The sequence below is a fragment of the Lolium rigidum genome, chromosome 3 (genome assembly GCF_022539505.1).
Source record: "Lolium rigidum isolate FL_2022 chromosome 3, APGP_CSIRO_Lrig_0.1, whole genome shotgun sequence".
NCBI lineage: Eukaryota > Viridiplantae > Streptophyta > Magnoliopsida > Poales > Poaceae > Lolium > Lolium rigidum.
In genome coordinates, this window is record NC_061510.1 from 41601494 (window position 1) to 41673582 (window position 72089).

General features: G+C 42.2%; 2 protein-coding genes across 2 annotated transcripts in view; one reads left to right on the forward strand and one right to left on the reverse strand.

The window, feature by feature from the left end:
• The window catches only part of LOC124695807, a 2775-nt gene extending 1255 nt beyond the window's left edge, over positions 1-1520 (forward strand). The window contains exons 2-3 of the mRNA XM_047228621.1: positions 1-587; positions 688-1520. The exon at positions 1-587 is cut by the window's left edge and continues 331 nt beyond it. Coding sequence (XP_047084577.1) covers positions 1-587; positions 688-1333 — 1233 coding nt within the window. The 3' untranslated portion in view covers positions 1334-1520. The remainder of the gene's footprint in view (positions 588-687) is intronic.
• A 43600-nt stretch (positions 1521-45120) lies between these two features.
• Positions 45121-49126, reverse strand: LOC124695808 (probable 3-ketoacyl-CoA synthase 20). Its single transcript, XM_047228622.1, has 2 exons — positions 48189-49126; positions 45121-45996 (listed from the first exon to the last, which is right to left on the reverse strand). The coding sequence occupies exons 1-2, from the start codon at positions 48897-48899 to the stop codon at positions 45181-45183; spliced, it is 1527 nt and encodes a 508-aa protein (XP_047084578.1). The 5' UTR covers positions 48900-49126; the 3' UTR covers positions 45121-45180.
• Positions 49127-72089: the final 22963 nt, after the last annotated feature.

Below are 72089 nucleotides of genomic sequence, written 5' to 3' on the forward strand. Positions count from 1 at the left end.
CTCAGGTATGGGCCATACTGTAGCAGCAGGGCAATCTTGATGCTGCCAATTGTGCAGATGTCTGAAGATTCAGGCAGGATGTTGAGCCTGTCGGTCCTGATGCTGGCATTCCTGGTCTGCGTGTACGAGGCTCCGTCCACGCTCCGCAGAGAGTTCATCGGCACCATCACCGCGCGGCTGACCCAGCACGGCCACGAGATGCGTCACGCGGCGAGGGAGCTGATGCTGGCCCTCGGGTCCAGCCTGGAGGAGCAGTGGATGCGGTCGGTGAACCTGGGCGTCACCAACTGGGTTATGGAGGCTCTCCGATCAGGCACGGCGCCGGCGGCACCACCGCGTTTCGCGGTCTTCTCCTACGCTCTGTCGGCGAGCAGGCTGTGGAAGGTGCAGCTGTACTGCCCGGTGGTGGCCATGACCATGGAGCACCACCCGTCGTCCCATCACCACCAACAACAGCAGCTGGCCAAAGACGAGAGGCTGCTCTTCTCGCTCAACTACCAGCAGCTGGAGAGCGTCATCCAGTTCGTCTACAGAGTCGCCTTCAAGGAGAACTGGATAGACGTCGCCGTCAACGTCGACAACATCAGGTCTCTGATCCATTCCATGCAACTCATTCCACAAAGCATTGATCAGCAAAAACAGTTATCGTTTTACTAATCGATCACTTGTTGTTTCTGGCTTCTGCAGGTGTGACGTGATCCAGCTGGTGTCCGAGACTCTCATGGCGAGGCAGGGGTACGGCTCTGACGAGAAGCACTTCCCGTCGCGCATATCACTGCAGCTGACTCCCCTGGCGCAGTCGGACATCCTCTCGCTGACCGTGAGCAGGTCGACGGACAATCCCGTCCAGGAGGTCGGCGCCGACAAGGGCATCGACACGACGTTCGGCGCCGCGCCGGCGTCGATCGGCATCAGCTTGTCGGCACACGAGACGGTGACGAGGAGCATGAAGCCCTGGAAGTTCGAGCACTCGGTGCATGGCAACACGGCATCGCTCAGCTGGTTCCTCCACGGCGACGGCGGCGGGGGCAGGGAGGTCTTCTCCAGCGAGCCGCCAAAGCTGGAGCTCTTCCAGCCGAGGTCGTGGTTCAGGAACAGGTACACCAGTCCCAGCAGGCCCTTCACGAGGAACGGCGGAGTGATCTTCGCCGGCGACGAGTACGGGGAGGCCGTGTGCTGGAGGATGGGCGCGGCGGCCGCCGGCAAGACCATGGAGTGGGAGATCAAGGGGAGGATATGGGTCACCTACTGGCCCAATAAGAAGAGGACGCTGCATACCGAGACCAGGAGGGTGGAGTTCAGAGAGCTGCTGCATCTAAACATTGGAGAGTAGACAGCAGATCTCAGCTACTTAACCATCGTTTGCTTGCTTAGTGTCAGTAAATTATGGAGAAATGAATAATCAAGGATAGTATAATAGTCTAGATTGCTGGTGTGTCAGTGAATGTCTGAACTATGAAATGCAGCTCAAATCAGAAGAGTATATGGATGGAGATCATGGTTTTAAATAACGCTATATCGGTTTTCACCCAGAAGCATATGGTGTTTAAAAAGTGGTAAACACATTAAAAATATTTAAAAATTTCAACATAAAAATGGCAGGCATCATCCATCTCAACGTTTTACGTGCTCACAAAGTTGTTTCATGAAAAATTAATTTTTTAAGTCGTGTATAAAAGACAAAATTTGGTGTTAAACAAAAGTTCTTTTAAAACGTTTTTCATGATGTAAAGACATACAATATCGAGATCTATGCGTGATTTTTCTTCCATAGTTCTTTTAAAACGTTTTTCATGATGGCAGGACCAAGAAGCATATACACCTAAGATTAAAAGTTGTGGTAACTAGCTATGTTACTACAACATCACACTTCTTAAGACAAGATGAGTCTACAACATAATAGTATGAGTTTACATTATACTATAAACATGTTACTCCCCACTATGAAGGTAGTAACATAGATTAGTAACATATGCATGTTACTACTCTATGTTACTCCCCATTATGACTAGGCTAACTTTGCTATAGTGGTTTTTTATAGGTGCCATGCAAGTTCTTGAATGGGTCTTTATTTCCAAAAGAGCGAGGTCTTCAAATACATAGAAGGAGGAAGCGCGTGTATCAAAGTGAATGATGATATTAACTATATCAGCCACTCAAAAAAGATATTAACTATATCAATATAACTCACAGTTTTGCGCTCAAACCGTTGGATCGGGTTGTTCAATGCTTTGGATGGACCGGTCTTGTCCACAGGGTCTCTTAGGTTATTTTGTTTGTCAAATATCGTAAAACAAGATTTTCACCCGTCACCATGTGTTTCATTGCTAGCCCAACATCTTTGGGCCGCTGTTACTCTGACAATCTACCTTGACGTCTACTCATCAGTCGGACGTAGAAACTGTTAGCTGGACCTTAATTCCTCTCTGGGAGTTTTGGGCGCGATAGGCCGAGCGGTAGCTAGGTGAAGGCCATGGCGAAGCTTCCGTGAGATGGCCGTGGTTTCTTCGTGCAATTAATAGCGCAAGACTTGCACCAACATCACCCTTCTGTTCTCTAGGATATTCCAACATTTTTTATAGAAAATTGCATGAAGACCATCCATACCAGGAGCCTTAGTGTCTCCAATAGAGGATAATGCTTGCTTAACTTCTGCAGCAGTATATGGCTTCCTCACCATTCATCTCTGCTGAAACCCTTGAAGTAACTTTATTTAACAGCGCTGGGTTAGGTTCATCAACTTCGGTTGCAACGAGACCTGTAAAATATCCTCAAACAAGCCATTCTCTCCAGGACATTACCATTTTCATCCACCAATTTCTTAATCCGGTTATTTTTTCTCTGTAGCAAAATATGGAAATAACTTGTATTATTGTCTCCATATTGAAGCCAATTAATACGACTCCTTTGTGGCCAACGAATTTCTTCCATCTCCAAAAGCCTCTCAATTTCCTCTGATAGCTCCGTTTTCCGCACTTCAGGGGATAGAGTTTGCCGCACCACATTTTCCAACTCACATTGGGTTTTCCTCAGATCATTTTTTGACTTCTTCAACACTGTTCTATCCCACTTATGAAGATGATCATGCACCTTGGCAAGTTTTCCCGCCAAAGACATATTCAAACTTTGTGGGCTGGTCGAATCCCAGGCCCCTTGCACAATATCCATGAAACTTTTCTCCTTTAACTAGCGGGCTTCAAATCTTAGCACTTTTGGACCTCGAACCTGCTCCTCAATACACATCAGAATGCGATCAGAACGCGATCAGAACGATAGTAGTCCAAGTGGTCAAGACTAGAGTCAGGAAACTTAGCACTCCAAGACACATTAGCAAGTGCCTTGTCAAGCCTTTCCCTAATCTCCCCCCTATGCCAAGTGAAATTTTCACCTATATATCCAACATCCTCAAGATTACAAGCAGGTCTAGATCTACCACCTTCCTTCTCGAAAGGATAAATAATATCATTAAGATCATCCATAAATAACCATGGCATATCAGAAATAAGGCTCAAATCTTGTAGTCTCTACCAAGTTAGATTTTTATTTTCCCATCTAGGCTCACCGTACACTCCAGTAAATATCCACACATTATCCTGCGCAACTCCTATCATAACATCTATGAAATTCTGCGTTATGTCTCTTACTAACAACTCCTCCTCTTTTTTCCTAAAAATAATTAAACCACCAATCCTTCTGTCACTAGCAACAACCTCCTTAAAATCCATTCACAACTTCCTCCTCAACATTTCTGCCGGGAACAACTCGAAATGAGTCTACAACAAAAAGAACAATATATGGGCTTCTACGGTTGATGATGTCCAGTAGATCCCAAATTGCGAAGCCTTTTTGAGACCGTGATAATTCCAGGTTAACATTTTCATTGCTCCTGGACAGCCTCCATCCCGGAGGCTGCCAATATTGGGTTTCCACTACTATCAGTGTTATTTGATCCATCATCCACCTTTGTCCTATTTGGGAGCTGCACCTTTCCAGGCGTACCTTCTAGAAGTATACCCTCTCCATTGTTTTCAATATCAAACAAACCTACGCTATATATCTGATACTTTGTCCCTGGACCAGGAAGCAGTAAAGTGTTTCCAGGATTTTTCATTCCCTCAAAGTTGAGGCGTTTCCTTGTATTTCCTCCACCATCCTCCTTCGATGTTTCAGTTGCATTTGTTCTTTCAACACCCTCATTCATCCACTCTTGGTTATCCCATGCAGCAGTATTTGGGTCACTCATTCTACCCATGAATGCAGCACGTCCTGGAGCTGAACTGCGTCCACCTCCCCTTCCACGCCCCATGCCATGACTACCTCTAGCTAACATGAAATCACCCCACTCAAATTTTTACTCATCATGAACCCCATCACCACATTCCTCATGCCAGTGCCCTAGATGACCACAACTATTAAAAAAGGTCGGCAACTTCTCATAGCTCACTTGATACCATTCCTTATGTTTTCCTTTTGTCATAGATACGAACCTAGTGAGCTCGTAATTAACATCTAACCATACTTGTATTCTGACGAACTCACCAACATAACTAACCGGGATTTTGATTTGTACTTCCTTGATTTCTCCCATATTCCTACACATGCCTCAGATGACTACATCTTTCAAGAGCATGTATGGGAACCCAAACAATGATTTTTTTAAGACAACATATCTAGGGTTTAAAACCCCATCATATTTCTCCATCATCACCGCTTGATTCCTGAAAACCATGGTCCTTGATTCATCGCCTTGTTCCAATCCCCAAGGCAGGCAAACTGGACTATGAACAAGTTGTCTTCGATCTTCCTCCGCGTGACATCTTTCGCCAGGTTCCAAGCATATCAGTTATCAGCATCAAGCGCACTGGGGCTGAACCCTCGCTGAGTATGGACCTTTGCAATGGCTAGCCATTTTGCTTTCACCATTGAATACTTCACCTCAACCTCCTAGACAAATCCCCCGCTAAACTACTAGGACCTCCCGTTTCTGATTTCTTCTCTGGGTCTTCACCCGTTTCCTTTTCTCAGACCTTCTCCGTCTCCCTCGTGTGACCTTTCTCCGATGCCATGGACACGTGATCTGATCGTACATAGCGGAACTCTCGATGGTGCCGCCGTCGGAGGACAGAGAAATCCTAGTTTTTTCGCTAGGGAAAAAACTGTATAATAATCTTCTTCTTTTAGATAGTGGCAGAAATAAGATCCATTTCATATTAGTGGCCGAAGTACAAATACATGAGGCCCGGAAAAGATCACAGTCATAAGCCCAACAAAGCAGTTTCATACACTTTGTTCCTTCCACCTCCGACAGCAAGCCGACAATTCCTATACACCGACCAGGTCGGTGGTTACCCCGCGCCGCACACCCCCGCGCGCGGGGTATGGGCCGGCCTGGTCGGCCCATTTCACGTTTATTTCTGTTTTCTGTTTTCTGTTTCTTTTTTCTTTTCTTTTCTTTTTTTTTTCTTTTTTTTTCTGTTTTTTCTGTTTTTGTTTCTTTTATGTTTATTTTATTTTTTAAAAAAAATTAAAAGTTCAAATCTAAAATTTGTTCAAATTTAAAAAATGTTCAGATCTGGAAATCGTTCAAATTCAAAAAATGTTCAAATAGGAAAATCGTTCAAATTTTAAATTTGTTCATATTCAAAAAATTGTTCAAACATAAAAATAGTTCAAAATAAAAAATTGTTCAAATTTAAAAATCGTTCAAACTTAAAAATCGTTCAAACTTAAAAATCTTTCAAATTTGGGAACTGTTCTATTTTTGAAAAAATTATATTTTAAAATATTCTTTTTTTAAAAATTTCATGTTTGTGAAAAATACAAATTTTTCCGGAAAAACCCGGATTATGAAAAATAAAAAAGAAACAGCAGAAAAAAAGGAAAGGAAATGAGAAATACCTTCTAGTGGGCCGCGGCCCAGCTAGCCATCGCAGCCAACAGCGAAATAAAACAGCCAGTCGGGATAGTGGGCCGGCCCAATAATGGCCGGGGTGTGCGGCTCCATGGTCGGCACCGACCAGGTCGGTGTAAAGCAGCCCCCCAGCAAGCCCACTTTCCCTTAATAAAGAATGGCCAGATCAGGCAATACCAACAAAGTAGCTGATCGAGGCCCTGTGTAGCAAAGCCAGTGTTGGGCTAAAGAACGGAGCTACGTACGTTTGGGCCTATTTGAGATGAATATTTTGTTACTTGTCTGCTACATTTTTTTCTTTGAGAATCACTTTTTTTTCAACAAGGAGAATCACTTGTCTGCTACGTGAGTATGGAAAAGCAACACTAGTGCGAAAAGTGCTTTTGACTCCCGAGCTTCAGTGCTCTCGCTATTTTAAAAAAAATTAAAAAATATTTATTAGTTATCAAAAAATCCGAAAAATAATTCTGTAGATTGTTGGTGATACATCTCACAATCATGAAAAATTTCAACCCAAAATTCTTTTTACTTTGAGCCAGACAAAAATAACAAATCTGACATGTTTTTGTAGATTTGAAAATGACTACCCAGATCTGCATTTTTGTCTTTTTTGTATAGCTTAAAACATAAATGATTTGAAATTGATATTTTGCACGTTTGTGGGATATATTATTGGCTATATGCAGATATTTTTTTTCAGAATTTTCTGAAACTCAAAAATATAATTTTTAATTTATTTTAAAAACGAGATCACTGGTGCTCATGTGCACCAAATCTCTACCACTAGTGTACAGTTGGTACCCGATGCAAAATGTATGTCAGTACGTAGCAACTGTAGCCTCTGAACTCATCTCATTCCGTCATGCTTGCGTTGATCGACAAGTTTCCAGCGATGTTTGGCACATACTCAATTACTGACCCTTAGGAATGGCATGTAACTTTGATCGCGTAGGGCATGGCGGAGCAGCGGAAAATTAGAGTGGCGACTTCGAGTGTTCGTCAACTTTGTTAAATTTTTGTCATGTGGACAATGAATTGGCTCTTGATGTTGGTCGGCAGCGTGCCGGGCACCACTTTTATCGCATGGTCTTGTGGATGCAGACTTTTTTTTGAGAAACACGGTACAAACGCAGGCGCTCACATACACGCGCATACACTCACCCCTATGAACGCACACACGCACACCCTACCCCTATGAGCACCTCCGGAAGACCGAGCCGGCGGATTGGATCTTGAAATTGACGAAGTTACCACAGGCGCCTCGCTGTCGACGGGAACGTCGCCTCCCACTGAAAGAATATTCCGCCTTTATGAGACACACAGATGTCAAACCTGGGGTTTGAACTCTGGTGGGCTGGGGGTACAACCACCCTCCTAACCACCCAACCTGAGGTTGGTTCTCGATGCAGACTTATTCACATCTGTGGGAGCGTTCCATGTCTACTCCTTTGATAGCAGACGTGCCTTTTTCTTTTTAGTAGTGGTGAGAGATCAACTAGTTTGATAGCCATGCTGCATACTATTGATACATCTTTTCTTTTGGTTCCATCGAGCTCTGGTTGCTCAGATGTCTCTTTACTTTTTTTTATTTTTGGATACGGTCGTTGGCAATGGTAACAAAGCACGTCCAACCCTACTGTTGTGCAAAAAGTGTCAGCCATGGTACATCGCTCCAGATCAGGGTATATTTACCTACGGGTTCGCGGCGTCGTTCGGCTATTTCTTGGACAAGAGCGGAGATGACTCATTTTCAATCCAACATTATTCCATGACTTCTATTTGAAATTTGAAATCCTATCGCCGACCTTTACGCGGCCACGCCAAGGTGCGAGAAGACAAGTGATCCATCGAAAGTAATAATAAGTGTCTTTAATTCCAGAAATATCCAAAAACAAAAATTAAGACAATACAAAAATTTGTTGTCAACATTGCTTTTCGTAACATTTTATATACACCAAAATTACTTTGATATTTATACTAAGGGGCCCAATCTCTAGTTTTGCCCCGGGCCCTCGAAATCTCAGGACCGGCCCTGTTGATAGAGTGGGTCACCGTTAGTTGTGTTGGTGTGGTTGACGTCCTGTTGTGGTCTCCGATATATCTTCGGCGAGAGTGGACACATCTCAATTTTGTTCGGTAAGAGTGTGGGTGCTGCCTTGCCGTGTTGTCGTTTGGGTGGGCTTGACCATGAGTGTATCAGTTATTCAGTTTTCACTCTATTTCTCTTTAAATATCTGGACTTTTTTTAATTAATAGATACGGTAAATCTTTTATTTTTGTTAAAAAAAAGGAAAACCGCAAAACAAAAGGAACAACTTCCACCCAACATTCCGTAGTGAATGCGCACAACTCATAAAGCACTGTTGATCTATGAATTCGTCTTTCGAAGGGACAACGCACCAAGTGCGCACAACTCGTAAGGTGCAAGCAGTACGACATCCAACTTGCACATGCTAATCCTTATCGACCCTGTAGTGTATGCCAATGCCAGAGAAACCGGTAGCCAGCTGAGAGAAGAATAGAGCTCGCAACATACTGTAAGTGCCAAATGCGCAATGCCGTGATGAACACTAGTACGTGCGTGCAATAAACAGCATGTGTTCACTTTGCACCTGCCTGTACCTGATCGACTCAGACTAGCTAACAATAAATGGATCCACGTACCCTTGCTGAAGTCTTTGTTCACAGTTTCACACAGGCTTCACATGGACGTACATTCAATTAGGGGGAACCGAGCGAAAACAGATCACCCTTTCATTCACTTAAACCCAAAGAAGAAAAGTTGCAATCCATATACTCCCACCGTCAAAAAAAAATTATAACGGAGGGAGTATTTGAATCTGGTTTCTGTTACAGTAGTAAAAGTATAAACATGACCAAGCCAAGAAAAAAAACTAACCTACAACATTAGATAATGCAAGACTGCAAGTCACAGCTTGACTACTGAATGCACACTCTACATTCTTAGAGTGATGCAATCTCAACACAAAGCTTGTGAACGATTGATGCACATGCACCCATAGAATGATAGAATTCTGAAGACTAACGACATGTGCCAGCAACTGCATCCACATGGTGTGCATATCTCAGGGCGTGTGCCTTCCGCTTCATTCTTCTTCTTGCTCGGTCGTGTAGCATGAGAACTGGCAGTATCATGAGAATGGATGCAGGTTGATTTGAATTAGTACTGCAGTTATACGAATTATGTTGGGGCTTGGTCACTTGGGACCCATGGTCTCTGAATAGTTCGTTGTTCATGTTCATTTAATCGTGGGACCGCCGTCCACTGTTTGGTGATGCAAAAGGTCCATGTTCCTCGATTAATGGTTCTTTATGCCATAACCTAATCTTGACATATAATGGCTGAACGAATCTAGCCTAGATCTAATTAATCCATGCCCTGATGCTGGATCTTGGATCTTCGTCTATTCAACATATGATGTGACTTCTTATTTTAATGTTCGCAGTGCAAATTAAGTATGGCTTCATTGCATCCAAAAATTTACATGTTTTTTATAACTCCCATTTGATTGGAAATTTATTCAGTCAACTAAAATTGTGCAGTAGTTAGGCGCCTAATATTGCAATTCTGGATTTTGTAACTGTCGAGTTCAGCGTAATGTTAGTGAATTTTTTATCCCAAGGTTATACATGTGGAGGCGATGCAATAATAGTTGGACACTGACCCAAGGGCTTAATATGGCTACTAAGGCGTACAAAGCAAAATATGCACACAATTTATTAATGTAAAGTCATGATATTGTGTTTTATTTTCTCCAACAGGGGTGACAACACGCATAAAAGCTTTGTGCAACCATTGTGATTTTAGAACAGTTCTGCCCTCAATCAATGTCATTTCTTGTTTAGTTTCAGAAAACATGTTGCCATGTATGGTGAACTAGATTAGATCCTTCAACATGTAGTTCATCCTTATTCCAGCTTCAAATCCTCATTTATTTAATTGGTACAAAGAAAAGTACCATATGTGGTTTTCGCCCCGTGCATGTTGTACATGAAGCCAATGTTGTCACCAGCCATACCTTATAAAGTAAAATCAAAGTAAAATGGCATCAATATATCAATGCCGTGGAGAGACTAAAACAAGCCAAAATCACGTAAGTAAATTTTCCTATGTTATTTGACCACCTTATTTGTTTCTTATCATCACAATTACAAATCAAAGCTAGGGGTTTCATTTCTCACCCTATTCTCCATGACCTCCCCTACGCAGTTCTACAACATATGGTGATGATTCCGTCATGTTTTCTAAGGCATTTCCAAACTAGAGTTCGCCACAAAAATATTCTTGACTCCTTTGGTACTGACATATGCTTTTCAATTCACAGAATACTAAAGCTTCATTCATGTGAACATTTGTGACCCCCTTTCTGCGGTTATTTGTTGATGAACGCAACCACAAGGAACACCGTAGTAGCTTTTATGGAAGGAATTCCAAGTATTAATCGAACCTAATGAGATAATGTCAGTCGTTTGCTCTTCCCGTCGCTATTAATTGGAACATAAATGGTAGAGAGAAATGTAAACAAGAACACGATGGTAAAAAAAATGCAACACGCCTTTTTAATTCAAAGGATTTGCATAAAAATTGTAGAGAATTTAAATCTTCATGAATTTCGCAACATGATCGTGCATGGGCTAGTGCGCGGAGGGAATTTGGCGACGTAACGCACGGTGGAACCAAGGACGGGAGGAGCGAGACAGCGAGCACCGTCCCAAGGGCTCCACGTGTTTTTCGCAAGGTTGTGGTGAATAGCCAAACGCATCAAAACATTTGGCTCATGTTACCTATATCAATTGTTTGCAAGGCGTGCACATCACATCGACGGTCTCTCTCATGATCCGTCTACGAAGAGACAGCGAAGAACCAAAGTTTACGGGTATCCTAAACTAAAACCATGCATTGCAAACAAAAAGGCTGTCAAATTATCAGCAGTGCCGAATACAGGGCACCGATTTGTCTATTCATAATTCATTGACTCAACAAATTATTCCTTCCGATTGGACAGTGTTCTAGGTCTTCCTTGAAAGCCTCTAAGCTTGCCCCCAACTTGATTGCACCACACAAATGCATCCAGAAGACAAGAAGTAAATGACTTTGCCTGTTTGCGCCACAAAACTCCAAGCCACCTCCTACCGGGTACGAGATTTTTCTTCACAGCTGCCCGACACAGCCGAGAGAGGAGCCACGCCGGCAAAACCTAGCCGCCGGGCGGCGATTGTGCCCGTCTGGAGGTCGATGACCAACGTCCGGTGGCGTAGGTTTCTTTGTTTGGCGGCGATGTTCGGACGGTGGACAGATGACGACGAGGACATATATACGGATGGGCAGAAGACGCACGCATGCATGCCGGCCGTGCCATGCGCCGACACAGCACACGTCGGTGACCGGCCGGCGACACTGCGCCGTGCCGCTGCCCATCGCCAGATCGCCATGGCTAGCTTCTTCATTAGCATGCCCGACCGCCCCTGCTAGCTGATCCGTGAAGCGTGGAGGATGCGTGCCAATGCCGACGTGACAGCGGTCGCCTCCCGAAATTCGTCCCATGATTGGTGGGAGCGGGTGGTTCGCTGCCGGCCGGCCTGCTCAATCGATCGCTAGCTGCATTTACGTTCTCCGCGCGCATTGCATCTGCACTCTGCAGCCAGCCACCAGGTCAATGCGACTATGAGTTTTCGCGTATTGGTCAGTCGCTTATCCATGCCAATCTGGGCATAGACGCGACGAAAAAACAATCAAAGAAAGCTGCGGGCAAGATTCGTGCATGTAGCCAGGTAGGCGCCGTATGGGTCTGAAAAAGACGGCTGCTTCCTCACGAAAGGAAAACGACGGGCTGTTTTCTGGTTTCAGCTCGTATGATTTCGTATGGTTCGCTGATCGGAGACTATATATCATAAAAACCACCACATTATGCGTTAAATTTACCAAATAGTATCACTTTATGTTTGTGGGACATAAAACCATCAGATTTTGGTAGCTTGTTTGCAATAAAAGCTAGAATTCAGTTAAACCACTAGTAGAAAAAGGGTCAATAGTCCCGGTGCATTTGTGTCTTTAGTTCCGGTTGCACACGAGGAGTACGCAATCGGGACTAAAGGTCTCCACCTTTAGTCTCGGTTTAAATATAAAAATCGGGACTAAAGGATCCTCCACGTGGTGCGGCCGGGGGCTCGGGGTGGAGGAGATTTAGTCCCGGTTCGTAATAGGAATCGGGACTAAAGGTTCTCTGTCGCGACGGAAAAAATGACCATTTCGGTTTAGGTTGGAGCAGCGTTTCTCTGCTGCGGCAGAGAAAATAGTTATTTCTCTGCCACGACAAAGGTTCAGGGATTTATGTTATTCATTCAAATCTGCATGCATACATCATTTAAGAAACCACGATATCGTCATGAATATATAGACATCGTCGTGAAATACAGTACACGTAATGCATATTACAATATAAAGTCGATCCTCTTTACGATCTCTATTGTCTATCCCTAATGTATAATACAAACTCCCAATTGCTCCATTTGGAGCTATGACCTCCCTAACTATGAATCCCGCCAATTCCTTTTGAATTGCTCGTACGCGATCCACCGTTAGGAGAGTGTCCCGCACACGTTCCGTCTAATTTAAAAAAGGGGATCAATATATATGAATGGAACTCAACACAACGATGGTACTAAAATAAGATTGTGAAATATTGTTCACGTATATGAAGGGCATGTATAGCCTTTTCCGCCTCCCGATGACGGGCCATCTCGCGAATGAACTCGCATACGTAGTATGCACATAAATTATTCCCAACTTCCTGCTTCAAACACTTTACGAAAAAAATAGTTCGATCAAACTAATAATCAAGCATGATAATGCATGGTATTGAAACAAAAATCAAGGAGATTCGCAGACATAGATACAATACTACTTACAGCGCGATCTTGAAATGTAAGCTCCGGTTTCCATTCACCCCTAGCAGTCTTGATGAACCGTTTCCAAACCCTGTCCGGCAAAGAAAAAATGAGTAATTGAGTTATTAATTACTTGATATCAGGAAATGAGAATAGAAGATGCCGATACACGACGATATTGATTGAAATTACCTCTCGAGCAGGGCACTCAGGTTCGTCCATTGCCCATGGTCTTTACGTTTCGAGTCTATGACAAGTACTACTCCTTTGTCAAGTTGAATGATTAGCAGAATATAGTGGAAGTCGCGCACGCATCACTCGGATGATTAGTTAAACTTAACATCGAGTAAGTGAAATCGAATGTGTATAAGACGGTAACACTCTCTCAAAGTTGTAAGGAAAGAATATTTCCTATTTTTATTCTTGCTTTTGTAAAAACATTAGCAAGTTATCCTCTGTGTCCTTGGGGAATTGTTATACCATAACTTAATGAACGGTATTTGGGTCAATGAACCCAATGTCATAGAGTTCGCCTTTTTTGTATTCGAACATCTTCATTCTGCATAATATATAGCGTATAAAAGAAATATAGTGAGGATAATTGTTAGTGAAATGAACGAGTTGAGCTAGAGAATTAATTACAGAAATAAATCACTTACAGATAGTAGTAACCATGAGAGTTTTGTCGAGGGCATCTTGATTGAATAACTGAAATAGTTCTTCAAACTCAAGGTTTAGCTCCTCGTTTCCCCGGAAGTAATGCTCATCTCTAATTTTCACTATGAGGAAGATCTTCGACTCCCTACATGCTTGCATGTACCAGTCATATAATTTTCGCATTTGTATTTGTAGATGCGGGAGCTGGTCATGTCTGACGAGAAGCTGCCCGTATTTGTATCTGTATGAGAGTTCAGCCATGGGGAAGTAACCTTGATACATCCAAAACGTATCTACTTTCTCGAACATTTTTGTTGTTGTTTTCCCTCCAATTTGTGTGTTTTGAATACAACTAACACGGATTAACGCTGTTTTAGTAGAATTGCTCTGGTGTCTTGTTTTTGTGCAGAATCCAACTTTCAGGAATATTTGCAGAAAATATCGCAAAGTCCATATTTTACCCGAAGACTCACGGAGCCAGACGAGACGGAGAAGAGCCGCGGGGGGCACACCATGCCTAGGCGCGGGCCAGCCCTGTCCGCACCTAGGGGTGGTGTGGCCGCCTCGGACACCCCCTCGACCTCTCCTCCTGACTATATAAAAGCCCCTGACCTGAAAACAGAGAGGGGTTCAACGTTTTTCTTAAAAGAGTTCTGCTGCACCGCCGCCACCAGAAATCCCAATCCGTGGACCAAAAACTCCGTTCTGGCACCCTGCCGGGACGGGGAATTAGAGGAGATCATCACCATCATCATCACCGACGCCTCTCCAACAACCATCAATGATTCCCCATCCATGTGTGAGTAATTCTCCCGCTGTAGGCTGTATGGGATTGTAGGGATTGGATGAGATCATCATGTAATAGCTATAAGATTGTTAGGGGCATAGTGCCTAGTATCCTTTATTAGTATTTTTGACATTGTTGCAAATTTTTGTGCTAAATGCTTGTCACTTTGGGTCCGAGTGTCATGATCTCAGATCTTACCTGCAAGTTGTATACACATATCGTTGTCCGGAACCCGAGGCCCCAAAGTGACAGCAATTGGGATAACCGGAGGGGTGGCTATGATGTGAGGATCACATTTGTTCACGGAGTGTTAATGCTTTGCTCTGGTACTCTATTAAAAGGGGTACCTTAATTACTAGTAGATTCCCTTGAGCCCCTCCTGCAAAAGGGCTGGTAGGACAAAACATGTCGTGCAAGTTTCTCCTTGCGAGCACGTACGACTAAATAGGAACACACTCCTATGTTTACTTTATACTTGGATGTTTTTATCATTGTTACCTGCAAATGCTCATGTCTTGCTTATTATATGAATTATCTTATCCATGCAGCGGACGTTCATCCATCCCTATGCCTACAGTATTTTAATCCTGTTGTCTACTGCAATCACTGCTACTGTTGTTTTTATTTCATTACTGTTGTTACTTCCCTACTGGTAATGCTACAAAACTGATACTACTGATAAACTGTTGCGAGCAAGTCTATTTCCAGGTGCAACTGAATTGAAAACTCATCTGTTAAAGCTTATAAATATTCTTTGGCTCCTCTTGTGTCGAATCAATAAATTTGGGTTTTACTTCCCTCGAAGACTGTTGCGATCCCCTATAGTTGTGGGTCATCAAGACTATTTTCTAGCGTCGTTGCCGGGGCGCATAGCTTTATTTATAACCCCACTTGATAGTGATATTGTTTGCTGCAATTTATTTATTATGGGGAAAGCTTGTGAACGGAAATTTCCTATATTGACATCCACTAAAAGAAGAGGAAACATAAAACGGTTGTAGAATCTTCTGAACCTGCTAAAGATCCTAATAGTATATCTATCTCTGGTGCTGAAACTGAAAGTGGCAGTGATAAAAATGATGCTTCTGATAAAGAAGAAATTGAAGAGGATCTTGAAAAGCATACTATGAATACAAAGTACACTAAGGAAGATTTCATTGCTAATAAACATGGTAGTGAGAGAGAACCTTGGGTGCAAAAACCGATGTCTTTTCCTGATAAGAAACAAAAATCAAAGGAAGAAGAACGCTATAACAAGTTTTGTGAATGGATGAAACCTTTGTTTCTGCAAATTCCTTTGACTGGTGCTATTAAATTGCCTCCTTATTTAAAGTATATGAAAGATGTTGTCTTTAATAAAAGGAAGATTCCAAATTAGGAAATCTCCACTATGCTCGCTAATTATTCTTTTAATGGCAAGGTTCCAAAGAAGCTTGGAGATCCAGGTATACCAACTATTCCTTGCTCCGTCAAAAATAATTATGTTAAAACTTCTTTGTGTGACTTGGGAGCAGGAGTTAGTGTTATGCCTTTTTCTCTCTATAGGAGACTTGATCTAGAAAAATTAATACCACCTGGTATATCCTTGCAAATGGCTGATAAGTCTACTAATATTCATGTTGGTATATGTAAGTATGTTTATGTTCAAGTGGCTCATAATTGTATGATATTAATTGACTTTGGTGTGGTGGAAATGCTTGAAGATGATAATATGTCTATTATTCTTGGGAGACCTTTTCTTAACACTGCAGGGGCTATTATTGATTGCAACCAAGGGAAAGTAACTTTCAATGTTAATGACAAGGAGCACACAGTTTATTTTCCCAAGAAGATTGATAGGACATATGGTCAAAATTCAATTATTAATATTGAGACCATCTAGATTGGGAAATTCCATTTGCATATGCCAATGCCAAAGAAATAGAATGATATTGTCATGATTGGGACTATGCCTATCAAGATTGAGGTAACATTTTAGTGAAATACAAAGTTTTGTTTCATATAAAATTGTTTTGGTAACAAGACTTGATCAACCTTGTTAACAAAGTGATTTTGAATGAATGAAATTATGTTTTCACCTAAGTTCCACTGATTAATTTCTTAGAATGTTTTCAAACTACTGTAGATTTGGTTTTGAGTTTATTTCCATCATTCCATAGATGTTTTCCTGCGTTAGAATCATTTATCAAAATTTTGGACATTTTCCAAAAATAAAGTTTCTCAAAAAAATCCAAAAAAAATTTACAAAATTTTTATGCATAAAAAGGGGCAGAGAGGCACCTGGGGCAACCCAGGGGGACCCACGAGGCCGCCACAACATGTGGAGGCACGGGCACACCCTGGCCGCACCTAGGCCTGGTGTGGACCCCATGGGCCTCCACTTACTCCTCCACCTGTCATTCTACTCTCTCTCCCGAAAAAACACACCAACATTTGTCAAACTCGTGTTCTTGCTGTTCTTGCTCGCGATTTTCGATATCCTTTCTCAGCCCATCTTTCCTGCTAAGATTTGTAGTATTTTCTCTCCGGTATGTGACTCCTCCGATTATCCAAGTAGAATTTTGTTTAGTGGAGTATTTCTTGAGTATTTTGCTGATGTAGGTGACATATTAAGTGAGCTTGTATTATGCTTAGATAAGTTGTTTTGATGCATGTTTAGTCCTCTTGCAAGTCTCTGTAGTGTTTTCCTTCATTGGGTTGTCTCAAAATCATTTTTATGGGATTTGCTAAAAAAATAGAAAAGAAGGATGGACAATCATACCTATGGAAAAATCTTTGAGAGAGAAGCACCAAGGTTAAAAAGGTCTTCAAGATCAATCGCTCAATTTAGGCCACCCTATAATGAAGATCTTATTGCACCAAGCATTGGTGAGAGGGATATGGAGATGCACATCCATCCACTTCCCCTTGTACTAACTTTATGAGAGATGCAGGGATCTATGAGGATTTCTTGATCCTTGTTAGTAGGGTTGGTTTGACTACTGATACGTCTCAAACGTATTCATAATTTTTTATGCCCCATGCTTGTTTTACACCAATTCATATATGTTTTGCTTACACTTCGTTGCACTTTCACATGATTTCCGGCACTAACCTATTAACAAGATGCCATAGTGTCAGTTCCCTGTTTTCTGATGTTTTTGTATTTCAGAAAAGTTTTACAGGAAATATTCTCGGAATTGGACGAAACAAAAGCGGAAGTCAATATTTTACCGAAACGAAGACGAAGTCCAGAGGGGGGTCGAAGAGGTGCCACAGAGCGGCCAGACCTTCCTTTTGCACGGCCTAGCCTTGGCCCGCGCCAAGGGGCCGGGGGGGTGTGAGCCCCCAGGCACCCCACCGACCTAAATCCTCCGCCTATTGATACATCTTCTCGGGAAAACCGTGGATACCCGAGCCTCCATCCACAAAAAGTTCTTTCGCAGCCGCCATCGCAGAACCCATCTCGGGGGGTTCTGAAGCTCTTCCTGGCACCCTGTAGGAGGGGGAAATCATCACCGGAGGCATCTACATCGCCATGCCCGCCTCCGAAGTGATGCGTGAGTAGATCATCCCTGGACTATGGGTCCATAGCAGTAGCTAGATGTTTGCCTTCTCCACTTTGTGCTTCATGTATAGATCTTGTGAGCTGCCCTACATGATCAAGATCATCTTTATGTAATCCTACATGTTGTGTTTGTTGCGATCCGATGAATATTGTATACTATGTTGAGATTGATTATATATTCATGTCATATGTTATTTGTGATCTTGCATGCTCTCCGTTGCTAGTAGAAACTCTGGCCAAGTGGACACTTGTGACACCAAGAGGGGGTATTTATGCTTGATAGTAGGTTCACGCCTCTAGTTTTCTGGAAAAGTGACAATAACTTCTAAAATTGTAGATGTGTTGTTGCTACTAGGGAGAAAACAACAATGTTTTATCCAAGGGTAATTCTATTGTTTACTTTACACACATTGCTTAATGCGATAATCTGTTGCTTGCAACTTAATACTGAAGGGGTTCGGACGATAACCGGAAGGTGGATTATTAGTCATAGACGCAGTTGGATTACGGTCTATGTATTATGTTGTAATGCCCAATCAAATCTCATAGTAATCATCTTGTCATGTATGGTCGATATTCTATCAATTGCCTAGCTATAATTTATTCACCCAACATGCTATTTATCTTTATGGAGAGACACCTCTAGTGAGTTGTGGACCCTGGTCCTATTTCCTTTACACTGATAAATTCATCTACTGCAATCCTATTCTGTTTACTTTCTGCAAACATCTCTTTCCACTCGATACGTCTAATCATTTGTGTTCAACAAATCGGTGAGATTGACAACCTCACTGCAAGTTGGGGCAAAGTACTTTGGTTGTGTTGTGTGCAGGTTCCACGTTGTTGCTGACGCCGGTAGTGCGTCCTGCCACTATTCAGCTAGCAACACCTTCAGAAGTCACACATTTCTCCTACTGGTCGATTAAGGAAAACTTGTTGTTGTGCTCATCACACCTTCCTCTTGGAGTTTCCCAACCGTTTCCACAAAAACTGCCAACAAGATTGTCTGGCGCCATCACCGGAGCACCATCAACTACATACATGAATAATGAGAGTGACCAATATGCTTTGCTCACTAAGACTTTGTTGAGAGTTTTACCTTTCATAACTATACCTTTAGGCCATATGTTGCATTTAGAATCTATAATAGGCCTATTACTATGCCCTTATCAAGATTTTGTGGTATCATAGGTATTGCTATATTTAGGACATCAAAGAAGATCAAAAACCAACCCACTGATTTGTAGGATAACGTTGCATAGAAAACAAAAATTTTCCTACCGCGAACACGCAATCCAAGCCAAGATGCAATCTAGAAGACGGTAGCAACGAGGGGGTATCGAGTCTCACCCTTGAAGAGATTCCAAAGCCTACAAGATGAGGCTCTTGTTGCTGCGGTAGACGTTCACTTGCCGCTTGCAAAAGCGCGTAGAAGATCTTGATCACGATCGGTTCCGGCGCCACGAACGGGCAGCACCTCCGTACTCGGTCACACGTTCGGTTGTTGATGAAGACGACGTCCACCTCCCGTTCCGGCGGGCAGCGGAAGTAGTAGCTCCTCTTGAATCCGACAGCGACGACGGCGTGGTGTCGGTGGCGGTGTAGAAGTCCGGCGGAGCTTCGCTAAGCAAACCGGGCAATATGAAGTGGAGGAGCAAAGCTAGGGTTTGGGAGGGGGTGGCCGGCCACTCTATGGGGGCGGCCAACTTGTGGTCTTGGGGTGGCCGGCCCCCTCCCTTGGCCCCTCATTATATAGGTGGATCCCAAGTGTTGGTGTCCAAGTCTTCGAATAAGACCCGAAACCAAAACCTTCCATAGGAGGGGCAAACCTAGCCCAACTAGGACTCCCACCCAAAGGTGGGATTCCCACCTCCCATGTGGGGTGGCCGGCCCCCTATGGTGGAGTCCACTTGGGACTCCACCCCCACTAGGGCTGGCCGGCCATGGAGGTGGAGTCCCTTGTGGACTCCACCTTCCTTGGTGGTTTCTTCCGGACTTTTCTAGAACCTTCTAGAACCTTCCATAGAACCTTCCGCGACATTTTATTCACATAAAATGACATCCTATATATGAATCTTATTCTCCGACCATTCCGTAACTCCTCGTGATGTCCGGGATCACATCCGGGACTCCGAACAAATATTCCAACTTCATTCCATATTCAAGAACTACCATTTCAACATCCAACTTTAAGTGTGTCACCCTACGGTTCGAGAACTATGCGGACATGGTTGAGTACTCACTCCGACCAATAACCAATAGCGGGATCCGGAGATCCATAATGGCTCCCACATATTCAACGATGACTTTAGTGATCGAATGAACCATTCACATACATTACCAATTCCCTTTGTCTCGCGATATTTTTACTTGTCCGAGGTTTGATCTTCGGTATCACTCTATACCTTGTTCAACCTCGTCTCTCGACAAGTACTCTTTACTCGTACCGTGGTATGTGGTCTCTTATGAACTCATTCATATGCTTGCAAGACATTAGACGACATTCCACCGAGAGGGCCCAGAGTATATCTATCCGTCATCGAGATGGACAAATCCCACTATTGATCCATATGCCTCAACTCATACTTTCCGGATACTTAATCCCACCTTTATAGCCACCCATTTACGCAGTGGTGTTTGGTGTAATCAAAGTACCTTTCCGGTATAAGTGATTTACATGATCTCATGGTCATAAGGACTAGGTAACTATGAATCGAAAGCTTATAGCAAATAACTTAATGACGAGATCTTATGCTACGCTTAATTGGGTGTGTCCATTACATCATTCATATAATGATATAACCTTGTTATTAATAACATCCAATGTTCATGATTATGAAACTAATCATCCATTAATCAACAAGCTAGTTTAAGAGGCATACTAGGGACTTCTTGTTGTCTACATATCACACATGTACTAATGTTTCTGCTAATACAATTCTAGCATGATATATAAACATTAATCATAAACATAAAGATATAAATAATAACCACTTTATTATTGCCTCTAGGGCATATCTCCTTCAGTCTCCCACTTGCACTAGAGTCAATAATCTAGATTACATAGTAATATACCTAACACCCATGGCATTCTGGTGTTGGTCATGCTTTGCCCTAGGGAGAGCTTTAGTCAACGGATCTGCTACATTCGGATCGGTGTGTACTTTGCAAATCTTTACTTCTCCATCTTCGATGTACTCGCGAATCGAGTGGTAACGCAGCTTGATATGCTTCAGCCTCTTGTGTGACCTTGGTTCTTGTGCATTGGCGATGGCACCCATGTTATCACGATAAATGATTAATGGGTCCAATGCACTAGGAACCACACCGAGCTCTACAATGAACCTCTTCATCCATACCGCTTCGATGAAGCCTCCGAAGCCGCTATGTACTCGATTCTGTTGAAGACTTCGCCACCGTGCACCGCTTCGAGCTTGCCCAGCCTATCGCAAGCACCATTCAATATAAACACGTACCTGCATTGTGACTTAGAGTCATCGGGATCGGTGTTCCAACTTGCATCGGTGTAACCGTTTACAACGAGCTCTTGGTCACCTCCATAACAAAGAAACATATCCTTAGTTCTTTTCAAGTACTTCAGGATATTCTTGACCGCCGTCCAGTTGTTCCATTCCCGGATCACTTTGATATCTCGCTAGTCAAACTAACAAGCATGTGCTATATCCGGTCTAGTACATAGCATGGCATACATGATAGATCCTATCGCCGAGGCATAGGGGATATTATTCATCCTTTCTCTTTCTTCCGCCGTAGCCGGTCCTTGAGTCTTACTCAATACCTTGCCTCGGTAACATAGGTAAGAACCCTTTCTTACTTTCGTCCATTCTAAATTTCTTTAGAATCTTGTCCGGATATGTACTCTGTGATAGCCCTATTAGGCGTCTTGATCTATCTCTATAAATCTTGATGCCTAATATATATGATGCTTCACCAAGGTCTTTCATTGAAAAACTATTATTCAAATAACCCTTAACACCGCTTAATAGTTCTATATCATCCCCGATCAATAATATGTCATCTACATATAATATCGGGAATGCTACGGAGCTCCCACTCACTTTCTTGTAAATACAGGCCTCTCCATGACACCGTATAAACCCGAAGTCTTTGATCACCTTATCAAAGCGCTCGGTTCCAACTTCTTGATGCTTGCTTCAGTCCATAGATTGAACGCTGAAGTTTGCATACTTTGTCAGCATTTTTAGGATCGACAAAACCTTTGGGTTGTACCATATACAACTCTTCCTCAATGTCTCCATTAAGGAATGCCGTTTTGACATCCATCCGCCAAATCTCATAATCGAAAAATGCAGCTATTGCTAACAAAATCCTCACAGATTTTAGCTTCGCTACCGGTGAGAAAGTCTCATCGTAGTCAACTCCTTGAATTTGTCGGAAACCCTTTGCGACAAGTCGAGCTTTATAGACAGTAATATTACCATCGACATCTGTTTTTCTCTTGAAGATCCATTTATTCTCGACAGCCTTTCGGCTCTCAGGTAAGTTTACCAAAGTCCATACTTTGTTATCATACATGGATCCCATTTCGGATTTCATGGCTTCTTGCCATTTGTTGGAATCTGGGCTCATCATCGCTTCTTCATACGTCGCAGGGTCCTCATCATTGTTATCCACAATCATGACATTTAGACAAGGATCAAACCAATCAGGAGTGGTACGTTCCCTTGTCGATCCGCGAGGTTCGCTAGTTTCCTCGTTCGAAGTTTCATGATCATTATCATTTGCTTCCTCTCGTTGCCGGTGTAGGCGGTACAGTGTACAACTTCCGCATCGCGCTACTCCGATCAACGAGTATAGATTCATCAATCTCATCGAGTTCTACTTTTCTTCCAGTCACTTCTTTAGTGAGAAATTCTTTCTCAAGAAAGGTTCCGTTCTTAGCAACAAAGATTTTGCCTTCGGATCCGTGATAGAAAGTGTACCCTATAGTTTCCTTAGGGTATCCTATGAAGACGCATTTCTCCGCTTTGGGTTCTAGCTTATCCGGTTGTAACTTTTTTACATAGGCTTCGCAACCCCAAACTTTTAGGAACGACAGACTTAGGTTTCTTATTAAACCATAATTCATACGGTGTCGTTTCTACGGATTTTGATGGTGCTCTATTTAAAGTGAATGCGGCTGTCTCTAATGCATAACTCCAAAAAGATAACGGCAAATCAGTAAGAGACATCATAGAACGAACCATATCTAAGAGAGTTCGATTACGACGTTCGGACACACCGTTTCGTTGTGGTGTTCCCGGCGGTGTCAATTGTGAAAGTATTCCGCATTTCTTTAAATGCATGCCAAACTCATAACTCAGATATTCACCTCCACGATCGGATCGTAGAAATTTAATCTTCTTGTTACGTTGATTTTCTACTTCACTTTGGAATTCCTTAAACTTCTCGAAAGTTTCGGATTTATGTTTCATGAAATAGATATACCCATATCTACTCGGATCATCCGTGAAGGTTAGAACATAACGATAACCACCTCGCGATGCTACGCTCATTGGTCCGCATACATCGGTATGTATGATTTCCAATAAGTCGTAGCTCGCTCCATCATACCGAAAATGGAGTCTTAGTCATTTTTCCCATCGGACATGCTTCGCATCTATCAAGTGACTCAAAGCCAAGTGATTCTAGTAATCCATCAGTATGGAGTTTCTTCATGCGTTTCACTCCAATATGACCAAGACGACAGTGCTACATATAAGTAGAATTATCATTCAATTTAATTCGCTTAGCATCAATGTTATGTATATGCGTATCACTACTATCGAGATCTAACAGAAATAAGCCATTCTTTTGTGGTGCTCGACCATAAAAGATATTATTCATAAAAATAGAACAACCATTATTCTCGGACTTGAATGAATAACCGTCTTGCATTAAACAAGATCCAGATAAAATGTTCATGCTCAACGCAGTACATAATAACAATTATTTAGGCTTAAAACTAATCCCGAAGGTAGATGTAGAGGAAGTGTGCCGATCGCGATCACATTGACCTTGGATCCGTTTCCAACGCGCATCGTCACTTCATCCTTCGAGCAGTTGTCGTTTATTCTTTAGTTCCCGTTTCGAGTTACAAATATGAGCAACCGAACCAAGTATCAAATACCCGTGTACTAGAACGAGAACCAATGAAATGAACATCTATAACATGTATATCATATATACCTTCTTTCTTCTTCTTGACAAGGCCGCTCTTCGTATCAGCCGGATACTTGGAGCAATTACGCTTCCAGTTGTCCCTTCTCCTTGCGATAATAGCACTCAAGCATCGGACTTAGGGCCGTTCTTAGGTTTCACAGAGGCGTGGCAGCTTTCTTGCCACCCTTCTTGAATTTTCCCTTAGACTTGCCCTGTTTCTTGAAACTCGGTGGTCTTGTTGACCATCAACACTTGGTGCTCTTTCTTGATCTCAATCTCAGCAGCTTTTAGCATGCCAAAGAGTTCGAGTAACTCCTTGTTCATGTTCTCGCATATTGTAGTTCATCACAAAGTTCTTGTAACTTGGTGGCAGTGATTGAAGGACACGATTAATCCCCGATCCGTTAGGAATCACTATTCCCAAGTCACCGAGTTTCTTCGCATGCCCGGTCATGGCGAGCATGTGCTCACTAACGGAGCTGCCTTCTTCCATCATACAACTGAAAAATTGTTTCGATGCTTCATAGCATTCCACGGCCGCATGAGTCTCAAAAATAGTCTTCAACTCTTTCATCAACTCATGAGGATCGTGGTGCTCAAAACGTTTTTGAAGATCGGATTCCAGATCGCATAAGATGGCACACCGAACTTGAGAGTACCGAGTTTTCCGAGTCGCGTAAACAGCTTTTACTTCATCGGTTTCGGTTTCGCAGGAGGGTCACCTAGCGGTGCATCAAGCACATATTGCAGATTTCCGCCGCAGAGGAAGATCCTCACATGACGGAACCGATCGGTGAAGTTGCTACCGTTGCTCTTAAGCTTTTCTTTCTCTAGGAACCGGTTAAAATTGATTGGGGACGCCATCTCTACAACATATATTTGCAATAGTTTAGACTAAGTTTATGACAAATTGAGTTCAAATTTTAATTCTACATAATTAAAAATCTAGATGAACTCCCACTCAAAACAATATCCCTCGCATTGTCTTAGTGATCACACGAACCAAATCCACCGCACCTAAACCCGATCATCACGAGAAAAGGTGTGATTTCATTGGCGAACACTCAAAGTGTTCATCATATCAACCATATGATTCATGCTCTACCTTTCGGTATCATGTGTTCCGAGACCATGTCCGTACATGCTAGGCTCGTCAAGGCCACCTTAGTATCCGCATGTGCAAAACCTGTCTTGCACCCGTTGTATGTACTTATTGAATCTATCACACCCGATCATCACGAGATGCTTCGAAACGACAAGACTTGATAACGGTGCTACTAAGGATGAACACTTTATTATCTTGAGATTTTAGTGAGGGATCATCTTATAATGCTACCGTCGCGATCTAAGCAAAATAAGATGCATAAAAGGATTAACATCACATGCAGTTCATATGTGATATGATATGGCCCTTTTGTCTTTGCGCCTTTGATCTTCATCTCCAAAGCACGGACATGATCTCCATCATCTTCGGGCATGATCTCCATCATCGTCGGCGAAGCACCAAGGTCAATGGCGCCGTCTTCATGATTGTCCTCCATGTAGCAACTATTACAACTACTTTGAAATACTACTCAACATGAAATTTAAAGACAACCATAAGGCTCCTGCCGGTTGCCACAATACAATAATGATCATCTCATACATATTCATCATCACATTATGGCCATATCACATCACCAAACCCCGCAAAAACAAGTTAGACGCTCTCTAATTTGGTTTGCATATTTTACGTGGTTTAGGGTTTTTCGATATAGATCTAATCTACCTACGAACATGAACCACAACGTTGATACTAATGTTGTCAATAGAAGAGTAAATTGAATCTTTACTATAGTAGGAGAGACAGACACCCGCAAAGCCTCTTATGCAATACAAGTTGCATGTCGAACGAGGAACAAGTCTCATGAACGCGGTCATGTAAAGTTAGTCCGAGCCGCTTCATCCCACTATGCCATAAAGATGCAAAGTACTCAACTAAAGATAACAAGAGCATCAACGCCCACAAAACCATTGTGTTCTACTCGTGCAACCATCTATGCATAGACACGGCTCGATACCACCGTAGGATAACGTTGCATAGAAAACAAAAATTTTCCTACCGCGAACACGCAATCCAAGCCAAGATGCAATCTAGAAGACGGTAGCAACGAGGGGGTATCGAGTCTCACCCTTGAAGAGATTCCAAAGCCTACAAGATGAGGCTCTTGTTGCTGCGGTAGACGTTCACTTGCCGCTTGCAAAAGCGCGTAGAAGATCTTGATCACGATCGGTTCCGGCGCCACGAACGGGCAGCACCTCCGTACTCGGTCACACGTTCGGTTGTTGATGAAGACGACGTCCACCTCCCGTTCCAGCGGGCAGCGGAAGTAGTAGCTCCTCTTGAATCCGACAGCACGACGGCGTGGTGTCGGTGGCGGTGTAGAAGTCCGGCGGAGCTTCGCTAAGCAAACCGGGCAATATGAAGTGGAGGAGCAAAGCTAGGGTTTGGGAGGGGGTGGCCGGCCACTCTATGGGGGGCGGCCAACTTGTGGTCTTGGGGTGGCCGGCCCCCTCCCTTGGCCCCTCATTATATAGGTGGATCCCAAGTGTTGGTGTCCAAGTCTTCGAATAAGACCCGAAACCAAAACCTTCCATAGGAGGGGGCAAACCTAGCCCAACTAGGACTCCCACCCAAAGGTGGGATTCCCACCTCCCATGTGGGGTGGCCGGCCCCCTATGGTGGAGTCCACTTGGGACTCCACCCCCACTAGGGCTGGCCGGCCATGGAGGTGGAGTCCCTTGTGGACTCCACCTTCCTTGGTGGTTTCTTCCGGACTTTTCTAGAACCTTCTAGAACCTTCCATAGAACCTTCCGCGACATTTTATTCACATAAAATGACATCCTATATATGAATCTTATTCTCCGGACCATTCCGTAACTCCTCGTGATGTCCGGGATCACATCCGGGACTCCGAACAAATATTCCAACTTCATTCCATATTCAAGAACTACCATTTCAACATCCAACTTTAAGTGTGTCACCCTACGGTTCGAGAACTATGCGGACATGGTTGAGTACTCACTCGACCAATAACCAATAGCGGGATCCGGAGATCCATAATGGCTCCCACATATTCAACGATGACTTTAGTGATCGAATGAACCATTCACATACATTACCAATTCCCTTTGTCTCGCGATATTTTTACTTGTCCGAGGTTTGATCTTCGGTATCACTCTATACCTTGTTCAACCTCGTCTCCTGACAAGTACTCTTTACTCGTACCGTGGTATGTGGTCTCTTATGAACTCATTCATATGCTTGCAAGACATTAGACGACATTCCACCGAGAGGGCCCAGAGTATATCTATCCGTCATCGAGATGGACAAATCCCACTATTGATCCATATGCCTCAACTCATACTTTCCGGGATACTTAATCCCACCTTTATAGCCACCCATTTACGCAAGTGGTGTTTGGTGTAATCAAAGTACCTTTCCGAGTATAAGTGATTTACATGATCTCATGGTCATAAGGACTAGGTAACTATGAATCGAAAGCTTATAGCAAATAACTTAATGACGAGATCTTATGCTACGCTTAATTGGGTGTGTCCATTACATCATTCATATAATGATATAACCTTGTTATTAATAACATCCAATGTTCATGATTATGAAACTAATCATCCATTAATCAACAAGCTAGTTTAAGAGGCATACTAGGGACTTCTTGTTGTCTACATATCACACATGTACTAATGTTTCGGTTAATACAATTCTAGCATGATATATAAACATTAATCATAAACATAAAGATATAAATAATAACCACTTTATTATTGCCTCTAGGGCATATCTCCTTCATGATTTGCTGGAGCTCTACCGAGAGGTGACAAATGATGATGACCGCATAGCCCAACGTGGAAAGATAAGGAAAACTCCCAGCTATTCGATACTTTGCTTATTATCTTGCCACTAGTATTCTTGGTAGGGAAAACACTAGTAATATTTTTCATTATCATTTGGCTTTTCTAGCTACTACGCTCAATAATAGTACTAAGTACAACCTTGGTGCTCTCATTGCTCGTCGCTTAGCTGCTAGAGGACCCATCTATGGAGGAATTATTGTTGCACGTATTATAGCTGCTTTGGATCTTCTTGTTGATCCAAATGATGTATTGTTGGCACCACAGAGAATTGATCTTGCTGCTATGAAATTCCATCAATTTGTTACTGCTGACTCTTGTGCAGGAGGTCTAGTCTATAGAATGTTATTTATTGATGGAGATGAAAGGGAAGTTCCCCTGCCACAACCTAGTTTGTTTAGTATTCACATGATGTCGTGGTCGCACTCAAAGGAGGAGTTGGACGAGCAGCTGCGTCTGCTTGGGTTCCATGGGCAGCACCAGGAGGAGGAGGCGGCCACTGATGACTACGTCGTGCATTACACCGGAGCGTCCTCGAGTTCATATTAGGACGAAGGTGCTTCTTCATCGTATTATGGAGGCTCCACTTATTGGCCCTCCTAGGATTGATCTCCACTTAGGCCAAAAGCCAAACCTTGGGGGCAGGTATACCAACATCTCACTCATCGATACATCATATTCCGTCGGAACTTTGTATATCCATATTTCGCTTTCTTTTGTTGTTGTTGTTGTTCAGTTTATTTTTGTAATTCTTCTTTTATTGAATCTTGAAAGTTGTTACCACTATAATAACCTCTCCTTATCCTTTCTATTTCATTTTTATACCAAGGATAGCCTCTAATAGGAAGGAGGTAAGATTTGGGAAAGTTGCTATCACGAAATAGATTATGTGCTGCCACCAAAAACATTCGTATTCCCAGCCAGAATGTCATATTGAGTTGCTAATTTTTGAGCATATGCCCAGAGTGTTATCTAACTTTAATTAGTTTTGCACTTTTCTATTTGAGCAACATAAAATTTTCGAAAAAATCGATTTTTACCTGATGTTCTGTTTTAGAAGATTTCTGCCACTATTTGTATTTGTATATCTATGTTTGTTTTCTTTCTTTTGTTGTTCTTGTTTTGTTTCTACTTTCCAAAACAAAAAAGACCAACAATATTTTTGTTTTTTCTCTTTATTTGCTTCTTTAGTTTCTAAGTTTGAGTTTTTTCATTTTCTAGTTATGGTTTGCTATTCAAAAATCCAAAAAGATTTTGCTTTGTTTGTTGTTTCAAAATCGAAAATCCAAAAATATTTGTTGTTCTTCTTTGGTTTTGTAAAGCTTGCTGCAGAGTTCAATAGTCTTCCGTTAATTCATTGGAGCTTGGTTATCATTTCATATTATTCAAGCCAAACAAGTGAAGGGCAATAATAACAATCTATGACAATTCAAGATGTGGTGAGAGGCTGGTATAAACTCTATTTGTTTTCGTTTTTGTACATATACTCATTTATGTGGACATGCTTACTTTGTTCGTGTATGGTGTATGTTATTTAATGATGTCTAGTAGTTTTTGCTCTCTTATGATTAGTTCCAATTTACTAATAGTAGGTAACATGTCATATAGATGTTTGCTTGCATTGCTCTGTTCATAAAACAGTATCACATTATGGTATCCTCCTCTAAATGTTTCATTTGAATCGACTTGGCACATGCTCATGCATGCATAAGACTAAACAAAATTCATTTAAGCCTTGATGATTTATTTGGCCTCGGAGTTCTTGTATTACTTTTATGCTTCTGTTAATTTTGTTCTGTCGCAAGCATGATTATGACAGTTACTGCTTTCTTGATTGCCACGTCCCAGTATATTGCTAGTCTTCACTTGTACTTAGTATGAGCTCTACTCGTGCATCCAACTTCCTAAAAACAAAGTTATTCCAAAGAGTCCACCATAAATTCCTATACATGGTATTTCACACCAATTCAAGTAAATTTTCATGTGCTACCTCTTAAACCTTCAAATTACTTCTCATTTTGTGACACTATTTTTAGCTCATGAGGAAGTAGTTGTTGTTTTTGTTATCTTCTATACTGAATTAAGTATCCCTTGACTTTCATGCTTCATATGCTTGTCACTAATATTGCAAGAGAGCTGGCTAGACCAATTAAACATTAAAAAAAGTCAAACAAATAGAAATAGACACTCCTCCATGGTATGAGATTGTTGGCAGGCACCTGGGGATTCGGTTAGCCATGGTTTGTGATATGCAAGGTTGGGAGGAGTGTCAAACTATATAAAAGTGCATGATATACATGCTTAATATCTACATATCGGAACCGCTCTCAACTTGTTTAGTGTGGAAGATAACAAAAACTCTATTGCCATTCGTTGACAAAAGCAACCACCTCCCGAAAACAATTTTTTGCCTATGTTTTATAAATGAAAAGCTCTAGCACATGTTAATCCCTGCTTCCCTCTGCGCACCTTCTCGAAAGCACAACTGTCATTCTTAGTGTAATATGCTTGTCCCGGAATAAGATTAATTGTGGTATAACCGTGACGCTTGAATCTTTCGATATTCTTTACTTCTAGTCTTCTCTTGAACTTCAGAGGTGCCTTGGTATTTATGTTTTGCTCCACAAATAAGGGCAAGCGAGATACCACTTTATCATATCATGTTATGAGCATTGCAATCCCGCAGATACTTATGTTTCATGTTGTTGTTTCATGTTGCTTATTATTGTGTTGGTATATTTTCATAGCTTGCATGAATATTGACTAGCCTTAGTAGCATACTTCTTATTATGAATTTCCTAAGTATTTGATCATTAGTGAGAATATATACATAATATGAAGCAAATAGGTTCGTGAAAGTTTCTTTTATCGCACTTAGTTGTCACTGAATTGCTTGAGGACAAGCAATAAGCTAAGCTTGGGGGGAGTTGATACGTCCAAAACGTATCTACTTTCCCAAACACTTTTGTTGTTGTTTTCCCTCCAATTAGTGTAGTTTGAATACAACTAACATGGACTAACGCTGTTTTCAGCAGAATTGCTCTGGTGTCTCATTTTTGTGCAGAAATCCAACTTTCAGGAAAATTCCCAGAAAATATCGCAAAGTCCCTATTTTAGCCGAAGACTCACGGAGCCAGAAGATGAGATGGAGAAGAGCCACGAGGGGGCCACACCACGCCTAGGCGCGTACCACCCCTGGCCACGCCTAGGGGTGGTGTGGCCGCCTCGGGCACCCCCCGACCTCTCCTCCTGACTATATAAAAGCCCCTGACCTGAAAACAGAGGGGGGTTCGACGTTTTTGCAGAAAGAATTCCGTTGCTCCGCCGCCACCAGAAACCCCAATCCGGGGACCAGAAACTCCGTTCTGGCACCCTGCCGGGACGGGGAATTGGAGGAGATCATCACCATCATCATCACCGACGCCTCTCCATCAACCATCCATGATTCCCCATCCATGTGTGAGTAATTCTCCCGCTATAGGTTGTAGGGGATGGTAGGGATTGGATGAGATCATTCATGTAATAGCTATAAGATTGTTAGGGGCATAGTGCCTAGTATCCTTTATTAGTATTTTTGACATTGTTGCAACTTGTTGTGCTTAATGCTTCTCACTTTGGGCCCGAGTGTCATGATCTCAGATCTGAACATGTTATTGATTCATGAGGATAATTATTATTTTTGATCTTACCTGCAAGTTGTATACACATATCGTTATCCGGAATCCGAGGCCCCAAAGTGACAGCAATTGGGATAACCGGAGGGGATGGCTATGATGTGAGGATCATGTGTGTTCATGGAGTGCTAATGCTTTGCTCCGGTACTATATTAAAAAGAGTACCGTAATTACTAGTAGATTTCCTTGATGCCCCGTTGCAAACGGGCTGGTAGGACAAAAGATGGCGCGCAAGTTTCTCATTGCATGCATGTACGACTAAATAGGAACACACGCCTATGGTTACTTTATACTTGGATAATTTTATCATTGTTACATGCAAATGCCCATGTCTTTCTTATTATATGAATTATCTTATCCATGCAGCGCTCGTTCATCCATCTCTATGCCTACAGTATTTTAATCCTGCTGTCTACTGTAATCACCGCTACTGCTGTTTTTCTTTCATTACTGTTGTTACTTCCCTACTGGTACTGCTATAAAACTGTTACTACTGATAAACTTCTGCGAGCAAGTCTATTTCCAGGTGCAGCTGAATTGACAACTCATATGTTAAAGCTTATAAATATTCTTTGGCTTCCCTTGTGTCGAATCAATAAACTTGAGTTTTACTTTCCTCGAAGACTGTTGCGATCCCCTATACTTGTGGGTCATCAAATCTTCATACTGAACGGTTGTACCAAGTTCTTTAGCCAACCGTGTGACCATTCATGCCGTCTCCGGATCATCATAGGAGTGCACGACCAAGGAGAGTGTACCAAGTTTGATTTTTCTCCACTGCGACCCATCAGCGGGGTTTCTCAACATCGCGTCTTTCTTACTGTCTTTTTTGTGCAATGACAACAACCTGGCATGCTATTTATTTCTGAACAAACGTTTCAGCTGTGGTATTATAGGAGCATACCACATAACCTTGGTAGGAACTCTCTTCCTAGGGCGCTCGCCCTCAACATCACCCGGGTCATCTCGTATGATTTAGTACCGCTATGCAGTGCACACCGGGTATGCATCTAAATTCTCGTACTCACCGCGGTAGAGGATGCAATCATTAATGCATGCATGTATCCTTTGCACTGAAGGAGATATGCCCTAGAGGCAATAATAAAGTGGTTATTATTTATATCTTTATGTTTATGATAAATGTTTATATATCATGCTAGAATTGTATTAACCGAAACATTAGTACATGTGTGATATGTAGACAACAAGAAGTCCCTAGTATGCCTCTTAAACTAGCTTGTTGATTAATGGATGATTAGTTTCATAATCATGAACATTGGATGTTATTAATAACAAGGTTATATCATTATATGAATGATGTAATGGACACACCCAATTAAGCGTAGCATAAGATCTCGTCATTAAGTTATTTGCTATAAGCTTTCGATTCATAGTTACCTAGTCCTTATGACCATGAGATCATGTAAATCACTTATACCGGAAAGGTACTTTGATTACACCAAACACCACCGCGTAAATGGGTGGCTATAAAGGTGGGATTAAGTATCCGGAAAGTATGAGTTGAGGCATATGGATCAATAGTGGGATTTGTCCATCTCGATGACGGATAGATATACTCGGGCCCTCTCGGTGGAATGTCGTCTAATGTCTTGCAAGCATATGAATGAGTTCATAAGAGACCACATACCACGGTACGAGTAAAGAGTACTTGTCAGGAGACGAGGTTGAACAAGGTATAGAGTGATACCAAAGATCAAACCTCGGACAAGTAAAAATATCGCGAGACAAAGGGAATTGGTAATGTATGTGAATGGTTCATTCGATCACTAAAGTCATCGTTGAATATGTGGGAGCCATTATGGATCTCCAGATCCCGCTATTGGTTATTGGTCGAGTGAGTACTCAACCATGTCCGCATAGTTCTCGAACCGTAGGGTGACACACTTAAAGTTGGATGTTGAAATGGTAGTTCTTGAATATGGAATGAAGTTGGAATATTTGTTCGGAGTCCCGGATGTGATCCCGGACATCACGAGGAGTTACGGAATGGTCCGGAGAATAAGATTCATATATAGGATGTCATTTTATGTGAATAAAATGTCGCGGAAGGTTCTATGGAAGGTTCTAGAAGGTTCTAGAAAAGTCCGGAAGAAACCACCAAGGAAGGTGGAGTCCACAAGGGACTCCACCTCCATGGCCGGCCAGCCCTAGTGGGGGTGGAGTCCCAAGTGGACTCCACCATAGGGGGCCGGCCACCCCCACATGGGAGGTGGGAATCCCACCTTTGGGTGGGAGTCCTAGTTGGGCTAGGTTTGCCCCCTCCTATGGAAGGTTTTGGTTTCGGGTCTTATTCGAAGACTTGGACACCAACACTTGGGATCCACCTATATAATGAGGGGCCAAGGGAGGGGGCCGGCCACCCCAAGACCACAAGTTGGCCGCCCCCATAGAGTGGCCGGCCACCCCCTCCCAAACCCTAGCTTTGCTCCTCCACTTCATATTGCCCGGCTTGCTTAGCGAAGCTCCGCCGGACTTCTACACCGCCACCGACACCACGCCGTCGTGCCGTCGGATTCAAGAGGAGCTACTACTTCCGCTGCCCGCTGGAACGGGAGGTGGACGTCGTCTTCATCAACAACCGAACGTGTGACCGAGTACGGAGGTGCCGCCCGTTCGTGGCGCCGAACCGATCGTGATCAAGATCTTCTACGCGCTTTTGCAAGCGGCAAGTGAACGTCTACCGCAGCAACAAGAGCCTCATCTTGTAGGCTTTGGAATCTCTTCAAGGGTGAGACTCGATACCCCCTCGTTGCTACCGTCTTCTAGATTGCATCTTGGCTTGGATTGCGTGTTCGCGGTAGGAAAATTTTTGTTTTCTATGCAACGTTATCCTACAGGTGGTATCGCAGCCGTGTCTATGCATAGATGGTTGCACGAGTAGAACACAATGGTTTTGTGGGCGTTGATGCTCTTGTTATCTTTAGTTGAGTACTTTGCATCTTTATGGCATAGTGGGATGAAGCGGCTCGGACTAACTTTACATGACCGCGTTCATGAGACTTGTTCCTCGTTCGACATGCAACTTGTATTGCATAAGAGGCTTTGCGGGTGTCTGTCTCTCCTACTATAGTAAAGATTCAATTTACTCTTCTATTGACAACATTAGTATCAACGTTGTGGTTCATGTTCGTAGGTAGATTAGATCTATATCGAAAAACCCTAAACCACGTAAAATATGCAAACCAAATTAGAGAGCGTCTAACTTGTTTTTGCAGTGGTTTGGTGATGTGATATGGCCATAATGTGATGATGAATATGTATGAGATGATCATTATTGTATTGTGGCAACCGGCAGGAGCCTTATGGTTGTCTTTAAATTTCATGTTGAGTAGTATTTCAAAGTAGTTGTAATAGTTGCCACATGGAGGACAATCATGAAGACGGCGCCATTGACCTTGGTGCTTCGCCGACGATGATGGAGATCATGCCCGAAGATGATGGAGATCATGTCCGTGCTTTGGAGATGAAGATCAAAGGCGCAAAGACAAAAGGGCCATATCATATCACATATGAACCGCATGTGATGTTAATCCTTTTATGCATCTTATTTTGCTTAGATCGCGACGGTAGCATTATAAGATGATCCCTCACTAAAATCTCAAGATAATAAAGTGTTCATCCTTAGTAGCACCGTTATCAAGTCTTGTCGTTTCGAAGCATCTCGTGATGATCGGGTGTGATAGATTCAATAAGTACATACAACGGGTGCAAGACAGCTTTGCACATGCGGATACTAAGGTGGCCTTGACGAGCCTAGCATGTACGGACATGGTCTCGGAACACATGATACCGAAAGGTAGAGCATGAATCATATGGTTGATATGATGAACACTTTGAGTGTTCGCCAATGAAATCACACCTTTTCTCGTGATGATCGGGTTTAGGTGCGGTGGATTTGGTTCGTGTGATCACTAAGACAATGCGAGGGATATTGTTTTGAGTGGGAGTTCATCTAGATTTTTAATTATGTAGAATTAAAATTTGAACTCAATTTGTCATAAACTTAGTCTAAACTATTGCAAATATATGTTGTAGAGATGGCGTCCCCAATCAATTTTAACCAGCTCCTAGAGAAAGAAAAGCTTAAGAGCAACGGTAGCAACTTCACCGACCGGTTCCGTCATGTGAGGATCTTCCTCTCCGGCGGAAATCCGCAATATGTGCTTGATGCACCGCTAGGTGACCCTCCCGCAGAAACCGAAACCGATGAAGTAAAAGCTGTTTACGCGACTCGGAAAACTCGGTACTCTCAAGTTCGATGTGCCATCTTATGCAGCTCGGAATCCGATCTTCAAAAACGTTTTGAGCACCACGATCCTCATGAGTTGATGAAAGAGTTGAAGACTATTTTTGAGACTCATGCGGCCGTGGAATGCTATGAAGCATCGAAACAATTTTTCAGCTCGTATGATGGAAGAAGGCAGCTCCGTTAGTGAGCACATGCTCGCCATGACCGGCATGCGAAGAAACTCGTTGACTTGGGAATAGTGATTCCTAACAGACCGGGGATTAATCGTGTCCTTCAATCACCGCCACCAAGTTACAAGAACTTTGTGATGAACTACAATATGCGTAACATGAACAAGGAGTTACCCGAACTCTTTGGCATGCTAAAAGCTGCCGAGATTGAGATCAAGAAAGAGCACCAAGTGTTGATGGTCAACAAGACCACCAGCTTCAAGAAACAGGGCAAGTCTAAGGGAAAATTCAAGAAGGGTGGCAAGAAAGCTGCCACGCCTCCCGTGAAACCTAAGAACGGCCCTAAGTCCGATGCCGAGTGCTATTACCGCAAGGAGAAGGGACACCGGAAGCGTAATTGCTCCAAGTATCCGGCTGATCCGAAGAGCGGCCTTGTCAAGAAGAAGAAAGAAGGTATATATGATATACATGTTATAGATGTTCATTTCACCGGTTCTCGTTCTAGTACCCGGGTATTTGATACCGGTTCGGTTGCTCATATTTGTAACTCGAAACAGGAACTAAAGAATAAACGACAACCGCTGAAGGATGAAGTGACGATGCGCGTTGGAAACGGATCCAAGGTCAATGTGATCGCAATCGGCACACTTCCTCTACATCTACCTTCGGGATTAGTTTTAAGCCTAAATAATTGTTATTATGTACCCGCGTTGAGCATGAACATTATATCCGGATCTTGTTTAATGCAAGACGGTTATTCATTCAAGTCCGAGAATAATGGTTGTTCTATTTTTATGAATAATATCTTTTATGGTCGAGCACCACAAAAGAATGGCTTATTTCCGTTAGATCTCGATAGTAGTGATACGCATATACATAACATTGATGCTAAGCGAATTAAATTGAATGATAATTCTACTTATATGTGGCACTCGTCGTCTTGGTCATATTGGAGTGAAACGCATGAAGAAACTCCATACCGATGGATTACTAGAATCACTTGACTTTGAGTCACTTGATAGATGCGAAGCATGTCCGATGGGAAAAATGACTAAGACTCCATTTTCTCGGTATGATGGAGCGAGCTACTGACTTATTGGAAATCATACATACCGATGTATGCGGACCAATGAGCGTAGCATCGCGAGGTGGTTATCGTTATGTTCTAACCTTCACAGATGATCTGAGTAGATATGGGTATATCTATTTCATGAAACATAAATCCGAAACTTTCGAGAAGTTTAAGGAATTCCAAAGTGAAGTAGAAAAACAACGTAACAAGAAGATTAAATTTCTACGATCTGATCGTGGAGGTGAATATCTGAGTTATGAGTTTGGCATGCATTTAAAGAAATGCGGAATACTTTCACAATTGACACCGCCGGGAACACCACAACGAAACGGTGTGTCCGAACGTCGTAATCGAACTCTCTTAGATATGGTTCGTTCTATGATGTCTCTTACTCGATTTGCCGTTATCTTTTGGAGTTATGCATTAGAGACAGACTCGCATTCACTTTAAATAGAGCACCATCAAAATCCGTAGAAACGACACCGTATGAATTATGGTTTAATAAGAAACCTAAGTCAGTCGTTCCTAAAAGTTTGGGGTTGCGAAGCCTATGTAAAAAAGTTACAACCGGATAAGCTAGAACCCAAAGCGGAGAAATGCGTCTTCATAGGATACCCTAAGGAAACTATAGGGTACACTTTCTATCACAGATCCGAAGGCAAAATCTTTGTTGCTAAGAACGGAACCTTTCTTGAGAAAGAATTTCTCACTAAAGAAGTGACTCGGAAGAAAAGTAGAACTCGATGAGATTGATGAATCTATACTCGTTGATCGCAGTAGCGCAAGATCGGAAGTTGTACCTGTACCGCCTACACCGGCAACAGAGGAAGCAAATGATAATGATCATGAAACTTCGAACGAGGAAACCATCGAACCTCGCAGATCGACAAGGGAACGTACCACTCCCGATTGGTTTGATCCTTGTCTAAATGTCATGATTGTGGATAACAATGATGAGGACCCCGCGACGTATGAAGAAGCGATGATGAGCCCGTATTCCAACAAATGGCAAGAAGCCATGAAATCCGAAATGGGATCCATGTATGATAACAAAGTATGGACTTTGGTAAACTTACCCGAGAGCCGAAAGGCCGTCGAGAATAAATGGATCTTCAAGAGAAAAACAGATGCCGATGGTAATATTACTCGTCTATAAAGCTCGACTTGTCGCAAAGGGTTTCCGACAAATTCAAGGAGTTGACTACGATGAGACTTTCTCACCGGTAGCGAAGCTAAAATCTGTGAGGATTTTGTTAGCAATAGCTGCATTTTTCGATTATGAGATTTGGCGTATGGATGTCAAAACGGCATTCCTTAATGGAGACATTGAGGAAGAGTTGTATATGGTACAACCCAAAGGTTTTGTCGATCCTAAAAATGCCGACAAAGTATGCAAACTTCAGCCGTTCAATCTATGGACCGAAGCAAGCATCAAGAAGTTGGAACCGACGCTTTGATAAGGTGATCAAAGACTTCGGGTTTATACGAGTGTCATGGAGAGGCCTCGTATTTACAAGAAAGTGAGTGGGAGCTCCGTAGCATTCCCGATATTATATGTAGATGACATATTATTGATCGGGAATGATATAGAACTATTAAGCAGAGTGTTAAGGGTTATTTGAATAATAGTTTTTCAATGAAAGACCTTGGTGAAGCATCATATATATTAGGCATCAAGATTTATAGAGATAGATCAAGACGCCTAATAGGGCTATCACAGAGTACATATCCGGACAAGATTCTAAAGAAATTTAGAATGGACGAAAGTAAGAAAGGGTTCTTACCTATGTTACTGTGCAAGGTATTGAGTAAGACTCAAGGACCGGCTACGGCAGAAGAAAGAGAAAGGATGAATAATATCCCCTATGCCTCGAGCAAGTAGGATCTATCATGTATGCCATGCTATGTACTAGACCGGATATAGCACATGCCGTTAGTTTGACTAGCAGATATCAAAGTGATCCAGGAATGGAACACTCGGACAGCGGTCAAGAATATCCTGAAGTACTTGAAAAGAACTAAGGATATGTTTCTTTGTTATGGAGGTGACCAAGAGCTCGTTGTAAACGGTTACACCGATGCAAGTTGGAACACTGATCCTGATGACTCTAAGTCACAATCTGGGTACGTGTTTATATTGAATGGTGCCGCAGTAAGCTGGGCAAGCTCGAAGCAGTGCACGGTGGCGAAGTCTTCAACAGAATCAGAGTACATAGCGGCTTCAGAGGCTTCATCAGAAGCGGTATGGATGAAGAGGTTCATTGTAGAGCTCGGTGTGGTTCCTAGTGCATTGGACCCATTAATCATTTACTGTGATAACATGGGTGCCATCGCCAATGCACAAGAACCAAGGTCACACAAGAGGCTGAAGCATATCAAGCTGCGTTACTACTCGATTCGCGAGTACATCGAAGATGGAGAAGTAAAGATTTGCAAAGTACACACCGATCCGAATGTAGCAGTATCCGTTGACTAAAGCTCTCCCTAGGGCAAAGCATGACCAACACCGAATGCCATGGGTGTTAGGTATATTACTATGTAATCTAGATTATTGACTCTAGTGCAAGTGGGAGATCGAAGGAGATATGCCCTAGAGGCAATAATAAAGTGGTTATTATTTATATCTTTATGTTTATGATAAATGTTTATATATCATGCTAGAATTGTATTAACCGAAACATTAGTACATGTGTGATATGTAGACAACAAGAAGTCCCTAGTATGCCTCTTAAACTAGCTTGTTGATTAATGGATGATTAGTTTCATAATCATGAACATTGGATGTTATTAATAACAAGGTTATATCATTATATGAATGATGTAATGGACACACCCAATTAAGCGTAGCATAAGATCTCGTCATTAAGTTATTTGCTATAAGCTTTCGATTCATAGTTACCTAGTCCTTATGACCATGAGATCATGTAAATCACTTATACCGGAAAGGTACTTTGATTACACCAAACACCACCGCGTAAATGGGTGGTTATAAAGGTGGGATTAAGTATCCGGAAAGTATGAGTTGAGGCATATGGATCAATAGTGGGATTTGTCCATCTCGATGACTGATAGATATACTCTGGGCCCTCTCGGTGGAATGTCGTCTAATGTCTTGCAAGCATATGAATGAGTTCATAAGAGACCACATACCACGGATATGAGTAAAGAGTACTTGTCAGAGACGAGGTTGAACAAGGTATAGAGTGATACCAAAGATCAAACCTCGGACAAGTAAAAATATCGCGAGACAAAGGGAATTGGTAATGTATGTGAATGGTTCATTCGATCACTAAAGTCATCGTTGAATATGTGGGAGCCATTATGGATCTCCAGTATCCCGCTATTGGTTATTGGTCGAGTGAGTACTCAACCATGTCCGCATAGTTCTCGAACCGTAGGGTGACACACTTAAAGTTGGATGTTGAAATGGTAGTTCTTGAATATGGAATGAAGTTGGAATATTTGTTCGGAGTCCCGGATGTGATCCCGGACATCACGAGGAGTTACGGAATGGTCCGGAGAATAAGATTCATATATAGGATGTCATTTTATGTGAATAAAATGTCGCGGAAGGTTCTATGGAAGGTTCTAGAAGGTTCTAGAAAAGTCCGGAAGAAACCACCAAGGAAGGTGGAGTCCACAAGGGACTCCACCTCCATGGCCGGCCAGCCCTAGTGGGGGTGGAGTCCCAAGTGGACTCCACCATAGGGGGCCGGCCACCCCCCACATGGGAGGTGGGAATCCCACCTTTGGGTGGGAGTCCTAGTTGGGCTAGGTTTGCCCCCTCCTATGGAAGGTTTTGGTTTCGGGTCTTATTCGAAGACTTGGACACCAACACTTGGGATCCACCTATATAATGAGGGGCCAAGGGAGGGGGCCGGCCACCCCAAGACCACAAGTTGGCCGCCCCCATAGAGTGGCCGGCCACCCCCTCCCAAACCCTAGCTTTGCTCCTCCACTTCATATTGCCCGGTTTGCTTAGCGAAGCTCCGCCGGACTTCTACACCGCCACCGACACCACGCCGTCGTGCCGTCGGATTCAAGAGGAGCTACTACTTCCGCTGCCCGCCGGAACGGGAGGTGGACGTCGTCTTCATCAACAACCGAACGTGTGACCGAGTACGGAGGTGCCGCCCGTTCGTGGCGCCGGAACCGATCGTGATCAAGATCTTCTACGCGCTTTTGCAAGCGGCAAGTGAACGTCTACCGCAGCAACAAGAGCCTCATCTTGTAGGCTTTGGAATCTCTTCAAGGGTGAGACTCGATACCCCCTCGTTGCTACCGTCTTCTAGATTGCATCTTGGCTTGGATTGCGTGTTCGCGGTAGGAAAATTTTTGTTTTCTATGCAACGTTATCCTACATGCACTTCTAATCCTAGAGGGAGGTAACCTTCTTCGCTTCGTACGTACTGGCGGGCAATTCGTTGCCCCTTGGAAGCTGCTTCTTAATTATTTTCAGCAACTTTTCAAATCCCGAGTCAGTCACACCGTTCTCTGCCTTCCATTGCAACAATTCCACTATGCTACCTAGCTTTTTTCTGGCCATCTCCACAAGTTGGGTACAACAATTTGTTGTGATCCTCTAACATCTGGTCGAACTTCAACCTTTCCTTTTCAGTTTCACAGTCTATCTTTGCATCAGCAATGGCCCGACTAAGATCATCAGCAGGCTCATCTAATGCCTCTTGATCTTCTCCTTCCCTGTTGCAGTATCACCATATTCAGGGAACAAGGGATAGTTTCCATCATCCTCTTATTCTTCATTTTCTTCCATCATAACCCTTATTTCTCCGTGCTTGATCCAACAATTGTAGTTGTGCATGAAACCGGACCGCATCAGGTGGGTGTGAAGGGTTTTCGAGGAAGATATATTTATCTTATTCTGGCAGTTAACACATGGACAATACATAAAACCATCCCGTTTATTTTCCTCAGCCACACCGATAAAAAATTATGGTGTCGGTCACTGTACATCCATTGCTGATTCATCTGCATTATATAATTAAGCTTATTACGAAGCAATGTATATGTACACACATGCATTTTATCAACGATGGATGAAAATATAAAGTTGTTAACCTCGGTCGAGAAGGAAAAAGAGAGGAGAAAGCTTAAGCGTGGCTTGTTTTGTGTGAAGTCAAGTGGCAAATGCTCTTAGGCATTTCATTGAGCACCTCTTGTGCATAAGAAGAGAGAGCAAAACAACATACACCTGTTGTGCTAAGAAGTGGAAAAAGCTAAGTGTGGATCACACTTGGACATGGCAGGGTATATATATAGAGATGGGTCTTTAGTCTCGGTTGGTAATACCAACCAGGAATAAAGGTGCTTGGGGCCTGCCAACCGGGACTGAAGGCTCCAAACGAACCGGGACTAGAGGGTTCCGTCGCCCGCGCCGTTCGAACCAGGACTAATACGGCCCATTAGTCCCGGTTCCTTTTTAAACCGGGACTAAAGCTCACATGGGCTTTGGATAAAAGACTTGTTTTCTACTAGTGAACATGAACAATTTCTAACCTCTAGGACCCATCGTCAGGGTTTTGAGGTGGCATAAATATGAGCTATTTGCTTTAGTGGACTGGATGCCACACCTAAGTGTAATTTTAAAAATAATCCAAATGTCTAAAAAATCATGTCTTCTCCCTCCAACGAACTCTTCTTCGGTTATTCCCCCACCTGACATAAACCACCTTCGTCGTCCAACGTCCCTTCTTTCCATGCTCGCACTGCACCTCGCTGCTAAGCGTCGCCGCTTTGCCCTTGCTTGCAGACGAGCACTGCCATCATGCCCACCAGCTCGCCGTCTTGCCCCAAGCATGCAGCCAAACCACCATGTCAAATTTACCAAATGGTACCACTTTACGTTTGCACGACATAAAACCACTAGATTTTGGTAGGTTGTTTGCAAAAAAAAGACGCTGAAATCCAGTGCTTTTCATTACTTGTGGGGCTCTTTGTAGTGATTTTGATGATTATTAATAGATCCTAAAAAATAGTTTAATTAATGGTGGTTGGCAAATTGGAGGGAGAACACAACCGAGACGGTTGAATCTTACAATTTAGGATAGATAGCAAATCCCTGCTTCACTTACGAGTTTAATTCACTTGAAATGGACTTTAACTAAGGGATGGTGGATGGCATATGAGGGCCGGAGTCTCTGGTATGAGACATACGGGAGTCTACGGTCGGGAGCTCTAAAACAACAACAAAAAAACTTGGAGTTCCTCTACAACATTATTCCTAGGAATGCTATTCGGTGCAAAAAGGTTTGTACAGAAAACTGGAAACGAACCTTCCATTGTGCAACGTCTCGAAAAAGACACGGACATCTAAAAACTACACAACTTACAAACTAATGGTGCCTTCTTAATGGGTCGATCGGCGTCTTGTGCTAAACATAGATAATAGCTAATACACTTTAACACACGATTAAACATCGCTGTATTGTTAACGAACACATAAAACACATTTACGGAGGATAATGACCTTACACTTTCCGTTTGCAAGATCGGTATGAAGAGTTTCCCTTTCACTTTCGTTCCACTAATATTACTAATATGTTTGGTAATTGGCTAGGGTATCGATAGAAAAGTTAAGGATATTATTTGTGTGGGCGTTTGTGCTTTAGCTTTGGTAATTTAGAATTATCAAAATGATGATTAGTTTTTAATAAAATCAATGCCAAATATTTTGCAGGTTATCCAACGAGCTTGTTACTAGATACACATGTGGTCTACCTCCTACTAATAGATCAATGGGAAAATTTGGTTTCTAGATGCACTCTGCTACCCATTAAAATACAAGATGCATAGAGGCTTTTGTATGCTTTGGTCCGCTGGTAAGTTCATGTAGAGACTTTGAGCGATCCTTTATTTGTAAACTCTGAATACGAAAACTATGCAATATATGAAGGTTGTGTGCAGAGACGGAGATGTGTTCCCTATTTCAAAAAAATATTAAAAAGCATGCACGGCTATTCCCCAATATATTGAGCACTCGCTCTAGGGTTAGGGACCATGTTTGTTGGTTTCTTGTGTTGCTCGATCATTTCTTCATCATTCAAGGCATCTCTTGAGTTGTGCAAACATCCACTTTATGCACCGTATTTGGTCTGCATCTGCTTCTGTATTTATTTTTGTATTCGTTCCCGCTTCCATAGAAAATATGAAAACAAATGTGGCATCAATCCGTTCCGTCTGTTTCCCGTTCTGTTTTTATTCTTATCTCCACTGAGGCATCATATTTTTTTGAGGGCTTGTGCTTCCATAGATCTCCATGGCTCAAAACAGTGCAATCCTCCGGTCGTGGTATTGTTTAATATCAGTCATCCTACCCCTAATTCTGAACATGTATCATTTAACCTCAGCCATTCTTGTGTTTCACTTAAGAAAACATTTCAGACTTGCGGGTCTATAGAAGCACAAGCCTTTTTCGAAGATAGTGTATGTTTATTGTTTTGCAACGTAAGGGCCACACTGTCTGTCGAACTTGAGGAAATCGACACCGAGCGCAATGAACTGCTAGCCGTGCATCCAAAGCATCGGTGGTCATGATTTTTTCAAAAAGACAAACAAAGAAAATCAAGTTACCGAGCCCACTGGTTCCCAAAAACTTCTTTGTTGTGTCGCGACAAGGGGCTAGTTTCCTTGCCATTTTTAACGGTTGTTACTAATTCTTAGTCAACTAAAAGTTTGATTAATTTGGTGGTGTGATGTACGTGTAAGTAGTCAAATCTCAGGTGTAACTCGTGTGCAACTAAAGATCCCAGCTGTAACCTACGTTGCAACTCATGGATAACACAAATGATGATGCAATCCTTGTTTAGGAGTAGGCCGAGAATTAACAAATTCTTTTTAATTCGATACTTTTGACTTCGGCTTCTTTCGAGTTACTCGTAATGCAACAAGCGGCCAAGACGAGTTCCCCATTAATGTCGAAAAAAAAGAATAATCAATTTTGCACTTCATTCTTTGGTTCATACGGTATCAGATTTACACGGTAGTAGTATAGGAAGGAATGCCCTATATATAGTGCACGCACTTAGAAGTAGCTGCAGGTTCGATTCACGGAGGATTAATTTCGGAAACTAGTTTGTTGGCTTGTAGGATGCCTCGTCGTCGTCGATTGGCACGACCTTGGGCACGTGCACGGGGAGCACGTCGACGTCCTGCGCCCACGGGCCGAGGCTCTCGGCGGCGTCGACGGCCCTGAGCGCCTTCCAGACGGCGCTGTTGCACTTGAACCCTGATCCGAATGCGATCTGCCACACCCTGTCCCCCTTCTTGATCCTGCCCTTGGCCTCGCAGTAGGAGAGCTCGTACCAGAGGGAGCTGCTGGAGGTGTTGCCGAAGCGGTAGAGCGTCATCCTGGAGGGCTCCATGTGCCATGCGCTGAGCTTGAGGCTGTGCTCGAGCTCGTCGAGCACGCCGCGGCCCCCGGCGTGGATGCAGAAGTGCTCGAGCGCGAGGGTGAAGTCCGGGATGTGGGGCTTGACGTCGGCGCGGAGGAAGACGCGCTTGAGCACGACGGTGGCGAGGAAGCGGAGCTGCTCGGAGAGCGGGAGCACGAGGGGCCCGAGGGTGGTGATGTTGGTGCGTAGCGCGTCGCCGGCGACGGACATGAGCTCCTTGGAGAGTGAGACGCCGACGCGCGCGCCCGTGTCGTCCTCCTCCTGCGTGACGCAGCCGTAGCTGCGGTCGCTGGCGCCGCGGTGGGTGCGCACGGTGTGGATGAGCTGGTACTTGGCGCGGGCGCGGTCGGCGCGGCGGTTGGAGAGCAGCACGGCGGCGCCGCCGACGCGGAAGAGCGTGTTGGTGACGAGCATGGGGCGGTTGTTGCCGAGGTAGGCGTTGAGGGTGATGTTCTCCGTGCTCACCACCAGCGCATACGTGTCCGGGTGCACCTGCAAGCATGCATGCCATCGTTAGCAAACCAATCAAACATAAGTAGACGATACTGCTTACAACAACATGTAGAAAACATAGGTGCATGTGCATGACTGTTCATACAGATCGATTTCATGGAATCAGATTCGTTCACTGATCATCTCATGGACATGGGCCACAACAGGCTTTGATTCCCAGTTATTGCGCCAAGCTACTAATCCTACACTGATACGGATTCTTCTCCCTCGGCTGCTCCTCTAGCTACATCGCGCGTTCTTTCCGCGGGTGTCCTAGCATCCACCATTACTGAATTTGTCACCGTGTTCGTCCGTCGCACAATAATGCTATACATGTTCAGTTCAGTACGCGCATGCATGCAGATGCAGTGTGTTGATTGCTCTGCACTGCGTGGACCAAAACTTACTGAAATGGAAGACACGACGTGACCCAGCAGATGCAGCTCGTCACATGGAGTAGTAGTAAACAGTGGCTGTACACACTGACATGCATTTGTTGGTTATTACTGGATCGATCAATCTCCAACGGTCAAGGGGCCCTAGGTGCACCCCTGCCTCTGCGACCGGCCTTCGCTGCAGACATGTTGCAGGTACCAATAATAGTCGGTCCGTTAATTAGCTCAAGTGTATACGGCCGGGTGGCTGACGAGAGGGCTTGCGCAGTCATCTCGTGGTTGTGGGGATAGAAATGGTTAATCAAACGACTCCCTCAGTCCGACTAGATCGACGCAGAGCAGAGGCAGCATTAGGACATGCTCCCTCGATTCTAAGGTTGTATTTTTTCTTATTAATTCTGATGGAGGGAGTATGTAGGTATTATCACGCGGCGATTAAATCGGATTGAAGGTAGTAGTACAACTGAAAAAAAAAACAAGTTGAAGAGGCTAAATCAATCTACCACGATGACAAACATAGCTTATGATGGTGAATCGAGGGTCTCCATATTTTTGGGACCATCATTTAAGCATAAGATGGCCCGTAACCTCTCCACTTGAGCTGAACTGTTCGAAATTGAACTTTCTACAAGATTGGACATGCTATGGCAGCATGGCAACATTTATAATACTTGATGAAGGTTTTCGGTTAGCATGGGCAATCACTGTTAAGAGCACTAGGCATTGCACAACAGAGAACATGCATGGTAGGTTGTTAATGCACACATCTTTCTGCAGACCCCCCAAATCCTCTCATGCTATCATGTCTCTTTTGGTGGGTATAGATTTGCTTTTGGACATAATAGTAGGGCATGGTAGGAGAAAGCAGAAATATGTGTGGACTTATATACTATACTAGCTCCTAAAACCACCCTCTACCTAAAGTAAGTTGCACCGTCTAATTCACGGCATATGCATTTAGGCCATTAGCACAACAAATAATCGTTATGGATCCCATCCGTAGTAGCCCTTTATTTGAAATCTTTGAACAACTCAAAATATCCACAGAAACACAGGCACAAAAGAAATACGGAGTACATGAATCTTATAGACATACCTTACCAGATCTGATCTAGACAAAAAAAAAAGTGTGACAGATACGAGACTTTTACCCTTTTTAGAACCATGATTTTGAATTTTTGCGTAGACCAAAACGGAGTATTATTTAATGAAAATTTTCTGATTTGTAGAATACACTTGAGAAAAATCATTTTAAAAAACGTACACATGTTATTTTCTGTTTATAAAAAGTTACGCTCTGACCATGTTTTTTATTATGTCATTTCATATAAAGATATTCATTATCTCACGATGAACATAGTCGTAATAAAAAGTGGAATTATCAAGTAATTATTATAGTGGAGGCACAATAATAATCCTTGAGTACTAGCATTACAAATCAGATGCAGTATTCCTGTAAATACGTTGACCAGGAAAGGACACTTGATGTCGGAGTATTCCTGTATTCTATACCTACATGAAAATTCAGCTGGAACGTCATGATTTTATTCTCTATCTAGCCATCAGCCATGTTGTGTCGTGGTCGTGCGTCACAACATTTCGATGATAATGACATGCGTGATGCGATGTCAAGTGCTACTTAGTAGTACTTCCTTGTCGACCCGCACAAAAAACTAGGCCATGTTCTTCATGCATGGGTCGCTACTCGTAAATTAAGGCCAACACGCCCATGCATTGGTGGTACTACTACTGGTGCATTGAATTCGCATGGATGGAGAGTGGCGTATGTATGTATACCTGAAGTAGATGCTTGGCGAGGTCGATGGCGATGATGCCGGCGCTGCAGCCCATGCCGCTGAGGTTGTGGCTGACGACGTCCTCGCGGAGGCGGTACCGGTTGACGATGAGCGACACGAAGGACGGCGTCGGGCTGTAGAGGCTGGAGTTGGCGATGACGATGCCGATGTCTCCGGCGGGCACGCCGGTCTTGGCGAGCAGCTCGTCGACGACGCCGAAGACGACGGCCTCGGACTCGTCCCTGGCGGTTCGGAGGCACATGTCGACGGGGATGCTCATGAGCGAGGCCGGGAAGTGCGTGGCCTCGCCGAGCCCGGACCGCTCCATCATCCGCTTCTGGAACGACATGCTCTCGTCGTCGAACCCGCCGGCGAGCCCGAACTGGCGGATGGCCCGCGCCCGCGTCGCCTCGTGCTCCGGGCCGGGCTTGTACCCAGCGAGGTCCACCAGGAACACCGGCCGGGGACGCGACATGGCGTAGGCGTAAGCCGCGGCGAAGCAACCCGCGCACGCCGCCGCCAGCAGCGGCGCGTTGGCGCGCGCGTCGGCCCAGAGCGCGTCGAGGGACAGCGTGGAGACCAGCGGCGGGAGCACGACGAGGAGCAGCGTGACGGCGAGCAGGTGCGGCAGGCGGCACACCAGGCGGTGGTACAGGACCCTGGCGTGGTTCCGGGTCGCCTGCTTCACCGTCCTGAAGAGCTCCCTGTCCATGGCCGACGGGCGTCGATCGATCTCCTCCGCAAGGACGCACGTACGTACCTCGTGAATGGAGCTCCTAGCCACCACGGTTCTCCAAACCACTTATAGCGCGCTAGCTATGGAAGTAACGTACAGCAAAACTTGGCTGAGACTGCCACGGCTCTGTGAGCTGCTAGCAAGCTTTGGTGTGCGAGTGAGCTGTGTGGCGCTCGGGGATTTATACGAGGAGATCGATGGAGGAGGAGAGGGCGGGGTGATGGAGCGAGCTAGGAGGAGATTAATGGCGGCAGGCTGGTTGAGGAGGTAGGGGTTAATGCGCCCGCCCCCATGGGCACGTTCCAGTGCATGCACCACAGTAGGAGGAGCCGCAAGATTTAGCAAAAGAGGTGCCAACCCATGATATGCTTGCGAGGCCTCGACCATGCCCAGTATGAATCACACTGCACTAACAGAAGATGAGCTCTAACAAAAGCAATTAGGGGCGAGTATGGTTGCACGCATGGGTTTTTCCCCCTCTTGCAACTTAACCCGCCGTGAAACTGCATGAGTAAAAACGTGACTTGAATAGGTGTGGCACTGATCGACTAGAATCTAATCCAACACTCACTAAGATGGTTTGAGCATATTCAACGGAGACCTTCAGAAGCTTCAGTTAAGAGTGAAATTCTAAAGAGTATGAGGAGATTAGAACAGGTAGAGAACGAGCAAAGTTAACTTTGGCACAGCGGTAAAAAGTGACTTGACGGATTGGAATGTACCGAAAGTCTTGGCTTCTAATAGAACTGCATGAAGATCACTGGTCCATGTGGCGGAATCTTAATTTACTTTTTTCCTTCTCATTCTTATTTTGGTTTCATATCTAACCTACCCCAACTTACTTGGTAAAAGGCTTTTATTTCTACGGATAAAGCCCGGTGATCAGGGGGGTACGTGAGCACCCCTGACTACTCTACACGTGTCTAACGCCGTTAGCCAGAGACTCAGAACACATTGTTTTTGTTGGGTTTCATATCTAACCTACCCCACTTGCTTGGTAAAAGGCTTTTATTTCTATTGTTGTTGTCAGATCTGTTTGTCCACATAGTTTGACTGCAAACCCATTTTCGCCTTGTGGGAGAAAAAAAAGCCCTGTCATCTGGTGAGCTATTTTATTCTTGCAAGATACTGAACTTGCTATTTGGTTTCGTGCGGAATGGGAGGATGATGCATGTAAAATGCATACATGAACTTTGTCCTTTATAATATTGAATTCCCACATGTTTGCAAAATATATGATGATAATACCATGTTTTACATTGATTTATGAGGATTTACCAATGATCCCCTTTATTTGGTTTATAACCCTGCAGAACCGGAAAACCCTGTTTCGCGTATTTTTCACTTTCAAAGACCTATACGGAGTCAAATTGACCTGGGATTTTTTTAGCATCATTTTTTCATCGGGAGAAATAGCGTGAACCATGGAAGCACACCTGGAGAGGCCCGAGGGCCAAACAAGCATAGGTGGAGCGGCCTAGAAGTCTGGTCGCGCCACCCACCTCCGTTCGACCGTCGATTGTTCGTTTGCCCTAATCCTTCCGCGAACCGACGTATTTTGCCCTAAAACCCGTATATATATGGCCCCGAAGAGTTCTCGGGAGGAGAGCACCGCATAAAGACAGAAACACCAAAACAGAGGCTGCTGCAGAGAATATTGGAGGGGGAAACTCCGCCGAGATCACCGTCGGAGGGATCTCCACCTTCTCCAACGTCTTCATCATCATCACCATGATCAAAAGGGAGTAGTCCACCTCTGGACTACGGGTTTGTGGCAGTAGCTTGATCTATTTCTCTCATGTTCTTCATAGTACTTAGTGCCATATGAACCGTCTATCATGATTATGGTCATATTTGTAATACCTATGTGGTGGATCCTTGTTCTATGATATTGTTTTATGAGATCTGATCTTATTATATTGTGAGATGTATTGATAGATGCATATTATGTACCCCGTTCTTAAGTTTATGTTCTGATCCAACATCTATGCAAGAGCGTGTGCGAGGTGATGTGTGTGTTAGATGGAGTAGCAAGGTTTTGGTGATTGGATAGTGTGACAATATGTTCATGATCTATTATGGTTTTGCCTTTCTTTTGCTACCTCACTAGGGATTAAGTGAATGCATGTGCTATGTTCATCATTTGAAATTCAAACTTCATGTCAAAGTACTTATTGTTATGCTATGTTAATTCTTAATACATGATTGATGAAGTTTCTTTCTTGTGGAGCATAAGAGAGATGTGTTGCATCATCTCTATGTTAGGACGTGATGCTCATATTAATTCTTATCTTACATATAATATTATTTGTACCTTCATAGATCATTGATGAATTGTTTTTGTCCACCACAACTTTACGAGAGAATAGTCAAGTGAACCCATGAATTTCGGTCCACTTTTTATCATAAGAAAAACCTTTATACTGCTTTTACATTATTTTCTATTTACTGCACTATTTTATTCCAAAAATATAAAAATATTTACTCTTCTTATTTGCATCCAAAACCAAAAACAATCAATCTCTTTACAATTTTTACTTAGTTATTTTATCTAGTTTAGTTTCTATTTGTTTTATTACTACGTGTGTTATTTACTTACACGAAACCTTGTGCTTGACAACCACACGACGGAGTTGGGGACACAAGGCATTTATTTTACTTGCAGGAGTGCTTGAAGAAGAGAGAGAGAGAGGATACTCTTTCCTCCAGTTCCCCGAGAGGTCGATATAAACCCTCTAGTCACCCTTGTGGGGAAAATACTCCGCTGACGCAACACTCTGCACTTGGAGTCCCAACGTCATCAAGAGATTTTCTGGCGTCGTTGTCGGGGAACTGAAAAAGAGTTGCATTACAATGGTTGCTGCGTGAAAAGCACCAAGCAATTGCAAGAGATTTTCTGGCGTCGTTTCTCACCAAAGCTTGGGGAGGTAACATTGTTGTGTGCTCTCGTATCCCTTTTAGATTTTGTATCGTATTTTCTTTGTCTTGTTTTTAGTCTTTGTTTGCTTGTTTTTAGTTTTTGCTTGTTAATTCTCTTTCTTAAAAATTGAAAAACACATAAAAAGTAGTAACAACAATCTTCTGGAAATCATGGGGGAAAAAATACTAAATTGTGTGACTACACAAACACTCCTAATGATCATTTTATTGCTAAGCCTATTACTACACTTGAGATAATTGTTGAAAGCTTTGAAGTAAGCCCTGGGTTATTAAATGTTATAACTAGGGAACAATTTAGCGGTAATTCTAGTGAAGATGCCTCTATGCATTCACATGATTTCTTCAAAATTTGTGATATGCAAAAAAAAAATTAAAATGTGGAAAACAATATTGTTAAGCTAAAATTATTCCCATTTTCTCTTAGAGGAAATGCCAAAGAATGGTTATTGTCTTTATCTACTTCTACTATTAATTCTTGGGATGATCTTAAAGAGGCTTTCATTAAAAATTACTATCCAGCTGTTAAAATCCTACAGAATAGAAATAGCATATTATCTTTTTGACAAAATGATAATGAACATGTAGCAACAGCGTGGGAAAGAATTAAAAACATGCTTAGAACTTGTCCATCACATGGAGTTAATGAATGGACTATCCTACACTCTGTTTATAATAGGTTAAACATAATATCTAGAAGCATGATAGATTCTGCAGAGGGAGGTGCTTTTATGGGAAAAACTATGCATGAAACGAAAGCCATATTAGAAAGCATGTTGCATAATCATAGTCAATGGCATACTGAAAGAGCACCTAATCCCACGAAGAAAGTGCATTCATTTGAAGAAAAAATCCTTTATCTAATAAAGTTGATAACATCCTTGCATACATAGCTAAACAAAATAATGATAATGTCCCTTTACAAGATTTAGTTGGCAACAAAAATGAAAATGTGGATGTTAATTTTATAAGGAGCTTTGGTAACAATGGGTATGGGAATAATTACAATAATTGCCGGCCTCCATACACTCAAAATAATTATAGTAGCCACCCTTTCATCCATTACCCACACTCAAATGGAAATAGGTGAAAGCCTGCTATAATGCCTCCAACTAATGAAGATTAAGAAAAACAATTAGAGGCGAATAAAAAACTTACTGAGCAAGTAGCGAGCCATGCCACCATGATAGAAAGCTTACATAAATCTCTTGCATCCATTAGCTCTAAAATCCAAGGGTTACAATACCAGGCTGCTGAACTGGATAAAGCTCTATCAAAACTTGGTGATAATCAAGGTACTCTATTAAGCATGTCTGCAGGAAAACCCCAAGGTCCTCCTGCAATTGGCATGAACTATGTAACTATTGCAACAAAAACACCTCTCACGTTTGAAGAAACTAAAAATGAGTTATTGTAATATACTGATTTTCTTGCACCTCTTTTATCACAATTTCAGGATTCGGATATTTTTAAAGGAGAAAAATTAGAAGTTGAGAAAACTACACCTTTGAGTCCTATGAATGGAGAATAAACTCTTGAGCCTACTAATGATAAAAAAATTGAAGAATTTTAAATGCTTAGTGAAGCTAGGGAATCACTCTTGGATCTTGATAAATGTAGCTTAAATGAATTGATTGCTATACTAGAAAAAATTGCTACAGATCCCACTATCAATGTTAATCAAGCTGGCTTTGGTTCTTATATTGCTAACTATGTTATTAAAGAAAATATTCAGAGGTATAATAATGAGGACATGATACCACCTAGGCTTGAGGATGTGTGGATTCCCAAGATTTTAATATCTATTGACAAAGAAACACACTATGCTATTCTTGATCTAGGATCTATTGTTTCTATTATCTCAAAAGAGCTATATGAATTACTCGACCTTAAAAATATGGAAAATGCTCTATTGATTTATTGCTTGCTGATGATTCAACCAAAAAGGCAATAGCAAAAGTAAAAGATGTTATGGTTGAATTACATATGACATATGTACCTGTTGGTTTCATTGTTATGGACATGGGGAGAAATTCCTCTAGCTAGTCCTATAATCCTTGGGAGATCTTTTCTGAGAACAACAGGGGCTATCATTGATTCGAAGGAAGGGAATGTTAAGTTTCAGTTCACTCATAATAAGTGTATGGAACAATTTCCAAGGAATAAGGAGGTAGAATTTATGCTACCACATAATTTCCATGTCACTTGAATCATGTAAGTAAGCCTAGCTATATGGCTATAAAGAAAGCGCTTTACGGGAGGCAACTCGAGATGTTTTAATTTGTGATTTTTTTTGCATGCTTGCTGTAGCATGTTAGTTTTATTTTAATTTACTCTCTATTTTTTAAATGAAGTATCAAGTTTTTACCCGTTTGGATGTTTAAAGTTGCAGACATGATATGGATTTTCTTCCGCGCTGCACTTTTTAGTGCACAATTTTTTTCTCCTTACTGGTAGCTCCGAATTTTTTTTCCTTAATACTGTAGCTGCAACTTTGCATCATCTATTTTACGTAAATTAGATTAATTTTCTGAGGTGTCTAAGTCGTACTAAAAATTCAGTTTTGTTGTAGCAAAAATTCTGGGTAGATTTTGCCTTGCTTTGTTAGATCCATTATTTTGAGTGTCAAATTGATTGTTACTTGGGTCTTTTAATATGCTATAATGAGTAGAACATTATGTGATCTCTGGTTAATGAAGATATAATTTTATTCTTGAGTAAAATAGCAGCATGCATGATTTATTTTTACCTCTAATGTCACTCATAGAAAAGAATGGTCAGAAAAGTTTGTGTTGAAGTTTTTTCACATGGAATGGAGGAATATCACACTAAGATGATTCAAGTATGATGAATATCATAAGCTTGGGGATGCCCATTCAACCCCACTGGACTCATTTTAAATTCCTGGTTTGAGCACCTCTAAACTCTGTTTTTTGAGCAACATAGAATTTTCGCAAAAACTTGAAGCGTCCTTATTTTATTTGTGTCTAGTTTTGTTTTGTTTTATGAGAGGATCGTTATATTGAGTGTTTATAATGCATATGCATGATATACTGGACCAAACTTTTTATCTCTGAATGCTATTAAAAAAAGAAAAGGAGGAATGCCTAAAAGCTGAAATTTATTTTGTGTATTGTATCTCTAGTTTCTCTTGCTCTATTGAGTGATGATTTGTTATGTGCATTATTCAGTGCTACTTATTGCTAGTATACATAGATGTTTAATTTTAAGTATCATTGTTGGATGATGAATGAATAGTCTTTGGATACTATTGCATGCTTTTCGACCTCTTGGTAGCCAAAAGATTTGAATTCTTACACAGGCATAGACTTGTTTCCAAACTCTACTCAAATCCAATGTCTATCCTACCTGCCTACATAGCACTTTATATTCCAAGTATAATGTGTGTGTTTTGCCTCCAACCTTTTCAAAATTTCCTTTTTGTGTAATTCAAAGCTCATAAGAAAGTAAGGTTTGGTAGGAAATACCATTATGCATGTTGTTGGTTTGACTGATTATGAGTAATGAGCTAGACCGTAACCATGTTTGCTGGGAAAGTCTTTCAACATTGCACTTTTGGGGTATTGCACCCTGCGTTGATCATCATTTATTTTGTTTTGTTGATGGATATCTCTTGTGAAATAAGTAGAGGTTATTTAAGCAATTAAGCATGCATTGTTAGAGAAGAGCAATGTGCCGCTAACCGAAGCCATGCTTAATCATGGTGGAAGTTTCACCAATGAGCATCCTCAATAGGAAGAGTGAAAAAAGAGTTGTGTGAAAAAAAAGTTGTGAAAAAAAAAGTTGTGAAAAAAGAGTATGAGAAATGAACAAAAAGAGTATGAGAAAAAAAGTGAGAGAGAGTTAGAGAGGATGATCAACGTATGTTGTTCATGTTGTCCCGGTATGACACATAACATATTTATACATAAGATACTTGGTACCCCATCCTTATTATTATTATTGACATGAATTGCATAGCTCAAAACCATGTCTTATGATCTTTAGTTTTTATTTTGTTGGAGGTATAGCACATGCATTCCATGCTTACTTTCTTGAGTTAAAGAGTCAAAAGAAATATTCTTGGAAAGTGAAGACAAAGAATCTTCCAACAATTTCATAGGATTTTCCTAAGCATGCTTTATGATTCATAATGCTTGTCATGCATGTTACTTACAATGCTATTTACTTTTATGCATGCTATGTAGAATGTAAGAGTTATCACTTTATGAGTTCATATTACTTATTGTTATTCTCTGTTGATTGAACCTTGTGATACTTTGCATGATTATTTAAGAATATATATTATAAACTCCAAAGTTCATGTTAGTTTTATCACCTTCATGCTCGGGACGACCATAGGTTAAGCTTGGGGATGTTGATGCATGTAAAATGCATACATGAACTTTTTCCTTTATCATATTGAATTCACACATATTTGCAACATATATAATGATAATACCATTGTTTTACATTGATTTAAGGGTATTTAACAATGATCCCCTTTATTTAGTTTATAACTCTGCAGAACAGGAAAATCATATTTCGCGTATTTTTCACTTTCAGATACCTATACAGACTCAAATTGATCTGGGATTTTTGGAGCATTATTTTTTCATCGGGAGAAACAGCGTGGACCCTGGAAGCACACCTGGAGAGGCTCGAGGGCCAAACAAGCATAGGTGGCGCGGCCTAGAAGTCTGGTCGCGCCACCCACCTCCGTTCGACCGTTAATCGTCTGTTTGTCGTAATTCTTTCGCGAACCATCGTGTTTTGCCCTAAAAACCCCTATATATATGGCCGCGAAGAGTTCTCGGGAGGAGAGCGCCGCAGAAAGATAGAAACACCAAAACGGAGGTTGCTACAGAGAAGATTGGAGGGGGAAACTCCGCTGGGATCACCGCCGGAGGGATCTCCACCTTCTCCAACATCTTTATCATCATCACCATGAGTAAGAGGGAGTAGTCCACCTCTGGACTACAGGTTTGTGACAGTAGCTTGATTTATTTCTCTCATGTTCTTCATAGTATTTAGTGCCATATGATCTACCTATCATGATTATGGTCATATGTGTAATACCTATGTGGTGGATCCTTGTTCTATGATATTGTTTTATGAGATCTGATCTTATTATATTGTGAGATGCATATTACATACCCCGTTCTTAAGAAGTGAGCCTAGCTCACTTGGTTAGGGAAGTGGATGTACAACCTAGCCACCCAGGTTCAAGTCCCCACGGACGCAACCACTGTAGGGGCTTCCCCTACCGTATTCCTTTCAAAAAAAACTTACCTCGTTCTTAAGTTTATGTTCTGATCCAACATCTATGCAAGAACGTGTGTGGGGTGATGTGTGTGTGTTAGATGGAGTAGCAAGGTTTTAGTGATTGGATAGTGAAAATATGTTCATGATCTATTATGTCTTTGCCTTTTTTTTGCTACCTCACTAGGGATTAAGAGAATGCATGTGCTATGTTCATCATGTGACAACAATGATGATCTTGTTTGTAGCATATTTGCTATTCAAACTTCATGTCAAAGTACTTATTGCTATGCTCTGTTAATTTTTAATACAATATTGATGAAGTTTATTTCTTGTGGAGCATAAGAGAGGTGTGTTACATCATCTCTATGTTAGGACTTAATGCCCATATTAACTCTAACCTTAGATATAATATTATTTGTACTTTCATATCTCATTGATGAATTGCTTTTTGTCCACCACAACTTTACGAGAGAATAGTCAAGTGAACCCATGAACCCCGGTCCACTTTTTTATCATAAGAAACACCTTTATATTGATTTTATATTGTTTTCTATTTGCTGCACTATTTTATTCTGAAAATACAAAAAATATTTACTTTTCTTATTTGCATCCAAAACACCAAAAACAATCAATCTCTTTACAATTTTTACTTAATTATTTTATCTAGTTTAGTTTCTACTTGTTTTATTACTACTTGTGTTATTTACTTACACGAAACCTTGTGCTTGACAATCACACGGTGGAGTTGGGGACACAAGGCATTTATTGATACGTCTCCGACGTATCGATAATTTCTTATGTTCTATGCCATATTATTGATGATACCTACATGTTTTATGCACAATTTATGTCATATTCGTGCATTTTCTGGAACTAACCTATTAACAAGATGCCGAAGTGCCAATTCTGTTTTCTCGCTGTTTTTGGTTTCGAAATCGTAGTAACGAAATATTCTCGGAATTGGACGAAATCAAGACCCAGGGGCCTATTTCGCCACGAACCTTCCAGAAGACCGAAGAGCATACGAAGTGGGGCCACGAGGTGGCCAAACCACAAGGCGGCGCGGCCAAGGGGGGCCCGCGCCGCCCGTGGTGTGGGCCCCTCGTCAGCCCCCGACTGCGCCCTTGCGCCTACTTAAAGCCTCCGTCGCGAAACCCCCGATGCGAAAAACCACGATACGGAAAACCTTACCGAGACGCCGCCGCCGCCGATCCCATCTCGGGGATTCCGGAGATCTCCTCCGGCACCTCGCCGGAGAGGGGATTCATCTCCCGGAGGACTCTACACCGCCATGGTCGCCTCCGGAGTGATGAGTGAGTAGTTCACCCCTGGACTATGGGTCCATAGCAGTAGCTAGATGGTTGTCTTATCCTCATTGTGCTTCATTGTTGGATCTTGTGAGCTGCCTAACATGATCAATATCATCTATCTGTAATACTCTATGTTGTGTTTGTCGGGATCCGATGGATAGAGAATACCATGTTATGTTAATTATCAAGTTATTGCATATGTGTTGTTTATGATCTTGCATGCTCTCCGTTATTAGTAGAGGCTCGGCCAAGTTGATGCTAGTAACTCCAAGAGGGAGTATTTATGCTCGATAGTGGGTTCATGCCTGCATTGACACCTGGGACAGTGACGTGAAAGTTCTAAGGTTGTGTTGTGATGTTGCCACTAGGGATAAAACATTGATTCTATGTCCGAGGATGTAGTTATTGATTACATTACGCACCATACTTAATGCAATTGTCTGTTGCTTTGCAACTTAATACCGGAGGGGGTTCGGACGATAACCTGAAGGTGGACTTTTTAGGCATAGATGCAGTTGGATGGCGGTCTATGTACTTTGTCGTAATGCCCAATTAAATCTCACTATACTTATCATGACATGTATATGTGCATTGTTATGCCCTCTCTATTTGTCAATTGCCCGACTGTAATTTGTTCACCCAACATGCTTTTATCTTATGGGAGAGACACCTCTAGTGAACTGTGGACCCCGGTCCATTCTTTAATACTCGAAATACAAGTCTGTCTGCAATACTTGTTTTACTATTTTATCTCGCAAACAATCATCTTCCACACAATACGGTTAATCCTTTGTTATAGCAAGCCGGTGAGATTGACAACCTCACTCGTTTCGTTGGGGCAAAGTACTTTGGTTGTCTTGTGCGGGTTCCACGTTGGCGCCGGAATCCCGGTGTTGCGCCGCACTACATCCCGCCGCCATCAACCTTCAACGTGCTTCTTGGCTCCTCCCGGTTCGATAAACCTTGGTTTCTTTCTGAGGGAAAACTTGCTGCTGTGCGCATCATACCTTCCTCTTGGGGTTGCCCAACGAACGTGTGAAATACACGCCATCAAGCATATTTTCTGGCGCCGTTGCCGGGGAGATCAAGACACGCTGCAAGGGGAGTCTCCACTTCTCAATCTCTTTACTTTGTTTTTGTCTTGCTTTATTTTATTTACTACTTTGTTTGTTGCATTATATCAAAACACAAAAAAATTAGTTGCTAGTTTTACTTTATTTGCTATCTTGTTTGCTATATCAAAAACACAAAAAAAATTAGTTACTTGCATTTGCTTTACTTAATATCATGCATGTTTTTATTTCACTAGTTAAGCATAATGGAAAACAACAAAAATATGAGAGATCTTTATGAACTTTATCTTGAATTAGGACATGATGTGTTTGAAGAGAGAATTAAAAAACCCATGGAACTTTATATGCATGCTAATGGGAATGTTATTACTATGGATGCTTTGAACACCATTGTTGCTAATGCTATGGAAAATTCTAAGCTTGGGGAAGCTGGCTCTGATGAGCATGATCTTTTTAGTACCCCAAGCATTGAGGAGAAAATTTTCTTTTATGATTACAATATGCCTCCTATATATGATGATAGCCACTTTGTTGAATTTTCTCCCACTACAACTAATAAAATTGATTATGCTTACGTGGAGAGTAATAATTTTATGCATGAGACTCATGATAAGAATGCTTTATGTGATAGTTACATTGTTGAGTTTGCTCATGATGCTACTGAAAATTATTATGAGAGAGGAAAATATGGTTGTAGAAATTTTCATGTTACTAAAACACCTCTCTATGTGCTGAAATTTTTGAAGCTACACTTGTTTTATCTTCCTATGCTTGTTACTTTGCTCTTCATGAACTTGTTTATTTACAAGATTCCTATGCATAGGAAGCATTTTAGACTTAAATGTGTTTTGAATTTGCCTTTTGATGCTCTCTTTTGCTTCAAATACTATTTCTTGCGAGTGCATCATTAAAACTGCTGAGCCCATCTTAATGGCTATAAAGAAACAACTTCTTGGGAGATAACCCATGTGTTATTTTGCTACAGTACTTTGTTTTATATTTGTGTCTTGGAAGTTGTTTACTACTGTAGCAACCTCTCCTTATCTTAGTTTTGAGTTTTGTTGTGCCAAGTAAAGTCTTTGATAGTAAAGTAAGTACTAGATTTGGATTACTGCGCAGTTCCAGATTTCTTTGCTGTCACGAATCTGGGTCTACCTCCCTGTAGGTAGCTCAGAAAATTAAGCCAATTTACGTGCATGATCCTCAGATATGTACGCAACTTTCATTAAATTTGAGCATTTTCATTTGAGCAAGTCTGGTGGCCTAATAAAATCCATCTTTACGGACTGTTCTGTTTTGATAGATTCTGCCTTTTTATTTCGCATTGCCTCTTTTGCTATGTTGGATGAATTTCTTTGATCCATTAATGTCCAGTAGCTTTATGCAATGTCCGGAAGTGTTAAGAATGATTGTGTCACCTCTGAACATGTGAATTTTTATTGTGCACTAACCCTCTAATGAGTTGTTTCGAGTTTGGTGTGGAGGAAGTTTTCAAGGATCAAGAGAGGAGTATGATGCAATATGATCAAGGAGAGTGAAAGCTCTAAGCTTGGGGATGCCCCGGTGGTTCACACCTGCATATTCTAAGAAGACTCAAGCGTCTAAGCTTGGGGATGCCCAAGGCATCCCCTTCTTCATCGACAACATTATCAGGTTGCTCCCCTGAAACTATATTTTTATTCCGTCACATCTTATGTACTTTGCTTGGAGCGTCGGTTTGTTTTTGTTTTTTGTTTTGTTTGAATAAAATGGATCCTAGCATTCACTTTGTGGGAGAGAGACATGCTCCGCTGTAGCATATGGACAAGTATGTCCTTAGGCTCTACTCATAGTATTCATGGCGAAGTTTCTTCTTTGTTAAATTGTTATATGGTTGGAATTGGAAAATACTACATGTAGTAATTCTAAAATGTCTTGGATAATTTGATACTTAGCAATTGTTGTGCTCATGTTTAAGCTCTTGCATCATATACTTTGCACCCATAAATGAAGAAATACTTAGAGCTTGCTAATTTGGTTTGCATATTTGGTTTCTCTAGAGTCTAGATAACATCTAGTATTGAGTTTTGAACAACAAGGAAGACGGTGTAGAATCTTATAATGTTTACAATATGTCTTTTATGTGAGTTTTGATGTACCGTTCATCCTTGTGTTTGTTTCAAATAACTTTGCTAGCCTAAACCTTGTATCGAGAGGGAATACTTCTCATGCATCCAAAATACTTGAGCCAACCACTATGCCATTTGTGTCCACCATACCTACCTACTACATGGTATTTATCCGCCATTCCAAAGTAAAATTCTTGAGTGCTACCTTTAAAATTCCATCATTCACCTTTGCAATATATAGCTCATGGGACAAATAGCTTAAAAACTATTGTGGTATTGAATATGTACTTATGCACTTTATCTCTTATTAAGTTGCTTGTTGTGCGATAACCATGTTTTCTGGGGACGCCATCAACTATTCTTTGTTGAATATCATGTGAGTTGCTATGCATGTCCGTCTTGTCTGAAGTAAGAGAGATCTACCACGTTAATGGTTGGAGCATGCATATTGTTAGAGAAGAGCATTGGGCCGCTAACTTAAGCCATGATCCATGGTGGAAGTTTCAGTTTGGACATATATCCTCAATCTCATATGAGAATAATAATTGTTGCCACATGCTTATGCATTAAAGAGGAGTCCATTATCCGTTGTCCATGTTGTCCCGGTATGGATGTCTAAGTTGAGAATAATCAAAAGCGAGAAATCCAAAATGCGAGCTTTCTCCTTAGACCTTTGTACAGGCGGCATGGAGGTACCCCATTGTGACACTTGGTTAAAACATGTGCATTGCAAAGATCTGGTAGTCCAAGCTAATTAGGACAAGGTGCGGGCACTATTAGTATACTATGCACGAGACTTGCAACTTGTAAGATATAATTTTCATAACGCATATGCTTTATTACTACCGTTGACAAAATTGTTTCATGTTTTCAAAATAAAAGCTCTAGCACAAATATAGCAATCGATGCTTTCCTCTTTGAAGGACCATTCTTTTTACTTTTATGTTGAGTCAGTTCACCTATCTCTCTCCACCTCAAGAAGCAAACACTTGTGTGAACTGTGCATTGATTCCTACATATTTGCATATTGCACTTGTTATATTACTCTATGTTGACAATTATCCATGAGATATACATGTTACAAGTTGAAAGCAACCGCTGAAACTTAATCTTCCTTTGTGTTGCTTCAATGCCTTTACTTTGATTTATTGCTTTATAAGTTAACTCTTATGCAAGACTTATTGATGCTTGTCTTGAAGTACTATTCATGAAAAGTCTTTGCTTTATGATTCACTTGTTTACTCATGTCATTACCATTGTTTTGATCGCTGCATCCACTACATATGTTTACAAATAGTATGATCAAGATTATGATGGCATGTCACTTCAGAAATTATCTTTGTTATCGTTTTACCTGCTCGGGACGAGCATAACTAAGCTTGGGGATGCTGATACGTCTCCGACGTATCGATAATTTCTTATGTTCTATGCCATATTATTGATGATACCTACATGTTTTATGCACACTTTATGTCATATTCGTGCATTTTCCGGAACTAACCTATTAACAAGATGCCGAAGTGCCGATTCTGTTGTTTTCGTTGTTTTTGGTTTCAGAAATCCTAGTAACGAAATATTCTCGGAATTGGACGAAATCAAGACCCGGGGCCTATTTCGCCACGAACCTTCCGGAAGACCGAAGAGCATACGAAGTGGGGCCACGAGGTGGCCAAACCACAAGGCGGCGCGGCCATGGGGGGCCCGCGCCGCCCCGTGGTGTGGGCCCCTCGTCGGCCCCCGACTCGCCCTTCCGCCTACTTAAAGCCTCCGTCGCGAAACCCCTGATGCGAAAAACCACGATACGGAAAACCTTACTGAGACGCCGCCGCCGCCGCCGCCGATCCCATCTCGGGGGATTCTGGAGATCTTCTCCGGCACCCTGCCGGAGAGGGGATTCATCTCCCGGAGGACTCTACACCGCCATGGTCGCCTCCGGAGTGATGAGTGAGTAGTTCACCCCCGGACTATGGGTCCATAGCAGTAGCTAGATGGTTGTCTTCTCCTCATTGTGCTTCATTGTTGGATCTTGTGATCTGCCTAACATGATCAAGATCATCTATCTGTAATACTCTATGTTGTGTTTGTCGGGATCCGATGGATAGAGAATACTATGTTATGTTAATTATCAAGTTATTGCATATGTGTTGTTTATGATCTTGCATGCTCTCCGTTATTAGTAGAGGCTCCGGCCAAGTTGATGCTAGTAACTCCAAGAGGTAGTATTTATGCTCGATAGTGGGTTCATGCCTCGCATTGACACTCGGGACGATGTGATGAAAGTTCTAAGGTTGTGTTGTGTTGTTGCCACTAGGGATAAAACATTGATGCTATGTCCGAGGATGTAGTTATTGATTACATTACACACCATACTTAATGCAATTGTATGTTGCTTTGCAACTTAATACTGGAGGGGGTTCGGACGATAACCTGAAGGTGGACTTTTTAGGCATAGATGCAGTTGGATGGCGTTCTATGTACTTTGTCGTAATGCCCAATTAAATCTCACTATACTTATCATGACATGTATGTGCATTGTTATGCCCTCTCTATTTGTCAATTGCCCGACTGTAATTTGTTCACCCAACATGCTTTTATCTTATGGGAGAGACACCTCTAGTGAACTGTGGACCCCGGTCCATTCTTTAATACTGAAATACAAGTCTGCTGCAATACTTGTTTTACTATTTTCTCTGCAAACAATCATCTTCCACACAATACGGTTAATCCTTTGTTACAGCAAGCCGGTGAGATTGACAACCTCATTGTTTCGTTGGGGCAAAGTACTTTGGTTGTGTTGTGCAGGTTCCACGTTGGCGCCGGAATCCCTAGTGTTGCGCCGCACTACATCCCGCCGCCATCAACCTTCAACGTGCTTCTTGGCTCCTCCTGGTTCGATAAACCTTGGTTTCTTTCTGAGGGAAAACTTGCTGCTGTGTGCATCATACCTTCCTCTTGGGGTTGCCCAACGAACGTGTGAAATACACGCCATCATTTATTAACTTGTAGGATTGCTTGAAGAAGAGAGAAGAGGATACTCTTTCATCCAGTTTGATCCCCGGGAGTTCAATATAAACCCTCGAGTCAAACTTGTGGGGAAAATACTCCGTTGACGCAACACTCTGCACTTGGAGTCCCAACGTCATCAGAGGGTGTGATAAACTCTTCCCAAAGTGGTAAGGATACCACCTCTTAACAAGACTACACTATAAACTACATCATAGTAAATGAACAACATAGCCAAAATTACTTTGTTCATACGACACTAACTAGAAGAACATAGTTCACGGCGACATATGATGTCTACGGGAGCTTCTATTCTTGTAGACAGTGTTGGGCCTCCAAGAGCAGAGGTTTGTAGAACAGCAGCAAGTTTCCCTTAAGTGGATCACCCAAGGTTTATCGAACTCAGGGAGGAAGAGGTCAAAGATATCCCTCTCAAGCAACCCTGCAACCACAAAGCAAGAAGTCTCTTGTGTCCCCAACACACCTAATACACTTTTCAGATGTATAGGTGCACTAGTTCGGCGAAGACATAGTGAAATACAGGTGGTATGAATAAGTAGTAGCAACGGCACCAGAAAAGTGCTTTGCCCAGGACAGTAAACAAGCAGTAGTAACGCAGCAGTAGTAACGCAGTAAAACAAGTAAACAAGCAGCGATAGCGATATTTAGGAACAAGGCCTAGGGATTAGACTTTCACTAGTGGACACTCTCAACATTGATCACATAACGGAATAGATAAATGCATACTCTACACTCTTGTTGGATGATGAACACATTGCGTAGGATTACACGAACCCTCAATGCCGGAGTTAACAAGCTCCACAATTCAATGTTCATATTTAAATAACCTTAGAGTGCAAGAAAGATCAACACGACTAAACCAAGTACTAACACAAGCATGCACACTCGTCACCTTCACGCTATGTAGGAGGAATAGATCACATCAATACTATCATAGCAATAGTTAACTTCACAATCTACAAGAGATCATGATCATAGCATAATCCAAGTACTAACACGGATGCACACACTCGTCACCATTACACCGTGTAGGAGGAATAAACTACTTTAATAACATCACTAGAGTAGCACATAGATAAATTGTGATACAAAACACATTGCAATCATAAAGAGATATAAATAAGCACTTCACTACGCCATTCATAACTGTGAGTAAGTATTCTGTGAAATATAGCCTAAGAGACCCACACGGTGCACACACTGTCACCTTTACACACGTGGGACAAGGAGTCTCCGGAGATCACATAAGTAAAACTCTCTTGACTAGCATAGTGACATCTAGATTACAAGCATCATCATATGAATCTCAATCATGTAAGGCAGCTCATGAGATTATTGTATTGAAGTACATAGGAGAGAGATGAACCACATAGCTACCGGTACAGCCCCGAGCCTCGATGGAGAACTACTCCCTCCTCATGGGAGCAAGCAACGGTGATGAAGATGGCGGTGGAGATGGCAGCGGTGTCGATGGAGAAGCCTTCCGGGGCACTTCCCCGCTCCGGCAGGGTGCCGGAACAGAGACTCCTGTCCCCCAGATCTTGGCTTCGCGATGGCGGCGGCTCTGGAAGGTTTTCCGTATCGTGGTTTTTCGTATCAGGGTTTTCGCGACGGAGGCTTTAAATAGGCGGAAGGGCAGCCTCGGAGGGGCCCGGGGGGCCCACACCATAGGGCGGCGCGGCCCCCCCTCTGGCCGCGCCAGGGTGTGGTGTGGGGCCCCCAGGGCTTCCCTCTGGCGGCTCTCGGGTGTTCTGGAAGGCTCCGGGAAAAATAGGGACCTGGGTCTTGATTTCGTCCAATTCCGAGAATATTTCTTTACTAGGATTTCTGGAACCAAAAACAGCAGAAAACAGGAACCGGCTCTTCGGCATCTTGTTAATAGGTTAGTTCCAGAAAATGCGCGAATATGACATAAAGTGTGCATAAAACATGTAGGTATCATCAATAATATGGCATAGAACATAAGAAATTATCGATACGTCGGAGACGTATCAAGCATCCCCAAGCTTAGTTCTGCTCGTCCCAAGCAGGTAAAACGATAACAAAGATAATTTCTGAAGTGACATGCCATCATAACCTTGATCATACTATTTGTAAACATATGTAATGAATGCAGCGATCATAGCAATGGTAATGACATGAGTAAACAAGTGAATCATAAAGCAAAGACTTTTCATGAATAGTACTTCAAGACAAGTATTAATAAGTCTTGCATAAGAGTTAACTCATAAAGCAATAAATCAAAGTAAAGGTATTGAAGCAACACAAAGGAAGATTAAGTTTCAGCGGTTGCTTTCAACTTGTAACATGTATATCTCATGGATAATTGTCAACATAGAGTAATATAACAAGTGCAATATGCAAGTATGTAGGAATCAATGCACAGTTCACACAAGTGTTTTCTTCTTGAGGTGGAGAGAGATAGGTGAACTGACTCAACATAAAAGTAAAAAGAATGGTCCTTCAAAGAGGAAAGCATCGATTGCTATATTTGTGCTAGAGCTTTTATTTTGAAAACATGAAACAATTTTGTCAACGGTAGTAATAAAGCATATGAGTTATGTAAGTTATATCTTACAAGTTGCAAGCCTCATGCATAGTATACTAATAGTGCCCGCACCTTGTCCTAATTAGCTTGGACTACCGGATCTTTGCAATGCACATGTTTTAACCAAGTGTCACAATGGGGTACCTCCATGCCGCCTGTACAAAGGTCTAAGGAGAAAGCTCGCATTTTGGATTTCTCGCTTTTGATTATTCTCAACTTAGACATCCATACCGGGACAACATGGACAACGAGATAATGGACTCCTCTTTAATGCATAAGCATGTGGCAACAATTATTATTCTCATATGAGATTGAGGATATATGTCCAAAACTGAAACTTCCACCATGAATCATGGCTTTAGTTAGCGGCCCAAAGTTCTTCTCTAACAAGATGCATGCTCCAACCATTAAGGTGGTAGATCTCTCTTACTTCAGACAAGACGGACATGCATAGCAACTCACATGATATTCAACAAAGAATAGTTGATGGCGTCCCCAGAAGCATGGTTATCGCACAACAAGCAACTTAATAAGAGATAAAGTGCATAAGTACATATTCAATACCACAATAGTTTTTAAGCTATTTGTCCCATGAGCTATATATTGCAAAGGTGAATGATGGAATTTTAAAGGTAGCACTCAAGCAATTTACTTTGGAATGGCGGATAAATACCATGTAGTAGGTAGGTATGGTGGACACAAATGGCATAGTGGTTGGCTCAAGGATTTTGGATGCATGAGAAGTATTCCCTCTCGATACAAGGTTTAGGCTAGCAAGGTTATTTGAAACAAACACAAGGATGAACGATGCAGCAAAACTCACATAAAAGACATATTGTAAACATTATAAGACTCTACACCATCTTCCTTGTTGTTCAAAACTCAATACTAGATATTATCTAGACTCTAGAGAAACCAAATATGCAAACCAAATTAGCAAGCTCTAAGTGTTTCTTCATTAATGGGTGCAAAGTATATGATGCAAGAGCTTAAACATGAGCACAACAATTGCCAAGTATCAAATTATCCAAGACATTTTAGAATTACTACATGTAGCATTTTCCAATTCCAACCATATAATAATTTAACGAAGAAGAAACTTCGCCATGAACACTAAAAGATAAAGCGAAGAACACATGTGTTCATATGAACCAGCGGAGCGTGTCTCTCTCCCACACAAGCATGTATTTATTCAGAGAGTGAAAATAACAAAACTAAAATAAAAGCACACAGACGCTCCAAGCAAAGCACATAAGATGTGATGGAATAAAAATATAGTTTCAGGGGAGGAACCTGATAATGTTGTCGATGAAGAAGGGGATGCCTTGGGCATCCCCAAGCTTAGACGCTTGAGTCTTCTTAGAATATGCAGGGGTGAACCACCGGGGCATCCCCAAGCTTAGAGCTTTCACTCTCCTTGATCATAGTATATCATCCTCCTCTCTTGACCCTTGAAAACTTCCTCCACACCAAACTCGAAACAACTCATTAGAGGGTTAGTGCACAATAAAAATTCACATGTTCAGAGGTGACACAATAATTTTTAACACTTCTGGACATTGCATAAAGCTACTGGACATTAATGGATCAAAGAAATTCATCCAACATAGCAAAAGAGGCAATGCGAAATAAAGGCAGAATCTGTCAAAACAGAACAGTCCGTAAAGACGAATTTTAAATGGGCACCAGACTCGCTCAAATGAAAATGCTAAAATTGAATGAAAGTTGCGCACATATCTGAGGATCAGTCACGTAAATTTGCTTAATTTTCTGAGTTACCTACAGAGAATTAGACCCAGATTCGTGACAGCAAAGAAATCTGTTTCTGCGCAGTAATCCAAATCTAGTATTCACTTTACTATCAAAGACTTTACTTGGCACAACAAAACACAAAACTAAGATAAGGAGAGGTTGCTACAGTAGTAAACAACTTCCAAGACACAAATATAAAACAAAGTACTGTAGCAAAATAACACATGGGTTATCTCCCAAGAAGTTCTTTCTTTATAGCCATTAAGATGGGCTCAGCAGTTTTAATGATGCTCACATGAAAAATAGAGTATGAGGAAAAAGAGAGCATCAAGAAGCAAATTCAAAACAAATTTAAGCCTAACATGCTTCCTATGCATAGGAGTCTTGTAAATAAACAAGTTCATGAAGAGCAAAGTGACAAGCATAGGAAGATAAAACAAGTGTAGCTTCAAAAATTTCAGCACATAGAGAGGTGTTTTAGTAACATGAAAATTTCTACAACCATATTTTCCTCTCTCATAATAACTTTCAGTAGCATCATGAGCAAACTCAACAATATAACTATCACATAAAGCATTCTTATCATGAGTCTCATGCATAAAATTATTACTACTCCCAACATAAGCATAGTTATTCTTATTAATTGTAGTAGGAGCAAATTCAACAAAGTAGCTATCATTATTATTCTCATCATCAAATATAGGAGGCATAGTATAATCACAACAAAATTTACTCTCCATAGTAGGTTGTACCAAAAGACCACTATTATAATCATCATAAATAGGAGGCAAAGTATTATCAAAGAAAATTTTCTCCTCAATGCTTGGGGGACTAAAAAGATCATGAAAACCAGCTTCCCCAAGCTTAGAACTTTCTATATCATTAGCAATAATGGTATTCAAAGTGTTCATGCTAATATGTTCCATGGGTTTTTTAATTTTCGCATCAAACCATCCATGTCTTAAATCAGGAAATAGAATAAGAAGCTCATTGTTGTCCATTATGCCAAACTAGTGTAAACAAGAAACAAAAAGATGCAATTGCAGGATCTAAAGGAAATAGCTTTGAGCACACACACAATGGCGCCAGAAAAGTACTTTACCTGAGACCGGAGTATGAGTGCCTTTTACCTTTCCTCCCCGGCAACGGCGCCAGAAAAGTGCTTGATATCTACGGGAGCTTTTATTCTTGTAGACAGTGTTGGGCCTCCAAGAGCGAGAGGTTTGTAGAACAGCAAGCAAGTTTCCCTTAAGTGGATCACCCAAGGTTTATCGAACTCGGGGAGGAAGAGGTCAAAGATATCCCTCTCAAGCAACCCTGCAACCACAAAGCAAGAAGTCTCTTGTGTCCCCAACACACCTAATACACTTGTCAGATGTATAGGTGCACTAGTTCGGCGAAGAGATAGTGAAATACAGGTGGTATGAATAAGTAGTAGCAACGGCACCAGAAAAGTGCTTTGCCCAGGACAGTAAACAAGCAGTAGTAACGCAGTAAAAAAGTAAACAAGCAGCGATAGCAGTATTTAGGAACAAGGCCTAGGGATTAGACTTTCACTAGTGGACACTCTCAACATTGATCACATAACAGAATAGATAAATGCATACTCTACACTCTTGTTGGATGATGAACACATTGCGTAGGATTACACGAACCCTCAATGCCGGAGTTAACAAGCTCCACAATTCAATGTTCATATTTAAATAACCTTAGAGTGCAAGAAAGATCAACACGACTAAACCAAGTACTAACACAGCATGCACACTGTCACCTTCACGCTATGTAGGAGGAATAGATCACATCAATACTATCATAGCAATAGTTAACTTCACAATCTACAAGAGATCATGATCATAGCATAATCCAAGTACTAACACGGATGCACACACTGTCACCATTACACCGTGTAGGAGGAATAAACTACTTTAATAACATCACTAGAGTAGCACATAGATAAATTGTGATACAAAACACATTGCAATCATAAAGAGATATAAATAAGCACTTCACTACGCCATTCATAACAGGTGAGTAAGTATTCTGTGAAATATAGCCTAAGAGACCCACACGGTGCACACACTCGTCACCTTTACACACGTGGGACAAGGAGTCTCCGGAGATCACATAAGTAAAACTCTCTTGACTAGCATAGTGACATCTAGATTACAAGCATCATCATATGAATCTCAATCATGTAAGGCAGCTCATGAGATTATTGTATTGAAGTACATAGGAGAGAGATGAACCACATAGCTACCGGTACAGCCCCGAGCCTCGATGGAGAACTACTCCCTCCTCATGGGAGCAGCAGCGGTGATGAAGATGGCGGTGGAGATGGCAGCGGTGTCGATGGAGAAGCCTTCCGGGGGCACTTCCCCGCTCCGGCAGGTGCCGGAACAGAGACTCCTGTCCCCCAGATCTTGGCTTCGCGATGGCGGCGGCTCCGGAAGGTTTTCCGTATCGTGGTTTTTCGTATCGGGGTTTTCGCGACGGAGGCTTTAAATAGGCGGAAGGGCAGCCTCGGAGGGGGCTCGGGGGCCCACACCATAGGGCGGCGCGGCCCCCTCCGTCCGCGCCGGGGTGTGGTGTGGGGCCCCCGGGGCTTCCCTCCGGCGGCTCTCGGGTGTTCCGGAAGGCTCCGGGAAAAATAGGGACCCGGGTCTTGATTTCGTCCAATTCCGAGAATATTTCTTTACTAGGATTTCCGGAACCAAAAACAGCTAGAAAACAGGAACTGGCTCTTCGGCATCTTGTTAATAGGTTAGTTCCAGAAAATGCACGAATATGACATAAAGTGTGCATAAAACATGTAGGTATCAATAATATGGCATAGAACATAAGAAATTATCGATACGTCGGAGACGTATCAACGGACAAATAGTAAACATGGTTCACGAGGACAGATAGATAGTAAACATGGTTCCAACGACAGACATATAATATATCCTAGCATTCACTCATCGATCATCGCAATGGTTTGCTCATGTTGTGGGCACTTCTTCACCACCTCAGTCATGATGTAGTCAAAGTTCGTGACCTTCTAGACATTGTGCTTGAGCTCCTTGAAAGTCATGAAGTACCCGATCTTGATGTCGTGAGCAATTGCAAATCCTTCCCATCCTTGATCCATGAAAATCTTGTTGTTGACG

Bases quoted from the DNA above. Each gene is read 5' to 3' on its own strand.
- LOC124695808 (XM_047228622.1), bottom strand. From the start codon at position 48,899: ATGGACAGGGAGCTCTTCAGGACGGTGAAGCAGGCGACCCGGAACCAC. The intron at 45,997-48,188 runs GTATACATACAT...GCATGCTTGCAG, and splicing joins TCGCCAAGCATCTACTTCAG to GTGCACCCGGACACGTATGC.